The sequence below is a fragment of the Humulus lupulus genome, chromosome 8 (assembly GCF_963169125.1).
Source record: "Humulus lupulus chromosome 8, drHumLupu1.1, whole genome shotgun sequence".
Taxonomy (NCBI): Eukaryota; Viridiplantae; Streptophyta; class Magnoliopsida; order Rosales; family Cannabaceae; genus Humulus; species Humulus lupulus.
The window spans coordinates 74,650,266-74,716,087 of NC_084800.1; the positions used below are offsets into that span (position 1 = coordinate 74,650,266).

Genomic DNA, 65,822 nt, shown 5'->3' on the forward strand with positions numbered 1-65,822 from the left:
CTACCAACTAGCAAGTGGGACAATACTTTGTCCAGTCTATCACTATTTTTCCACAATCTTATGCTTTCTTTTTTCCCACTATCCTCTTCCTGTCAAACCTGTACTTGTGTATATTAATTTTTTCATCCTCATTGCCTGTATTCTTTTTCCTTTGTTTACTATTTTGCTTTGAAAGGAAACTACTAAACAGAGTATGCATTTTAGTCATGTTTGCTATTTATAAACTCTGTAGTTCAAGAAATATGATACGTCAATGTTTTCCAGGTTGTTGGAGAGGTTGGATTCAAGAATAAAAGACTTGAGATTCCAACAAATGTACATCCCCAAGTAGCTACCTTGATTGAGATTTGCTGGGCCAGGTAAGATGATTCAAACAATTCTTTCACTGTTGTTTTCCTAGACGTAAACGTCTCTATTGATGATGCTGGTATGGTTTAATGCAGCGAGCTTTGGCAACGCCCTTCATTCTCGTATATCATGGAAGCTTTGCAGCAACTGATAACCACTTTTTCACGGTGACCGGATAACATAAAAGTTTCACAAAGTACCTATTGCGCGGTAAAGCACCGGTAACAACATTTGATTTCTTTTCTTGGCAAATATGGTTTATGCTCGTATAGTTAGAGCTCTTTGATTAATATAGTTTGTTGTTGATGTCTTAACTGATACTTGTAAGAGATCTAACCTACGACGACACTAAACTTGTGAAGGAATACTTGAGTATAGGTGAAAATATTTGCACATTCATCAATTACTTGTAAGATTTTCGCAATTCTATGACAGATGTGGCTTCTTCTGATGCTTGTATAGTTTGAGCCCTTTCATGAATATATAAATATATATATTTATTATTAATGTCATTACTAACCTATGATTATAACAGGCTTGAAAAGAAAGGAATACTAGAGTTTAAGAGAAAATCCTTGCGTTCTTCATCCATTGCCGTGCTTTGCCTTGTCAAATTTTGCCAACATTGTTCCCATGCAGTCAAGCTACCACCTTTGTCATCTTTTATGTGTCACGTGATGACCAAATTAATTTGTACCATGGTGATCTGATTGATATGGGACGATTTTTCACCGTTTTAAGTTGTACGGGAAACAAAGTTTGGGATTTTTTGTTTATATTTAAGCTAGGCAACACAGGTTTGATATTGATTATTTCACACTAATTATCTATAAATATATTAGATACAAACAACGTGGATGATTGCCTAATTTTATTTATAAAATTTATTAATTATTTTTATTAAATTTGTATAATTTTCATATAAATTTTAAATAAATAAATAAATAATATTATTTATAAAAGAATTATATAAACATATTAAAAGAAAAATTAAACTAAAATAATTTTTATGGTTTTTTTAAAAATATATATGAGAATAGTCTTGTTTGTTCTTGATAGAAGATAAATATTATTCTAATTTTTATGTAGTTACACAATTATACTATTTATATACACACACGACATAAGTCACATAGTATAAATTATAATTTTTTTAATAAAAATTAAGATTATTTATTATATATTATTGTTATAATGATGTTTTATAATATTTAAATTTAAATTTATATTAATATTAATATAATTAATAAATATATATCTATAATTAGATTCAAATGTATATTCCCTTAAAGTTAAAATTATGTTATCTATACATTTTTTTATATAGAGAGATAAGTAATAAATTAACAATTTTTTATTAAAAAAAATTAATAATTTATAAGGATTTTAAATTTATCTTTTAAAAGATTACTATTATTTGTATATAAAAAAAGATTTAAGTATTTGTTTACTTATATATAAATATATACTTTTCTAATTAAAGGATTTATTTAATAAATTAAACTCAAGCTTAGTTGTTTTGAGATATTTATACTATTTAACTTTTTGTTTGTTTGTTTAAAGTAATATTTTTTTTAATATATTAAATGATTATTCAATAAATGAAAAACTGTGCCATTTGGGTTGGGGCTGCCTCCTTCAACAAAACATGTCTAGAAAAGAGGAGGTTTTAAATCCCCACACAGCAAGAACATGTCCAGATCTGTAACGATTACGAGGAATCCAAACGATTTGAGCACTTAGGGAAAAAGACTGTAGAATAAGTGAGCACCCTGCCAATGTGCAATGGAACCAACTTGGATACCCTTGACTTGCACTTGACAATCTGAGATTGAGAATAGCACTGGGGTGGGGAATCAAGGCTTAGTTGGACTAGGATAACCTTTTACTTTAGCCTATTTAGGTTTTTTTATCTCCCGAACTATTACCACTACCGTATCGTGCCCCCTAATTTTATTCCTCCGAAATATTCACAGTAATGTAAAGAAGGACTTCCGTTAACTTTCAATACATGTGGCTAACAGAAGGCTGACATGACTGTTTATATGCTGATGTGTCTTGGGCATGTCAGCGCCATGTGTGTAATTTTAAAATTAAAAAATCTATAATCATATTAAAAATTAGTGAGTTAAACACTAAAAAATAGAATTAATAAATTAAACCATTTTTTATATATTAACAAAAATAAAAATCATATTTAAAAACAATAAAATTACACACATAGCGCTGACATGACCAAGACACATCAACATGTAATGAGCCATGTCAGCATTCTGTGTTGAAAGTTAACGGAAGTCCTTCTTTACATTACTGTGAATATTTCGGGGGAAATTTTTATCGGTCTGAAAAAATTAGGGGCACGATACGGTAGTGGTAATAGTTCGGGGGTAAAAAACCTAAATAGCCTTTACTTTATTATGGCAATGATAAGATTTTAATATATTAATTAATTATTTTAAATTAAATTAAAATAAAAAGAATCAAAATAACTAAATGCATATAAGATAAAAAAAATAAAAAATTTATAATATCATTTAGCAATAATACAATTAAAGGGTATTTTTAGGTTTTTCATAAAAATCAAATCAAAAAGTTTAACTAGAATTATATGTTGTGTATTATTTAAAAGTCTAAAGTTATAACTGGAGCTGAAATTCAAAAAGCATAAAATAGTACAGAGCCTATATAAAATTGCATGTAAAAACTAAATACAAAATTTGGTACGAAGTTTTAGTCGAAATGTATGAAAAAAAAAATCAAACAAAATACATAAAATTAAAAGTCAACCCCCTCATAGTCAACCACATTGAAGTCAACCTGTGCTGACATGTGTGGCAAAACATATTCTCACTTGACTAGACTATGGAGTAAATTAAACTCAAGCCTAAAATTTCATATTTTTTTTTAGGAATAAGGCCATTCGACCTTTTAGGCCTAAGGTCTTGGAAAACATTAAGCTAGCCATGTTATAGTAAAATATCTGTATAAGAATAATTTTGGGATTAAAATTATTATATTTTACTTGAGATGTTATAACTAAATGTATTGCGTACAAAAAAATTTCCTATTAACTATCATTAACTTTAACAACAATAATAAGAAAAGCTTATTAATTATTATTCAAAAAAATATTTATGTAAATTTGTTTGACACATTAATTTGCTCTTGAGACTTGTTACCACATTATTTTATATAGTTAATCTTATACACAATAAGTAAGATTTAAAAATGACACTTAACTGTATACATAATTATTCGTGTATAGATTTCATTCCTATTTATAACTTACTCAAATTATGACTTATTTTATTTTATATAATAAAATAAAATATATTCTTATATAATGTACTCCTATGTTTTTAATGTATTTCTAAAGTGCACCACCATATCAAATCTCAAAAATCTACATTCATAAATAGTACTCATAAATCGACATGGTATTCATGAGATCCTTAATCTCATGTAGACAAATAATTTTATTTTGGGTCTTTGTAATATAATAATCATTTACAAGGGACTACAAAGAGGCCTTATATCTTTAAAGATGGAGATTATAAGAGAAAATAAAGTCTCTAAAGAGATTCTGTCTTAGTTTGTCTCAAATTCTTGTTTTATAAAAAATAATATTATGCTATTAATTTTTTTTAGTATATGTGTGTGTGGGAAGAATTTTTCTTGAGTGACGTGGCATTGTGAATTTATCATTTCACATAGTTTGAGGGATATAATTTTGAAAAGGAGTTATGAACCATACAAATTGAATGATAACTTTGAGCTTAAAATGAACTAATTGAATCACGAGTTCTTAACTCAAAATAAACGAATTGAATGATAAGCTCTAAGGTCAAGTATGTACAAATTGCATGATAAAGGAAAGACTCGCGAATAAGGGGAAAAAATGGGACACGTTGATGAATCAAGATAAGACTTCTCATTCACTTACCCATTAATTTCTCTATAAATAGTAGACAAGGTTCTCATTTAGAGGACATTGGATTGATTGTTGATTGTTTGATTGAGAATTGAGAGAGAGAATCATTGGCTGATTTAAACATTAGAGTATTTTTTTTGCAGGTACTACACATTCAGTTTTACCTTTCAATTCAATGAAGAACACATTTATGCTATTGGTTTTAACCAATAGAATGTGCATTGATATGTGGAACTACATCAACTAACAAGATGGAGATGAAGAACTTTCTAATTAGGGAAGATTTTGATCCAAATAATATGAAGAAAAAAGTGGGTAGCAAAACTCATAGGAAGTAGTAGAAACATTTTTTTTAAAAAAAGAAAAAAGAAAAAGGACATAAGTGAGAACAATGAGAAAAATATTAATTTATTGTGAATTATATTAAGGGTATATACTTATTTAGTACTTTATGTTTTATTGAAATAGAGATTTTGTAGCATATATTTTAAATAATGTTGATATGGTCTGTAATTTTAAATCATACATACTTGGTACGATTGACTCAAATTTGATGAGTAAAATTTTATCAATGTGACAAAACTGTCATCAATTATATGTAATTAAGTAATTAAATTTTGAATTTAAAACTCATATAATTGAGATCAGTTTGGTCATATTGACAAAATTTAGGCTTATAGTACCAAGTATGCATGATTTCAAATTATATGATATTAAAAAAGTATTATTGAAAACATAAAGTATCAATTTTGTATTTCGATAATACACAGATATCAAATGATTATTATTAACAACACAAAGTTTTATAAAATGCATTCCACTTATTATTAAAGTTTTAAATAAAATAATTTTTTTAATAAATTATGCACACCTAATTCCATTTTTTTTAATTTTCTTTTCATTCTAAAAAATAATATATATTTTAAAATATTTATGCATAAACAAATAAAATATAAAAAACAGGTTACAGTAAAAAAAAACTTAAAAAATTAGTATATACATATATATTATCCTTGAAAAGAGAAGAGAGAGATTGAAACTAGACAAAAAAATTGTAAAAAAATAAATAAAAATAGAAAAAAGGTTAGAAATAAATAAATAAAATGATTAATTTGATTTTTATTTATTAATGGGGATATATATACATAATTTTGGGTAAATATCGTCACCTTATTTATTTATTCATCAATTTTAATTAAAAAAAGGACAGTGAGTATAAATAAAGAGAGGCTTTCAGAGTCTCCTTCTTTGGCGTCGTTTCCCTAAACCCTAATTTTGTTCTGGTATTACGCGTGAGAGAGTAAAATGGGGGCCAAGGCGAAGAAAGCTCTGAAGAAACAAATGAGTAAGGTTTCCTCTGCTGCTCAGAAGAAAGAAGCTGCCGATTTCTTGGTAAGTTTATGAGTGTGCTGTATATTTCTTCCATTCAAGCATTTTTGTCTCTGTGCTCTTAGTTTGTCTCTAATACTTGTTTTAACAAAAGCCATTAGAGGGAGGTCCTGGGCTCAAGCTTCCTGTAGAGAAGCCTACTGAAGATGTTTCTAAAGTTGTATACGTGGGTCGGATACCACATGGATTCTACGAGAAGGAGATGGAAGGTCCATACTTACTTCACTGCCTTCATACTCCTTTTTATTTATTTACTTATCCTAGTTTTTAATGTGTGTGATATATTTATTGCAGGTTTCTTTCGACAATTTGGGGTAATCAAGAGATTAAGAATTGCGAGGAATAAAAAGGTGTTCCTTTCATACTCATCTCTAGAAATCGTTTGTGTACTTTCTTTTATATCTTAATCCTTTATTAGGGTGAGTTTTTATTTTATAGTTTTTTAAATTTGATACATTCACAGTTGAAAATGTATCAGGTGCTAAGTTGTATAGTTTCTTTGAAAATTTACTTTGATGCTAGGATTAATGCATTGATTTTGTATAAATGGTTCTTTCCTATAGATGATTTTATGGATTATAGTATGCATTACTTTGTACTATATTTAAAATCATTAGTTTTAGTTTATAGTGATGCTGGGCAGTAAATGAAATTAGAGAGGGAAAAGGGAAAATAGGTGATTTATAAAATTTTGAGAATAGTAATTTATACATCCATATTTTCCCTTCTACAAGAAGCAGAGGTATTTTTATAGGCAAACTAAACTGGGAGAGCAAGCAGGAAAATAAAAGTCTTAATAATCTTATAAATTCAATCGAGTCTATATTTCTTCTTACTATGGGTCTTAAGGGTTATGCTTGTAATTTCCATCACATAGCCATACAGTGCACCTACAACTCGGGAATGGCCTTGAAAGAAACCAAAAGCTATTTCTTTTGGAATGGTCCTTCTATAACTGTTATACCGATGTGGATGGTATGCAACAATTCCAGGTTGACTAGGGAGCTGTAAAGAACAAGGCTACTTGCCAGTTTATGGTTGAAGGGGATCCGCACTTCCCTTCTGTGGCAATTAGTTGAGTTTGATTAAGGGAAAGTACTACAATATAAAAGTCACGACTGAAAATATATTATGATATCAATTTGTGGTAGAACAGTAGAAACAATGGAGACCTTACATATTAGATGGGCTATATCACTAGAAATTGGTTAGTGGCTTGAAACAGCATATTGAGTGTGATTTGCTCCTTGTAAATGAACTTAGCTTGACCCTCGGATTTTGTTTAACATAGCGAGTGTTTTGACCCCTCAGATTTTGTTTAACATAGTGAGTGTTTTACAATGTTTTCCTGAGAAATGTGTTCGTTTATATTTATAACTATTCTACTGGATTTATTTACATGGGTGGTTTTATTGCTCACTTTGTGATGCTAACTTCCTCTTTTATTCCTTGTTTTTTGATGTTTACAGACAGGAAAGTCCAAACATTATGGCTTCATTGAATTTGAGGATTCAGGGGTCGGTAGTTTTTCTTATGCTATTATCCTTATTATTGTTTTCCCGCTGCTGTTAGTCGTCTTATGTTTGCATAATTTTTAATGTGATATTTTGTTGGGTGCAGGTAGCAAGCATTGTAGCAGAGACAATGAATAACTATTTATTATTTGAACACTTGTTGCAAGTTCAACTTGTTCCTTCAGATCGTATTCATCCTAAACTGTAAGTAACTAATTGTCTTTTTATATTACAGTTTATTAGGTTGATAAAATTTTATAGAAAAGGCATTTCTTGTAAATGGACACCTATAGGCTTGATTTTTGCATTCTAATCAATTGACGTTATATTTATAAATTACTTTTGTAGGTGGAGAGGTGTTAGTTTCCGATACAAGCCATTGGACTGGGTTAAAGTTGAGCGAAAGCGGCACGATAAGGTAATAGAAGCTGTAGGAAGATAACATCTCGCTGGTCTTCCTTTTGATGCCTTTCCAAACAAGAGTGAAAATAGGTCCTTTTATATGTTTTGATTGTTTTCTGAATCTCTATGCAGGAAAGAACATTGGATGAGCGCAAGAAGTTAGTGGATAAAATCATTAAGCGGGATGGGAAACGTAGAAAGATGATAGAGGCAGCTGGTATTGATTACGAGTGCCCAGAAATTGTAAGAAGTCATACGATTTTCTTTTTCCTTACTTCATATATAGCAGTTAACTTCTTTCTCTTTGTGTTGAACTTTTTTGCACAATATATTAATGTCTTTTGATTGGTATTCCAGGTGGGTAACATGGAACCTGCTCCAAAGAAGATTAGATTCGAGTGAAGAGCAAATACTTGTACCCAAGTTTTTGACTCCATCCAAAAAGAAGAGGCGTTCCAGGGTATCCCATAAATGTTTGTAGTAGCCTTTGTTTTTAAAATTTCTAGATTTATGTAATCATGTTTCTGCTGTTAAAAAGGCTTATATATTAAGAAACAGACTCAGATGTAAGAATGATAATCTGGTGAAAGTGGAAGAAGTTTTGGCCTCTTTATTTTATAGTATGATTTTTTTGAATGAATTGAGTAATAGAGATTGTTGCAAATAACATTTTTGAAGCATTTTCATCATTCCTTTTTGTTTCGAAACATATGAAATAAAAACTAGATCTCCTTATCTTAGACTACTGAATATAGAATGTCAGTTCTCCTTCCCCGGTTGATCACCATCATCCATTCCTCTTGTTCGTTTTTATGGACTTCATCATTTTCTTCTCATTTGCTGGATATTTTTCTTCAATTCTTTGTTGTTTTTGTTCGCGATTGCCACTACTTTTGTGCATAAACAGACACATAGGTCGAAAGGGGTTGGTGCTCTTTCTTAAAAAAATGTGTAATATTTTTTTTATACTAGGTAGATGATTGTAATTGTATTTATTTTTATTATATTTTTTAATTATCATATAAATTTTTAATAAATAAATAATATAAACAAAAATTAGGACAAAATATTATTTATAATTTCAATAAAAGTTAGTTTACTATTTTTTTTTTAAATATTAGAATAAATTACAATTGTATAACATATATAAATATTTATAAATTGACATAAATATATATTTACATGACATATGTATAAATTATAAATAATAATTTAAAAAGAAATTAATAATAGAATAAAATAAGAATAAAAAAATCACGAGTGTAGAATAGTGTACTTGCATAAACTATTTTTGTTTTTAATGTATCGGACAATCTCCTTTGATGAAGAAAAAGAACTCCAATTATTACTTGATACAAAATAAACTATCACACAAATTTATAAAATAAAAAAAATAATGTGTATGACTTTATTATTTTTTAAATAAATATAATTTATATTATAATATCCAAAAAATATCATATTTTTGTTTAAGTTTATTCAAGTTTTAATTTGAAATTTGCAGTAATAACAAGAGATTATTTAATAATATATAATACAATATTATTCTTTTACATGGATTTTAAGTTTAAATTTGTTGCTAGATGATATATATTATATGTTTAAAGATTATATATTATACGTTTAATATTAAGTAGGGGTGTTCATAAAACCGTCCACACCGCACAAACCACCCATACCGCACTGCAATTTGCGGTTTAGAACCCTTCGCGGTGCGGTTGCGGTTTTAAATTTTATAAATGCGGTTCAAACCACACCGCACAGCACCGCATCATTATATATATTAAATTTTTTATATTATTTTTTTTTTTCAATTTTACTACATTTAAAGTTAATGCATAAATATTTATATAGTATAATATAATATACACAATATCTAGAAAGAAATATAATGTTTCATAGGATGCTAACACATATTTTACTTCAATCTAAAGATATTCCTCATTCATTAAAATAATATTTACTTTTATATTACATTTTTTATTTGTTATTAGTTTGTTATATTTTTATTGTTTTGCTTAAAGTTTATTAGCTTGTTGTACATTTAATTATTTTGTTACACACTCTATGGTTATGAGATTTATTATGAATATTTCTTAATTATAATATTTAATTATTTATTAGTCATTTATTTAATTTAAGGTGTCTTATTATTTAAGATACATTTATGTTGACTTTATATCTATTTTAGAAACTAATGAGTTATAATAAAGTATAATAAATACTTTTTTATTTGGTTAACAAAAATTAATATTAAGAGAACAAAATGTGTATAATTTCAAAGTTTATTTTATTAATAAAAAAAATACTGTCACTCACGTCTAAATTAGATAAGTGACCAAAAAATGTTGAGTAAAAAGTTACTAGATGATTAATAGTTTGGTTGTCAAATCTCTTACGTTCTTGACTTTTAGTTTTACTATTTATTTATTATTCTCTGTTTGCTTTCATTGTTTGTTGTGTGTTGGCTTGTTTATGTTTTGTGTTAGCTTATTCTAAGTATTAATGATAGTATTTTCTCCCTTCATCTCGAAAGTTATTTGCATTATTTTTTCACCCACCCTTTAGGCAGAATATGAATCTTTCTGTCCCAAATCGTAACCTAACTTAACAACAAAATGTGAGATAATTCCACAATTCACAAAATAATAATAAGATTTTTTTTTTTTTAAGGAGAGCTCTGATGATTTTTTGAAGGGTATTATTATTATTATTATTTTTAATAAACTGATAATTATTGGGAGTATTTTTCCAAATTCAATAGTTAGGCATGTGATGCTTGTCATGGACTTTGGCCCACTTGAGGTGATATAGCTTAGGGGAGAAACACCAAAACAATGCATAAGAGCACTCATAATACACTTTTTTTTTTTTTTTTTGAGATGAAAAAATGATGTTTTCAAGGGTGCAACACGAGGACTTTCCAGGAGGTCACCCATCCTAGTACTAATCTCGCCCAAGCACGCTTAACTGCGGAGTTCTGATGGGATCCGGTGCATTAGTGCTGGTATGATCGCACCCAAAATTAAAGAAATATTCTCTTCTTTATTTTAGAGAAGAGAGGAACACAAAAAGTAGAAAAATGACACTACATTAAATAGTGTATTTTAAAGAAAGATACAAAGAATGGATTAGTATTTCTGAAAATTTAGAGAAGCACTATTCATGCCTCAAAAATATTTTTATAATGTTTTAATTAGATTTTATTATTGTGTATTATATATATAGTTAAAAAAAATTATTATTATTATTTAAATGATGTAGAGAAAATATAGAGAAGTTAAATAATATAATGTAAGAATAAAGAAAGTGATGTTTAATAATGTATTTTAAATAGTAGAGAAAAAAAGTTGTTGGGAGTGACCTAAGTCACCAAAGAATCTTCGAGGGTAATACATTGTCTTTGCACATCATCTTGGTCTTCAGATGATTTCCCCATTCCAAACTCGCTAATTGTAGACTCATGAGTCAACGACTAAAAGGCTTAGGAACTTGGGGCGTGCTATAAATTGGTTCAAAAAATGCCTCTTATATAAGCCATTTAAGAAAATGCACGGCACACAATCTTTGTCTTGTCAACACACAACATGACAACGACAACTATCACCTTGATATGGTGCAGTAGTTCTCTTCAGTCTCTTTAGAGCACCTCCAATGTTGATGCTAGAGACGTTGCCTAAGCTATTTATGGGTCCCTAAGTCAGAATGCGGGTCCCTAAATCAGATTGTTGCCAAGAGAGGTTGCCAAAAGTTAGTCATGTTGACATTTTGCTTTTTATTTCTATAAAAATATTTTTGATTAGGTGGATGAAAGATAATACAAAAATATTAATATATTTTTTTTGGCAACTTTGTAAGGTGTTAACATTGTAGATACTCTTACAACTCTCTTTCTCTAGATTGTAAAAATAAACTAAGACAATAATTATCTTTCAATTTTGCCTTGAAGTGCACTAGGTCTAATTTTTAAGAACAAGTTTAAGCAAATTGTTTCAACTACACGACTCTGGGAACTACTGATCAAGAGGCAAAATTGTTTAATTTTGTATTGTAAAATAAATTATAGATGAGGTTTAATAATAGACTTGGTGGTGGATGTTGAATAATAGAATTTAGTCGAAATGAAGAGAGCTAATAATATTTTTCTATCTCTATCTTGTTTGTAATTATATTTCAATATTTAACATGTGTATACATGTGTCGAATAATAAAATAAAAGAGAAATGTTAAATGTTAAAAGGCATCATTAGTGCCGAACATCACAAAGAGGTGATATACTGTTATTGGTGCAATCTAATATCGGGCTCCACACATTTGAATTTAATAAGTATTATGAGATATTGCTAACTAATCATAATGTGCCACCTCATATGGTGTTGCACATTTCAAAATGTCAAATAACACTAAAAAAAAAAAGTTGTACTTGACATATTTTTACTATATTTTGTTTCCACTCTCTTGTGCTTCACATTGGGTAGCTTGCCTTTTTGATTGAATATATAATAAATTAAAATTTAAATTAAAATTGTATATGACGTTTTCCCACACTGCAAGTTAAATTTATTTCAATATCTTTCGTCTTGGGTTAGAGTAAAGCTGAAACGTATCAATTTAAATTTATAGTATGTAGTATTCAACTCATATTAATCTTTCTTAGCAATCAAATTTTGACTTTTTACAACAAAATTACGAAATTCGTAATGTTCTTCTCCTTCTTCAAGTTTGATCACAATAACATAATTTGGGCTTAATAACATGATCGTATTGATATCGTCATCTAAAAATAAGTTATTTAAGAAATTATTTTGGTGCAAATTCTTGAGTCTTGACTATTTAACAATAAAAAAGTAGATCAATGTACTTTGTAAGATTATGACACATTTAATTAATTAATTTATTGAAATGGAGATATAAACCACAATAGAATTTTAACATCATGTATAGAGATGGAAATAGAGTGGCTAATTGGTGGGTGCTCCGCTGTTCCTATCCCCATTTATTATTTTATTCATCATCTCTGCATATTTCCGGTTGGGGTGGGGTGAGGAATACCCGTTGGGGCTAGAAATTCCCGCATATATCTATTTATTTAAAAATAAAACAAACAAAAAATAAAATACCTAAAATTAATATATATTATACTATATTAATCATTCAATGTATTAAATATGTATAAAATAAAATTAAAAATATTTAAAAAATTATTAATATTCTACAAAATCATATAAAGAAATATGTAAAATAAAATTAAAAAATATTATAAAATTAATAAAAGATAAAATGGTACCCTATCTGAGTGAGGAGTGCTATCCCTGTCCCTGTCTCCGCCCCATTTCTCATTTATGCAAGGAATTCTAACCCTATTAGAAGCTGATACCCACGGGGCCTCGTCCATGTGAAGAAAATTTCCATATCTAATCATATATGAAAAAAAAACTAAAAACACATTGTAAAATACAATAAAGATATTTTGAAGTGATTTTTTAAAATACGAATTCACTCTTAAATTAGTTTCAGTGATACTTTATAATCACATTGTAATTAATAGGATTTTACTCTTCGTAAAATAATTTCTAACTTAAAATATGTTAATATCTTTGCTTATATAAAAAAACAGAAAAATTGCAAAAAATTTACGTTTTTGAAAATATGAAGTAATTTGATGTTGTTGGTAATTTGAATTTGGAAACACATGTTTGGCGCACGTGAGCGAGCGAGCATCTTAGACTTATTTCCTTGACATTAAGGCAAGGTAATGATCAACTATAAGTCAACAAAAGCCAAATTTTTATTATTATTATTATTATTATTATTATTAAAGAAATATACAGTGAAAAATTCTTTGAATAAAATTAAATTAATTATCACGTCTTCGTTTCATTATAATTATAGTGATTCTCTTCCTATATTTTTCTCATTTCACCTTTTTTTTTATAATTGATTAATTATTTATAAATATAACTTTATATAAATTAAGTTATATATTCTTATATAATTTTATATCAAATATTTTAATTTTTTTAATAAAATCTCTCGTTAATAAAAGAGTTTATACATTTTTAGACTCTTAGGTTACATTGATTGAAATGAATGAAAATGAAGGAATGTGATTGGGAAAAGAAACAAGAATGTAATAGAATAAAAATTAGTATAAATAAAAAAAAATTGATAAAAAAATTATTAAATCTTTTTCAATCTTACACTAGAATTGTATTTCCTTTCATTTTCAAATCGAATAGTTATTCCACCAAAATAGTGGAAATAACATTCTATTAGAATAATATTCCAATACTCTAAAATACAACTGAACAAAATAATAGAATGAAAATTGATCATTTTCTATTTTATTCTATTACCTCAAACCAAACATCACCTTAATTTTGTTTTATTACATGTTTAGATCATGTGTTTTAACAAATTACTTTTTGAATCATATATTTTGTAAAATAATTCAAATGAACCTGAAATACGATTTTGAATTAATTATTATTTTTAGTTCTCTTTTTGCTTCATATTGTTGATCGGCTGTGTAATGTTTTAGAGGTTGACGCCCTTGGTGCTCAAAGAATTAGCTTCATCAACTCCAACCAATAGGAGAAATGAGAGTTGTGTAGAAATGAGGATGATGGAACTTTGTTTTTACAATGCTTTATCAAAATTTGCAGTCAAATTACTTACTATGTATATTGATATAGAATAATAAGAATATCTTTTTGTATTTTTAGAAATATGTTGTAAATTTAAATTTAAATACAATATAATTTTTTCTAGTTACTAATTGAAATTTTATAATTTTAGTTTTTGTATTTATGAGATTTTGGTATTATTTGTTTTTATTTTTTATTTTTTCTATGACGTATGGAAGGGGGCAATGCGAGATGTTCTATAGGAGTACAACATCGGGCACATGGCTATGGAAATGGGCATTGCCCTAGTCAGTATCCTAGAGCTTCCATTTTTGTAGCCCTATACCTACAAAAATACTAGTCTTGGTAACAGGCATGTTGCCCATTCCCATAGGTTATGAAAATGGGCAATGCCCGATTTCGAAAGCCTTATTTGGTGTAGTCTTAAGGCTCGCTTTCCATTTTAAAATAAATGCATTCATATGATATAAGTATACAAAAGTACATTGTGATTGCTTGTTGTAGTATTCACAATTTTATACAGACCAATGCAAAAAAGAAAATATGTGTATTTTGATGAAGATGAAGAAAATTTTGAAATGTATGCTACTACTTTACAAAACACTAATGAAATTTCGAATGATAGTGTAGAGTTTTGCATTTTTATAACTCAATTACGTCAAATGGCTCGCGTTCGTGATGAAATTGTTAATCATATAGAGAGCTAATCGACGATAATTAAAACGATTAAAGATATTTGTAGATTGCTATGACTCGATTAATATTTTTCTTCAAGTTTGGACAATTAGTTCATATGTTTTTATTTACTATGTAGACTTTATTAATTTTGTGTTATCTCATAGATAAATAATGTATTTCGAGGTTTGAGGTTATTTGAATATTATTAATTTAATATTTGTTGACGTGGTTCTTCGCCAACAGGTAATTAAGAAAAGAAGAGAAATAGATTAGTGCTTAGGTTGAACCGAAATAGATAAATGATCTCAAAAATGAAATGGTGACTCAAAATACGTTTTTTAAGTGGTTCAAAGGTTAAAATCATTCTACTCCACTAGTCAGTGTTATTGCTGTATTCTGGGTATTTGATTACAGGGTATTTCTTACAATATATGATCCAACCCCTATTAACTCCCAAGGTCTCCATATATATAGGAGAAGGCACCTGGGAGTTGGTAAGAAGGTTATCCCGTGACCTTCTTACCTATCATGTCAACTCTGTGACGTTCATGATTAATTCCTAAACCTAACACATTAGTGTGGTCAAATCAATAGGTAAGGGGATAATGGGCCGCACGGCCCAACCCAATCGTGGGTGTCTGAATACGCACGTTCCTGCTGCGTGTCCGAGAAGTCAGGGGTATATCTGACACGTGATGTCTGATATATGCACGTTTATCTTGCGTGATTGACTTTATAAAAGGTCACAACCTCCAACTCTAGCTCGTACAACGAGCTGGATGCTTCCCTCGACCTGCGGTCCTCAGGGCCCAGGCCCAGTCCTTGAGCAATCTTGGCGAACCCTTAGGTTACCTCGAGCTGAGGAGGCAGGACCTTATGACGGCAGCTCCGGTCTTGGGGATGTCCACGTGGTAGTCATGATTAGGCCGTATCCCAGCTCGCTAATCAGCCCGTGGGAAAATCAGGGCGTACATCTGCCCCCCAAGCCTCTGCTCGTGGTACGCGACGCCGTGTAGGGCCACAGTAGGGGCTTTTAGGCTTCCCCATGAACTCTTCATATTCCACATTCTGCACAGGCGCCGAATACGTGGAACATCGTGATTGGTGACGGTACGTCTCCCGAGAACAGCATTTAATGGCCTAGCCTATCCTCAGCCGTCGTTTCGCCTTTCGAGTGGAGGGCCTTGGATCCCACATCAGGGCAATCCAACGACCCTCTTCACGTGACCCTTCACGCATATAAAAGGGGTGGCCACCTTACGCAGGGGCCACCCGTTCATTTGAAACTTTTCAAAATTTCCTCTTCTTCTTGCTCTCAAAAATCCCCCATTTTCCTCTGTAACGCCCCAACTCCAGGGACCGCTACAATGCACATTGCAAACAGTGCTAAACTCGCTAATCAAGTCGTTTGGCCATAAACGTGTAACTAAGTGTGATTAGCAGTTTAGGGGTTAAAAACTTTGGTTAAGATATAACGTTTCACTAGAACGTTTACTGTATACATTGGGATCCCAAAAATATAATTTCAGAGTTTATTACAAGAAAGTGTTTACAACAGGCTGTTCTAAGCGGCAAAGCAGGGTTCAGCCCTAGTTCCACTTTCAAACCTCGCCCAAGTATTGGTTGAGCAGCTGCATATGTACACGTCATCACCTAAGCTCTCCAACTCAAGGATGGTCCAGATTCCTTTTGCCTTTACCTGCACCACAAAGCACCCGTGAGCCGAAGCCCAGCAAGAAAACTCATATGCTCATAAACAGTCATATCATGATATCAAATCATATCTGGCATGCCTAGCAATCATAGCTCTATTCAGCATGCAAATGAATTCAAACAGATGCTGGGGTATCCAGGATAAGAAGTCCTGGCCTTCTGATTGGAGGACTATCAAGTCAATCCTAGTCAGACGAGTATCGCAACACTTGAGGTTCTGATAAACCATACTGAGTGACCGACAAGCAAGTCACTAATTCAAATGGAAGGCTGGCTGTTGGGTAAGCCTCTAACCTTCAACAGGTTCTGGTAAACCATACTGAGTGACCAACAAGCAAGTCACTGGGGCCTCAGTGCCCAAGCCATGCATATGATGATCAAAATGATCATACAGAGCTCATAGCTCTGATCAGATGAGTGAATATCACTTTGAGGTCCTGGTAAACCATACTGAGTGACTGACAACCAAGTCACTAGGGGCCCAGTGCCCATAGCCGTGTAACAACACCGTTACCTAGGCTTTCCTGTAATGGCTCTTATCAAATGAGTGACTGACAAGCATGTCACTAAGGGGCCGGTACCCATAGCCATGTGACCTAACAGTCACGGGGCTCGCTGGCCCTAGCTCTAAATGACTAGCCTTTGGCTAGATAAACGCTTGTTTATATTCATCGAACTTGAGGTCGGTCCTGCATTAATGCTCTTTGAGTCATTCAATGCAGAAGGTCGATTAGATCCAATCGACATCGCTTGCACTAAACACACTAGGGTTGTCACGACTAGTGAGTTAGCACAATGTGACCAGTGCCCAGTACCACTGCCGAACCTGACTAGTGAGTCACGGCTTCACAGTTGATACTAACACCTTTGCCAAATCTGACTAATGAGTCAGCCCTGTGTGACCAGTGCCCAGTACCACTGCCGAACCTGACTAATAAGTCACAGCTTCACAGTTGATACTAGCACCTTTGCCAAACCTGACTAATTAGTCAGTACCATGCACAAGTAAGCAATGCTATCAATGTGTATCACATGCCAATCATCCAAGAACAGGGCATTCAGCATGCTTACTAAACAGTTGCTAGCATAATTATGATCATGCACAAACACAGAGACTCAAGCTCTGACCAATCTCATATTCATCATTCATGGCATGCCCTAATCACATGTTTCTCGTGCATCACATGCATCGCACTTAATCATCCAGCATGCCTCAACAATAATCATATGCAAATGGGCAAGATTGCCAAGCATTCATTATGCTATCCATGTTTACATTTAAACATCCAACATGCATCAATCATAGCCATGCATGTCACATATGGGGTGCAGTTTTCTTACCTTGGGTCCAAGCACAGGTTACCAACAAACGAGCCACAAGAACGATCCCAATTCCAAGCCTCTAACGATAACCTAGTCACAACCATAATATAAAACCTCATCAAAATGAGTAAATAAATACTTCCAAACCCAACCCAAGCCTCCGAGACATCGAATCCCACTCAACTAAGTAGTAGGATCGATCCCAGGCCCTTAGAGCTAAGTTTCCATCACAAAAACACACTTTTGGGCAATTTTTCCCTTAAGGGCCGCGGCCCTACATGGCCATGCCGCGGCTCGCCCCCCTGGCAGAGCCTCCTCCATCTTCTTCAAGCTAGGGCCGCAGCGCCCAAGAACAGGGCCGCGACCCAACCTTGCACCAGCCACTTTTCTTCGTTTTTTCCATTTTAAAACCTTCCAAAAACCCATCCAAACATTTCAAAATTATCAAATCAAAGTTCCCAAACTCCCCAATGGTCCAAAACCACCAAAACCCAAGACTCAAACAAACTAAAAACTCAACGATTCACAAAATCCAATTCAAGCTTAAAAACTTTCAAAAACTTAAAACTTAAACGTGAATTACCTCCGATTGAGTTGTTTCCAACTAAATCCTCTGGTTAATAAGCTTCTAATTCTCCTTAGGACTGCTATGCCTCAATCCTTGCTTGATTCCGAGTCCTAGAACTCAAGATACCTTCAAAAATGCGATCGGGAAACGAAAAAGGAACTTTTAGGGAGAGAGAACGTACAGAACGTTCTTTTTATTTTCTTAAAAGGTTACTTCAAGCTTAAGTAGCTTCCAATAAAACCTAATGCTTGGGGTCCCGAAAACACCCCCAGGAACATTATAGTCAAAACTTCCAGAATTTCCCCCTGATCCTACTAACTCCCAATTTACCACCAAATATTAATTCCCATTACCCAATAACCCGGTAATGCTCTAAATACCCCTTGACTTACTCCAAGTCAAGCTTAAATCCCGTTGTGACTTTCCCACTAGCTTACCTCCTAGGATCTTCTTGTGCTGGGTAGCCCTGGCATAACCAAATAATAACAAAGCAACACGCCCATTTCACATATATGCCAAAAATGCCCGAAATGGCCAAAATATGAAAGTCACCCAATTAATCACAAATGGGTTCACATGCATATTTAATACACCTAAACATGCATATTATCATTAAATAGCATAATAAATCAATTATGGCCCTCCCGGCCTCCTAATCAAGGTCCTAAACCTTATTAGGAAATTTGGGGCATTACATCCTCTTTCCAGTTACCACCTTCGGCGTTCCAGAAACTCAGGTGCAAAGACTCCTTCAAAGCCTTGGAACCAACTGTTCCGACGAAGCCCCAACCCAGGCGGTACCTTCATCCACTTCCCAGCCAAACACTCTGTAAGTCTCCTGACTGTGCATGTCTTGAAATTATTTTTTACTGTAGCTTAGGTAAATATTTACTGTAGCCGCATGCAAGGGTTTGCTGGGTTTTGTGGGAATGAAGGGTGAAAGCCTTTTAGGTTAGGGTATCTTTGCAGTAGAAAACCATTTAGGAGCATGGTTTACAGGATGCATTTTCTGGGGAAAATTTCTGGGTAGGATTTTTGGTATGCTGGTTTAAAGTATTCAATATTTTTAGGTGCAAAACCGGGTAGCTTAGGGGACACGCTTCACAGTCGGTTTTGCCTTTCCTGCCCACTGAAACTTTCCTTCCAAGGCAAATTCTATCCTGACCCTCCTGACACATGAATTCCGAGTAATCGGGGATTTTTTGGGAGCACATGCACGTGTTCTTAGAACCGCGTGGTCTCACTCTCCACGGGCTGGGCTTACCTTAGCTCATGTCAAAGAAACACACTCAGATTCTCTTCCACCTTAGGTCGCCTTTTTCTAAAATTTCTTCTTTTTGTTTGCTAGGCGACCAAATGGGACCCAAGAAGAATGCTCCCAAGAAGCCTGTAGGAAGCTCGTCCTCCCGTCAAGACAAAGGAAAGGAGGTGATGGCCGAATCCTCGATCCCCAACTTCGGGCCAGCGGTGGAACAGAAGCTCGAGGTGGCCCCTGACGCGTTCTTTGAGGCGGAGAGGATCGTCTCAAAGATTACCGACCAGGCGAAGGTCAACAAAATATTCCTCTCCCAAAACATCGGGCTGGGGAGAGCATCCGTGATTGCCCGACCTCCCGCAGAGGGTGAGCGGAGGTGCGCGCTGCTTGACGAGGCATTCTCGGCCTGGAGCGACGAGCATTTTAAGGCGGGGGCCTTCCTCCCGTTGGATAAGTATTTCGCTGACTTCCTCAATTACGTGAAGTTGGCCCCATTCCAGCTCCCCCCCAACTCTTATCGGCTGTTGGCGGGGTTAAGATATTTATTCTTGAAGTAGGAGTGGGAGGTCCCCACTCCTGCAGATATTTTGTACTTTTTCTACCTCAAGGCCAGCCCGGAGCAGCGGGGGCGAGGTGACGGGTTTTATTACTTAACCCGGTTCCCCAACACGGCTGCAATCATCGAGCTGCCCAGCCACCCCAACGACTTCAAAGATCAATTCTTTATGTCGACGGGGTTCCGAAACTGCGAGCTCCACTACTTTAATCGTCCTCGTAAGTGCTTTTCAACCTTAGCTCGTAAGTTAAGTATCGTTTAGCTCCTCCTGTATCCCTTTCTGACTTAGATTAATCCTGCAGCTATCTTCGCGAGGACAGAGAAATCTGTGACCCTCGAGGCCCAGTACGAGACACTGGCGGGCTTGCCCCCCAGTGAAAAGGATTACCGTGTGCTCGTGACAGACGAGACGATGGTGGCCTGTAAGCTGATCTTCCCAAATCAGACTCTGAACCTAAGGAGGCCCCGGGCGCTTCCCCCAGCTCGAGATACTAGGCCTACCATCGTGGAGGAGGTCGCGGGGGACGAAGATGAGGAGGACGAGTTTCCCCTCGTGAGGAACAGGAAGCGGGCGCTGGAGGTCGCCCAGAGAACGGACGAGGAGAGGATCCGGTCCGGAGCAGCTGCGGGTCCTTCTGGCCAAGGTAACCCTTACATGTTTAGGAATTTAGATAGGGCCATTGCCGACCCCCGGATAGCTAGGTTCAATCCCAGACAGCTCGTCCAACGTCACTGAAGTGATCCGGACTTGGATACAACTCTGCTTCACTGTGTCGACCAGCTCATGCTGGATTACCAAGATAGCCGACCTAGGGGTACCGTAGTCGTAGATAACACCCTAGCCTTTAGGTCGATCCTATTTGAGGAGTATGGGACCAATATTCGGTCATGGCCATCACTCCGGAGGGGGGCAGTAGCTCCGGGACTCAGGCAATATGTATAAGAATCTAGCCCGGAACCAGAACTTGCGCCAGCTCGGGAAATAATCGACTTAGATTCTCCCGCAGGAGCTCCGGGACTGATGGTCGTAACCATAGGTTCTTCTTCTAGCTCGGGGGGTAGGATCCTTTTTAGACTATATATATACTTGAATTTCTCTCTTTTCCCCCTTTGTTGTTGTTTTTGAATGGCTGCTAACTTGTGTACTAACCATATCTTTGTTTTGACAGAAGAGATGTCTCAGCCCGGAGGGAGTCTTCGAGCTGCGTTCGCCGGGGGGAATCCCTCAGCTGGGGCCTCTGGGCCCAAAATGAAGAAGCCCCGGACCTTTAAGAAAACCGCCGGGACCCCGACCAAGTCTCCTGCAAAGGAGAAAGAGCAGCCCCCCACCGCTCAGGTCGTGGGAACTGATCCTCCTGCTGCTGGGGGGAGCAACATGCCCCCACCCGTTCCGCGAGCTCCGACCCTCGTCCGGGACACAGGGGCGGAGCCCGGGACTTCGGAAGTTTCAACCTCCGAGGTGCGCATTGTAACGCCCTACTTCCTTAGAGCCGTTACTAAGTGAGTTTTAAGACAAAACAGTGCAATGAACTCGCTAACCAAGGTTTTGAAGCAAAAGTGTGACTAATAAAAGTTAAGGATGTAATCTTTGAAAATGCGTTGACTCAATAAAAACTTCTAGTATTAGACAATTGGGATCCCAAAATAAGGTTTGAAAACTATTTACATCTTGAAATAAGTTTACAGTTGATCAGTTACAAAATCATAGATTATTACAGCCATTTTCAAATAAACCCCCAACCAAAGCAGTCGGGCAGGCCAAACATGTACACGTCGCTTCACGCTCTCCGTACTCATTGTTGGTTGACTCAGTCATTGCCCTTACCTGCAACACAGAGCACCCGTGAGCCGAAGCCCAGCAAGAAAACTCATGCAGAACATAACATATGCAATGTATACAGTTTATCATAACAGATAATCCACAAATAAACAAGTCAATCATTAGACTAAGCAAACACGGCCATGCCGCCCCAGAAACCTTACCAAAGCCCTGGGGTATCGGTTCTCACCGCGAGGATAACTCATGTATCCCTTGGGTCCCACCCTGACTATAGCATCCCATGTGCTAGGTGTTACCTCCGGATCCGCTGCCGTACCCGGCCTACGCCGTTCTCGGCCCTTGCCGTTCAATTTACTATAATCACACATATAGCATAACACAACAACATTCCAACAAATATAAATTCATTTAAATCTACACCCTAACATGTAATGCACTATAGGGCCGTGCCCTGCAATCATTTCATCATGCAACATGCAATATAGGGCCGTGCCCTGCAATCACACTATGGGCCCATGCCCCATCCTACGGGTGTTATAGTTTTCTTACTTGTATTCCGAGCCTCCTGATGCACTAAAGCCGCGAGCACGGTCCTCTATCACGAGCCTCTCCAATATCCTAGTCACAACACACATGAAACATCCTTTAATACTAATCAATTCATAACCACTTCCCGGGACCAATCCCACACTCTCGAGACTCCCAAATTCCTAAAACAATCCATCGAAAACATCCCCCGAGCCCCTGGAACAAATGCCCAAAAATGCAAAATTTCCCATCCTGAAAAAGGCGTAGCCGCGGCGCTACCCGCAAGGGCCGCGGCGCCCAGCGAAGTCAGAAAGCTCCCCTGACTGAAAACAGCCTCGCGCCGCGGCGCCCAAGAACAGGGCCGCGGCGCTTCTTCGCGAACCCAGAAAAACTGGGTTTTTCCTCTGCATTTCATCATCCAAAACACTCCCAAACTCACACCTAAGCCCCAAAATCAATTTCAAACTTCAAATAGACCATACATCAACCCATAAACATCATAACGTAACTCAATAACACAATCATACTCAAAGTCCACCCATTTGATCTCAACTTAAGAAATCTAACCCAAAACCTTGAAAAGCTTAACTCAAGCATTAAATTCCTTAAATCAACACAGAAAACAAACTTAAGTGTGTATAAAATCCATACCTCAAGTGAAGAATCCTCCCAACAAGCTTCCTTGATCTCCTCCTAAGCTCCCAATTCAGCCCTTCTACCCTTCTTCTTCTTTTCTTTTTACTTGCCCTAGCTCTTCTATCTCCTCCTCTTTCTTCTCTTCAATTTCTATCAAAGCATCAAGTGACCCCAAATGCCCAAACCGTGTACCCCTAAAACCCAGCTGAAAATTGTATATTACCCTTGCCAAATGACCATGCTACCCCTCCAAATAATCCTTTCCCAACTAAGTCCTCAAGGGCACTCTAGTCCTTTCACTAATATTTCAATTCTACCATTTTCCAACTAAACTTGTTACTCACAGCAGTAACTAATGGTTACCCAGGTTACTCAATCACCAATAACCATTACCCGCTAAATCTCAACTTAGCCATAAAATTCCCGAGGTACCCCTAGGCTCCTCCCGAGCCGGGTATAGAAATCCCGTTGTGACTCTTAAGTTAACTTGCTCTCTAGGACCGTATCGGCACGTGCATCACAACAATAACACCACACTCACGTGGTACAATTCACATAATACAATTATCACATATATGCCCTCAGCGGGCTAAAATTACCAATTTACCCCTATCATGCAAACGGGGTCCACATGCATAATTATTTCACCTAACATGCATACTAACCACGTAGTCATGCATCTCGATGTTCAATTAGTCATATAACATGCTTTAAATCATAATCATGCATTTAACTCATCAAATCACACATAAATCCCAACATGCCCTCCTGGCACACTAATCAAGGCCCTTAAGCCTTATTAGCGATTTTGGGTCGTTACACGCATCCCGGTTAACCCCCAGGACCTGGAGAAGATTCCCGAGGCCTTCCGGGGGACGGTGTATGAATCGGCGAACTACGCCGTCAGCCACATCTACAAGTTCAACGAGAAGGAGCTCAAGGCCATCGAAACCAGAAGCCCGGTGGGCGTGTTGGAGTCTTCATTGGGCATGGCCCTAACGGTAAGCTGAACCCACCCTTTTATGGTTTTTGATTATCATGCCTTGCCCTGCTTTTTTTTTTTTTTTTTTAAAGGCATGTGCCTCTCCATTTTCGCAGAGCGCCGTTGCCTTTCATCGGAGCATAGCCAGGACCAAGGCCCGACTCGAGGAGATGAGGAGCGAGCACCCTGCAGTTGTGGCCAACCACCAGACCTCCTTGCAGGCGGCCACGGCCGCCCTGGCGGCTGCGCAGGCCGAGCTGAAAGAAGCCCGTCCCAAGCTACAAGAGCTCGAGACCACCAAAGCCGCCCTCGCCGCTTCGCGGGCAGACCTGGAGATTGCGAAGGCTGAGGCCAAGGCCGCCCTGGAGGCAGAGCAGGCAACTTCAGGTACCGCCATGGAGGACATGTTCTATCATTGCTGGGCCTATAATCAGGATGCTGACTTCTCCTTCCTGGCAGCGGACGTCTGGGAGCCCCTGCTGGAGAAGTTCAAAGCTCGCCTCGAGAAAGAAGCACATTCCGAGGCCGGCGAAGTCTCTGGCGCAGCTGAGCAGGGCGAGACGGCAACCTCCCAGGGGCCAACCGGTGGAACCTAGGGCCTTTCCATTTTGCCCCCACTCTTTCATTCTTATTATTTTTTTGTTGTAACTTTTGCATGAGGCGTTCCTGCCTCGAGACAATTAATTTTTACCTTTGAACTGATTAACTCCCTTTTGTCTCTACGCATTTCAATTACAATTTTTTCAAAAACTTAGTTCGCGTTAACTTTTATCAATATCTCGTGCTCTTTAGGAAGAACAACAATTAATAGATTTAAATCAACTTCTAAGTTTTTTGACCTGGTCATATCTAGGAACTTAATTTGAAAACTTAGTTCGTGTTAACTTTTGTCAATATCTCGCGCTCTTTAGGAAGAACAACGATCAATAGATTTAAATCAACTTCTAAGTTTTTTGACCTGGTCATATCCAGGAACTTAATTTGAAAACTTAGTTCGTGTTAACTTTTATCAATATCTCGTGCTCTTTAGGAAGAACAACGATCAATAGATTTAAATCAACTTCTAAGTTTTCTGACCTGGTTATATCCAGGATAGGACTTAGTTCGCGTTAATCCTTATCAATATCTCGCGTTTTTTTAAGAAAAATAACGATCAATTGATATGAATCAACTTCTAAGTCATTAAGGCGACCTGGTTATATCCAGGTACTATATGCCCCCCAAGTAACTGGGAAAGGGTCTTTCGTGGTTACTTTATATTACACTTGAAAACATGTACAAACATAATCAAAAAGTTAATTCTCATTGCTTAATACATAAAAAATGGCCTTTCAGGCCTTACAAGTGAATCATTGATTATATCTCTTCAAATGGATGGCGTTCCAAGTTCGTGGGACTGCCCCCCCATCTAGCCGAGCTAATTTATAAGTTCCTTCTCTAATGTCCTCGATGACTTGATATGACCCTTCCCAGCTCGGTCCCAAGACTCCATCTTTGGGATCCTTACTGGCCAAGAAAACTCTTCTGAGGGCCAGGTCGCCAACGTTAAAGGTGCGATTCTTGACTTTTGAGTTGAAATAGCGAGTGATCTTCTGCTGATAATGGGCGAGCTGGAGTTGCGAATCCTCTCACCTTTCATCAATCAAGTCAAGGGAAGCACAAAGTAGCTCATGGTTGCGGTCCTGGTCATATGACTGGACCCTATGCGAAAGCACCTTAATCTCCACAGGGAGGACTGCCTCACTCCCAAAGGTCAGGGAGAAAGGAGTATGACCTGTAGGAGTCCGATGCGAGGTCCGGTATGCCCAGAGAACCTGGGGGAGCTGTTCTGGCCAGACCCCCTTCGCTTCGTCTAGTCTCTTCTTGAGGCTTGCCTTTAACGTCTTGTTGACAGCCTCGACCTGGCCGTTCGCCTGAGGATAGGCCACGGAGGAGAAACTTTTCACAATTCCGTACCTCTCACAAAACTCAGTGAACAGGTCGCTGTCGAACTGAGTCCCATTGTCGGAAACAATCTTCTTGGGCAGCCCGAATCGGCAGATAATGCTCTTAACCATGAAGTCAAGGACTTTTTTTGGAAGTTATCGTTGCCAAAGGTTCTGCCTCAGCCCACTTTGTAAAGTAGTCGATGGCCACCACGGTGTAACGGACCCCGCCTTTTCCAGTAGGGAGGGCGCCAACCAAGTCGATCCCCCAAACTGCAAACGGCCATGGAGAAGAGATCATCTTCAGCTCGACTGGGGGAGCTCGGGCAACTGTGGCGAATCGCTGGCACTTGTCACACTTCTTCACGTATGAGATTGAGTCTTTGGACAGAGTTGGCCAGTAATAACCTTGCCTCAGGACCTTTAAGGCCAAGCTTTGCCCCCAATGTGATCTCCGCAAAAACCCTCATGCACCTCCTGCAGGATGGCCTGTGCTTCGCCTGGAAGAACACATCGTAGGAGAGGTAGGGAGTGCCCACGTCGGTATAGCACCCCGTCTACTATCGTATATCTGGGAGCTTGATACAGCACTCGCCGTGCATCATTACATCCTTCAGGTAGCTTTCCCTCGGTGAGGTATTCAAGGATGGGGGTCATCCAGGTTGGCCTGACGTCGATCATCTCGACCTCCGTCCTGACTTCTTCTATACTTGGTTTCTCCAAGAATTCTACTGGCACTAACCCCAAGGTCTCCGTTTCCCCGGATGTGGCAAGCTTGGCAAGAGCATCTGTGTTAGCGTTCTGCTCCCGAGGTATCTGCTCGATCGAGCCTCGCCCAAATGCGGACATCTCAACTTTTACCTTTGCTAGGTAGGCAGCCATCTTAGGTCCTCGTGCTTGATACTCGCCCAGAACCTGGTTTACCATGAGCTGGGAGTCACTGAAACTCTGGACGGAGCTCGCCCTCAGCTCCTGGGCTATCCTTAGCCTGGCCAGCAAAGCTTTGTATTCGGCCTCGTTGTTGGAGGCCTTGAATCCGAACCTCAGCGCCGAGTGGAATCTATGTCCCTCAGGGGATATCAAAATGATTCCAGCCCCGGAGCCGTTCTCGTTGGATGAACCATCCACGGATATCCTCCACGACGCCTGGGACGAGGTGACCTGGGGTGAGTCTTCTGTAGGATCCTCCCGGAATCCTGTGCACTCGGCTACAAAATTGGCCAGGGCCTAACTCTTTATAGCAGTTCGCGGAGTGTACAGAATCTCGAATTGACTGAGTTCGATTGCCCACTTTAACAAGCGTCCCGATGCTTCAGGTTTTTGCAAAACCTGCCTTAAAGGCTGATCGGTCATGACGTGTATTGAGTGGGACTGGAAGTACGGCCTGAGCTTTCGCGAGGCCGTGATAAGGCAGAACGCCAATTTCTCCATCATCGGGTACTGGGATTCTGCTCCGAGAAGTCTCTTGCTGATGTAATAGACTGGCTTCTGAATCCAGTCTTCTTCCCGGACTAGCACAGCACTGGCTGCATCCTCCGTGACAGCCAGGTAGAGAAAAAGAGGCTCTCCTACTTTTGGTTTGGATAGTACGGGTGGCTCGGCCAGATGTGCCTCCAGGTCGAGGAAAGCGCTTTCGCATTCTTCTGTCCACTCGAACTTCTTATTTCCTCAGAGCAGGTTGTAGAATAGAAAACACTTATCGGTGGACTTTGAAATAAACCGATTGAGGGTTGCCACCCTTCCTGCCAGGCCTTGGACATCTTTGCGCGACCTGGGTGAGGGAAGCTCGAGCAATGATCTGATCTTGTCGGGGTTCGCCTCGATTCCTCGGGTATTGACGATGAAACCCAGGAATTTTCTGATGTGACTCCAAAAGTGCACTTCTGTGGATTTAGCCTCATGCCATACTCCCGTAGTATCTTGAAGCATTCCCATAGGTCGGAAACATGGTTATCGGCAGTCTTTGACTTGACTAGCATGTCATCAATGTACACTTCCATGTTTTTTCCGATCTGGTCTGCGAACATTCTATTCACCAACCTTTGATACGTAGCTCCGTCGTTCTTCAGCCCAAAGGGCATGACCTTGTAACAATAGACGTTAGTTGGGGTCATGAAACTGGTGTGCTCCTGGTCCGCCGGATTCATGGCGATCTGATTGTAGCCTGAGTACGCGTCCATAAAGGACATGAGCTCATGCCCTGCCGTGGCATCCACCAACTAGTCAATCCTTGGCAATGGGAAACAATCCTTGGGGCAGGCTTTATTCAGATCGGAGAAGTCGATGCAGGTCCGCCATTTCCCGTTGGGCTTTGGGACCAGCACAGGGTTGGCGACCCAAATCAGAAACTTGGCTTCACGGATAAAGCCGCATTTCTTGAGCCGGGCTACTTCTTCGTCTAAGGCTTCAGCCCGGGTTATTCCTAGGCATATCTGCTTCTGGGACTTTGCAGGAATGCTTTTATCCAGATGAAGTGTGTGCATGATGACACTCGGGCTGATTCCCACCATGTCCTCGTGTGACCACGCAAACACATCCAGGTTGTCCCGCAGAAATCTGATCAGCTCCACTTTCCTCTCGCTGCAGAGGTTTTTACCGAGCTTGACCATCCGTGATGGGTTCTGCGGATCAATGTTTACCTCCTCGAGCTCCTCAATAGATTGGAGCTCGGATCTGTCCTCGCCTATTCGGGGGTCAATATCCTCACTTAAGACGATATTTTCCCTTTCGGCGCTTTGAGGTTTTTCAATCTCAGGACCAGACAAAGGGTCCCGAGATTTCTCTTCACCATTTTGGATGGCCATTGCCAGCTGCCCGGGTTTCGATTTTCCCTTCATGGAAATGCTGTAGCATTCCCTGGCAGCGAGCTGATCGCCACGGACAGTGCATATTCCCGTGGAGGTAGGAAACTTCATCGCGAGGTGGCGAATGGAAGTGACAGCCTCAAAGGCTATGTGCGTAGGCCATCCCAAAATTGCGTTGTACACAGCGGAGCAGTCGATGACCACGAACTCGAGGAGTTTGGAGACTGTCCGAGGTGCTTCCCCCAGGGTGATCACCAGCTCGATAGTCCCTATAACCGCTGATCCTTCTCCCGAAAAACCATATAGCATCATGGAGGTCGCCTTCAGATCGGCGACAGTCAAACCCATCTTCTCTAATGTGGACCAGAATAGGAGGTTCACCGAACTCCCATTGTCGATCAGCACCCTCCTAACCCTCCGATTAGCGAGCTGAACTGCTACGACCAGAGGGTCATTGTGCGGGAACTGGACATGGCCCGCATCTTCTTCTGTAAAAATGATCGGTTGCTTCTCCAAACGTTGCTGCTTTGGCAAGCGCTACTTCGGGATGAACTCTACTCCATTATGCGCCTTGAGTTCGTTCACGTACCTCTTCTGGGCACCCCTGCTCGTGCCAGCCATATGCGGACCTCCAAAGATGGTGGATATCTCCCCTCCTATCTCGGGAGGAGGGACGTCCTGATCTACCCGAGACCCGGGCTGACTGGCCGGGATTTCTGAAGCAGGTCGACTTGCTGGAACCCTGTTCCGCGCGTACTAAGCCAAGGGGCCGGCTCGGATGAGAGTCTTGATCTCATCTTTCAAATGCCTACAATCATCAGTATTGTGGCCAACATCGTTGTGAAAACGGCAAAACTTGGAGGTGTCTCTCTTCCCCTTTTGGTGCTTCAAAGGCTCCGGCCTCTTCCAGGGAAGGCGAGTAGAGTTGGCCAGGAAAATATTCTCCGTAGACTGGGTGAGCTCTGTATAAGTTGCGTAGACGGGCTTGAACTTGTCTACGGACTTATTCTTCTTTGGGTCGTGCTGGCTGTTTTCGCCATTCCCCTTTCTTTTGCCTCAACTGAGCTGGTTGTTCTATGTGACGTTTTGGGTCGCTGCCACGACCTCCGTCCCCACTCCAGCGGGCTGATCAGGGACCTGGCTGGTTCCTGAAGCTGAGGCTTCGGCTTCCTCCAAGTTGATCCATTCCTGGGCCCTGTTGAGGAATTCGTTAACCGAGCCAACTCCCTTTCTTTGTATATCTTTCCAGAGTTCCCCTCCGACGAGGATTCCAGTTCTGAGGGCCATGAGCTTGGAGCTGTCATCCGCGTCTCTGGCCCGAGCAGCGACGTTCACGAACCTGCTCAGGTAGGCCTTCAGAGTTTCACCGGGCTGCTGCCTCACGTTAGTCAGAGAGTCGCCCTGGACGTGGGCAGCCTGGGAGGCTCGGAATGCCCTTTTGAAGTCAGCCGAGAAAGTTTTCCAGGAGCTGATTGACTGTCTTTTGCCTTGCTTGAACCATTACCTGGCTGGTCCAGTCAGGGTGGAAGGAAATATTAAACACCTTAGCTCGGGGCCAATGTTGTGGGCCATCATCAGGGTGTTGAACATCCCCAGATGATCCGATGGATCTCCATCTCCATTGAACTTAGACAGGTGCGGCATGCGGAAACCAGGTGGGTAAGCTGTTGCTGCTATGCTGGGGGCGAAGAGCTCCATCTCGTCCCCTGAATCGTATTCATCTTTTTCTTTCTTCGACAGGTGCTTCCTCATCAGCTCCTCCATCTGGGCCAGGCGCTCGAGGGTTTGGTCCTGATTTCCTTGGTTATTCCGGGGCTGTTGAACAGCTCCGGATCCATTGTACATATTTGGTGGGTTATTGCCTCTCCTATCTTGAGATAGGTTATTTGGGGCATTCCCGCCGTTATGGACTTCGGACAGGGCCCCCCCTGAGCAAGCATGGCTGTTGCCTCCTGCTGGCTCCCCTCTATGAGAGTTAAGGCGATTCTCGCAGGTCACCCCCTTGGGTGGCTCGAGGGCTTTGTGCCGAGCTCAGGCGCTGACGCAGGTCTCCGCCAGAAAGGTCACTCCGGCGATTGCCGGTCCAGTAACTCATGCTAGGGAGGCTCGGAGCTCGCCTTTGGTGGTGAGGATCTGGGCTTTCCCTCGGCACCCTGCTATGTCGCGGAGGTCCTGCTGATGGCGGGTTTCTCCTACTACTGCCATAGGCTGGAATATCTCGGAAGGGCCGAGGAGGAGATGGATATCTGATCGGAGATGGAGGATGCCTGACCGGAGAGGCGATCCTGGTTCCGTCAGGACGGATGAGGTTAGGTGGGGGCCTCTTGGCCCTGCCAACATGCAGGTCCCGCGCCTGGCGATCTGGACGAGGCGCAGGACGGCCATTGGGGACGAGCTGATGCTGCGAGCCCTCCCCGGAGCTCCTTCTGAAATTCCCTCGAGCTATCCTGGGCGTGCTCGAGGCTGGTTGGGAGCTGGGAGTCTAAGTTCTGACTGAACGGCTGTACTGTTGTTGTTCGGCTCTAGGCATTTCTCCGAAGTTTGCCTCTCGACGGTGTGACGAGGGAGTGGAGTTGGCTGTCGGAAGTCTGTCCGGGCGGCTATTGTAGCACCCACATTATTTTGATATATATAGCCAATAATCACATGATTGCATTGCATTACATATCATACAATATGTATAATTTGAGCATATGCATATTCTTATAAGTGTTTTCATGTATAAGTATAAAAGTTGTGTATGTGATGTCTATATGTATGCTCAATATTATTAACCTTGTGGCATTTGAGTTGTCTTTTATGGGTGTTTGATGTGCTCAAGATATAAGAAAGTATGAAAAATATGGACAAGGCATGGAATTAAGTGTTGAAAGTGAGATATAGAAGGCAAAATAGGTTAAGTAGTGGAAAATAGTACAATGTCGATTACTAGTATTTCGGTGTAAAATTGAGTATTTATGGATTTACCAAATGTAATCGAGGTATAATTAAGGTCTCATTGATGATGTAAAAATGGTTTTAGAACCATTAGATCAATTCTTGATGGGAGGTATACATAATCAGTGGTATTGATGCAAAGTCAAAACGAGCTTAGCATAAGTGCGCTACGCTCGATCGGGTAAGCATAACTATTGGGTATGAAGTCATATGGACCTAAGGTTTGGTATGAGTGTTTTACACATAAGGATAATAGGCCTAGCAGATGATTAAGTCGAAATTATTGAAGTGATAAGGTTTTCATAAGTCAAAAGGTGAAATGATGAGATGAAAGGTGTCAACTTTTGACAATAAGGCTAAATCATTGAAAATAAGGAATTTTCATCAAACCTTATCACTTTGCACGACCATTATTCTGAAAAACAGAGAGAAAAGAAAACCAAAAACCATTTCTTGGCTGGTTTGAAGAAATTCTAAGGAGATCCAAGTGAAAGCAAAGCCAAAGAAGTAGATTAAGCTTAGTTCTAGCCTTTTTATGGTAAGTTCTTGTACTTGGAAGTTAAACTATGTTTTTGAATTTTTCTGAGAACTTATATATGGTGTTTTATCCTTTTTAAGATATTTCTTGGGGTTTCCAAGTGGTTTGAGGTTTAGAAAAGCTTGAAGAGATTGTTTTCGCCGAAAAGTTGCTCGGTAAGTGAAATTTTGTGTTTTATGAGGTTTTTGGGGTTCTTGGAGTACAAGATGATTTTTGGTTATTTGATTGAGTTTATAAGAGAGTATATATGTTTATAAATGTTTGAATATATGTGGAGACTCATTTAATTTGGGTGATGATCTAGGAGATAAGAATTTTATCAAAATCGGTATATGATAACTTTATGATGAATCATGTTGGTATTTGGGATATATGGTTATGGCAGGTTAATTGATGTTGATTATTGGTGTATTTTGATATTTGAGGATAGCTAAAATTAAGGGGAAACTCTGTCAAAATTTCCCCAAATGTCTAAGATAAATCTAATGCTCGATCTAGGTGGTTTAAGGCATTTTAGGCATGTTTTGGGTATGCAATTTGATATGAAGTCTTATGGGTATTTTTTTTAAATAAGAGTTCAATGTATTACTGCCATCATTATGATGAGAAATCCATGCTATTGTCAGGATAAGCACATCAATACCTAAGACATCACTTGTTACACGGTGAAATATATTGTGGACAAAAGGTAAGTAAAGTACTCAACTGCAACACAAGAATTATGTGTTATGTGAAAGTATGCATTATATGAATATTTTGTGAGTAAGTGGTATTAACATACAGTGACACTTCATCATAAATTTGTATGCATGGCATAATAGTGATATGGTAAATTATTATATGATATAAGACCATGCATGATATTATGATGATTAATTATATGATGCCTTTGCAAGTTTTGTGCAACATAAAAGAAAGTTGTAATAAGAAGTTTAAGTTCAGTGCCACTGTTTTGAAAAGGCAAATGAAAGTGTTAATAAGTGTAAACGGAGGCCTATAGTAGGCTTATAGTGGCTGCCCAATAATTTGGGCTAGGTTTAGTGAACCAATTATATTGTTTGCCATATTTCCGTTTTTATTTCTCCTCCATATGAGTTATTGTTATATGTATTGACACCACAGTGTGTGGCCGCCTTAACTCTTGAGCCTGACGGGGCAACGATGGAATAAGGTTTTTAATGTGCCCTACTGTGGTGAAGGCTAGCCGGAGGAGAACCCATGGGATTTTGTATTATATGTGTAACAAGCCCTGCAGGCATTGACCAATTCAAACAGTGTGCACAATATTAAGGGGCCCAAAATTTAAAAAGAAGTTGTATATGTCCATTGATATTGGGTAATCATTAGCATTGCATGCATTACTTTGCTTACTGAGCTTTAGGCTCACAGTTGTCTTGTGTTGCAGGTAGAGAAAGAAATATGTGAATGATATGAGGAGAACTGAAGCATGGTCCTGACCCTGATTTGTACATATGAACACATCGACCTTTTTGTGGGTTATTTCAGTTATCAGTGAGATGTTTGTAATAAAGTGTGAAGTTATGTTTTGAAAATAAATTGGGTTATTTAATACTTATGTATAATATGTTTGAGACACACTTTATGTTTAATGTAAATAATGTGAAATAAGTTTTCAAGTTTTAAAAAAAAAAAATGTCCAGACTTCCGCAGAAATAAATTATGATATAGTTTTAAAACATAACACCTCAAATATGGTTTTTAACTAAAATAAGTGAGGGTGTTACAAGTTGGTATCAGAGCGCCATGGTTAAAATGTTCTTGTAGACCGTTCATATGTACACATTGAGGAAAGGATAATGCTCAGTTCATCTGTAAGTTTTATGTGTGCATTTATTATGTGCTGGTTGCATGCATCATGTGCTTTATTGGCTAAATGACATAAGTTATGGACATTTTGTCTTAAAAGATATATAATAACACAGATGGATCATGAACATGGTATGGGGGCTACTGAAGGCTCTTGCAGCAATAAATATGAACAAGAAATGGCTCAACTTCGAGCGGTGGTGAATAGACAGGCTGAACAAATTGAGAAGTTGTTAGCAGAACAACGACAAAGGCAAGCACCAACACCACCTACTGAAACTCCAACACCTCCACAAGCTCCACCTCCACAAGCTCCACCTGCAGTGCACCCCATGGAACCATTATATGAACGGTTCCGAAAACAACGCCCACCAGTATTTGAAGGTAGCACTGACCCACTTGACGCACAAGACTGGAAGAGTTCTTTAGAAGACATCTTTGAGTTCATGCAACTAAGTGACAGGGAAAAAGTTTCTTGTGCTGCACATACACTTAAAAAGGATGCTAAGATCTGGTGGGAAGTGGTTAAGCAGACTAGAGAAGTGAATCAGATGACTTGGGCAGAATTTGAACTGGTCTTCAATGAGAAGTTTTATAATGAAGCTGTGTTGACTGCCAAAGTAAGTGAGTTCACTAGATTGCAACAGGGGAATCTATCAGTGGCTGAGTACGCCAGGACATTTGACCGGTTAGCCAAGTTTGCACCAGACTTGGTTAACACTGAAACTAGTAGATTGAATCGCTTCCTGGAGGGTCTACAACCAGAATTGGCTAGAGATGTAGATATGGGACGTACAGGGCCTCTTTCTTATGCTCAGGCTGTGGAGAAAGCTTTGAGAGCTGAACACAGAGAAGAAAAAATAACAAAAGCTAAAGCTGCTACTAGCATGCCTCGTAGAGACACTCCATTCAACAAAGAACAAAGCCGCTTTCACAATGACAACAAAAGAGGGGCCCAGAATTTCCAATTTAGACAAGGACAGAATAAGAAATTTAAAGGAGGTCAGCAAAACAGGCAACCTGGATTCCAACAAATGCCACGATGTCAAACTTGTGGAAAGAATCATTTCGGGGAGTGCAGGCTTCTAACTAAGAGCTGCTTCAAATGTGGCAAGGGGGATCATTTTATCAAAGATTGTCCATTGATGAAGAACCAACAAATGAAGGATGAACCTCAGAGGACAAATGCTAGGGTGTTCACGATTACTCAGGCTGATGCTGATACCAACAACTCTGTTGTGTCAGGTGATATTTTTGCATCTGGTATTCTCACTCATGCATTAATAGATTCAGGTGCCACGCATTCATTTGCATCATTGACATATGTAAAAAGGTTGGGTAGATCGTGTGAAAAATTGTCAGAAGTTTTTAGTACAATGTTACCATCTGGAGAGATTCTGTATTCTACTCATTGGTTGAGGGGGGTTCCTATTTGCATTGATGGTAGGGAATTATATGCTGATCTAATAATGTTAGAGATGGCCGATTATGAGGTGATTTTGGGTATGGATTGGCTTTCAAAGTATAATGCCACTATTGATTGTAGAAGGAAAACAGTGATATTTAAGCCTTCAGAGGAAGATGAGTTTATGTTTACTGGAGCGACATCAAAAAGTTGCATTCCATTAATTTCTGCTATGAAGGCCAGGCGACTGTTGGAAAGTGGATGTGTGGGTTATCTCGCCAGTGTGGTTGACACGTATAAGGAGCAAAAGTTAAAACCGGAAGATGTACCGGTAGTTAGAGATTTCTTAGAAGTATTTCCAGAAGATTTACCGGGATTGCCTCCAGACAGAGAAATTGAATTTGTGATTGAGCTACTTCCTGGTACAGCCCCTGTGTCCAAGGCACCTTATAGAATGGCACCAGCAGAACTAAAGGAATTAAAGATACAGTTGCAAGAACTCCTGGATAAAAAGTTTATCAGGCCTAGTTTTTCACCATGGGGAGCTCCGGTGCTATTTGTGAAGAAAAAGGATGGGACGATGCGAATGTGTATTGATTATAGAGAATTGAACAAGTTGACAATCAAGAATAAGTATCCACTTCCTAGAATTGATGATCTTTTTGATCAATTACAAGGAAGAGGAGTGTTTTCAAAGATTGATTTGAGATCTGGGTATCATCAATTAAAGATTAGAGAAGAGGATGTACCAAAGACCGCATTTCGAACTCGGTATGGCCATTATGAGTTCCTTGTGATGCCATTTGGATTAACTAATGCTCCAGCTGCATTCATGGACTTGATGAACAGGGTGTTTAAGGACTACCTTGATAAGTTTGTAATAGTGTTTATTGATGATATCTTGGTGTATTCTCGATCCCAAGAAGAACATGAGGAACATTTGAGGTTGACATTGGAGAAATTAAAAGAAAAACAACTCTATGCCAAATTTAAGAAATGTGAATTTTGGCTAGAGAAGGTGGCATTTTTGGGCCATATAGTCTCAAAAGATGGTATTGCGGTGGATCCATCAAAGATTGAAGCTGTTAGTAAGTGGAATAGACCAACAAATGTTTCAGAAGTAAGGAGTTTTCTGGGATTAGCAGGCTATTACCGAAGATTTGTTGAAGGATTTTCCAAGATAGCAATGCCATTGACACAACTCACGAGGAAGAATCATAAGTTTGAATGGACTGAAGCTTGTGAGAAAAGTTTTCAAGATTTGAAGCAAAGATTGGTTTCTGCTCCAGTACTTACTATTCCATCTGGATCAGGAGGACTTGTGATTTATAGTGACGCTTCAAAGCAAGGTTTAGGGTGTGTGTTGATGCAGAATGGCAAAGTCATAGCTTATGCTTCTAGACAATTGAAGGACTATGAACAGAAGTATCCAACACATGATCTGGAGTTGGCAGCAGTTGTTTTTGCACTAAAGATTTGGAGACATTATCTGTATGGTGAGAAGTGCGAAATATATACCGATCATAAAAGTTTCAAGTATTTCTTCACTCAGAAGGAATTAAATATGAGACAAAGGAGATGGTTGGAGCTAGTGAAGGATTATGACTGTCAAATACTTTATCATCCTGGAAAAGCAAATGTAGTTGCAGACGCACTGAGTAGAAAGTCTCATGGTAATGTGTCATTTTTGAGGAAACTGACAAGACCACTTCAGGAGGACATGTGCAGAGCGGAGATTGAGGTGATCACAGGAAGATTATCAGTGATGACTATTCAGTCTACCTTGTTAGAGAGAATCAAACAAGGTCAATGTGAGGATCCTTACTTGGTGGAACAAAAAGGTGAATTGGAAAGTGGGAAGGTCAATGAGTTTAGTGTGTCATGTAATGGGATGCTAAAGTTCAAGGAAAGAGTTTGTGTCCCTAATAATGAGGAGTTGAAGAGAGAAATCCTTACCGAAGCTCACAATACCTTGTATTCAGTACATCCGGGGACGACCAAGATGTTTAATGACTTGAAAAGACACTACTGGTGGCCCAACATGAGAAAGGATGTGGTCGAGTTTGTAGCCAAGTGTTTAACCTGTCAACAAGTGAAAGCTGAACATCAGAAACCTGCTGGTTTACTACAACCAATACGGATACCAGAGTGGAAATGGGAAGAGATTACTATGGATTTTGTAGTTGGATTGCCAAAGACTTCTAAACAACATGATGCTATCTGGGTTATAGTAGACCGATATACCAAATCAGCACACTTTCTTCCGGTACGCATGACTTATACTATGGATCAGTGGGCTGAATTATATGTTCAAGAGGTTGTTAGACTTCATGGAGTGCCAGTATCTATAATTTCAGACCGGGATGCTCGATTTACTTCATTGTTTTGGGAAAGTTTGCAGAGAGCATTGGGCACAAAATTGAAGTTTACTACGGCATATCACCCCCAATCTGATGGACAATCTGAAAGGACCATTCAAACTCTTGAAGATATGCTTCGAGCTTGTGTCCTAGATTTTCAAGGATCATGGGAGAAGTATTTGTGTCTGATAGAGTTTTCTTATAACAATAGCTTTCATGCAACGATTGGTGTAGCACCGTATGAAATGTTATATGGCAGAAAATGCAGATCACCAATTCATTGGGATGAAATGGGAGAAAGAAAGTATCTTGGTCCAGATCTGGTCAGAAGGACAACTGAAGCAGTGGAGAAGATAAGAAAAAGAATGTTAACTGCTCAGAGTAGGCAAAAGAGTTACGCTGATCGAAAGCGAAGAGATGTGGAGTTCAACATTGGGGACAAGGTATTTCTGAAAATTGCCCCTATGAAAGGAGCAATGAGGTTTGGAAAGAAAGGGAAGTTAAGCCCAAGATTTATTGGACCTTTTGAAGTATTGGAAAAGGTGGGAAAGGTAGCCTATAGACTGGCATTACCGCCATCACTGTCAAATGTCCACGATGTTTTTCATGTCTCATTATTGAGAAAATACGTGCCAGATCCTTCACATGTGCTAAACTACGAGCCAATAGAAGTTGAACAAGACCTAACATATGAAGAAAAACCAGTGAAAATTCTTGACAGAAAAGAGAAAGAGTTGAGAAATAAGAAGATTTCACTGTTAAGGTCTTGTGGAGAAGTTCAAACATTGAGGAAATGACATGGGAACGGGAAGATGAAATGAGATCTAAATACCCAGAGCTATTTGGGTAAGAGAAATTTCGAGGACGAAATTTTTATAAGGTGTAGAGGATTGTAGCACCCACATTATTTTGATATATATAGCCAATAATCACATGATTGCATTGCATTACATATCATACAATATGTATAATTTGAGCATATGCATATTCTTATAAGTGTTTTCATGTATAAGTATAAAAGTTGTGTATGTGATGTCTATATGTATGCTCAATATTATTAACCTTGTGGCATTTGAGTTGTCTTTTATGGGTGTTTGATGTGCTCAAGATATAAGAAAGTATGAAAAATATGGACAAGGCATGGAATTAAGTGTTGAAAGTGAGATATAGAAGGCAAAATAGGTTAAGTAGTGGAAAATAGTACAATGTCGATTACTAGTATTTCGGTGTAAAATTGAGTATTTATGGATTTACCAAATGTAATCGAGGTATAATTAAGGTCTCATTGATGATGTAAAAATGGTTTTAGAACCATTAGATCAATTCTTGATGGGAGGTATACATAATCAGTGGTATTGATGCAAAGTCAAAACGAGCTTAGCATAAGTGCGCTACGCTCGATCGGGTAAGCATAACTATTGGGTATGAAGTCATATGGACCTAAGGTTTGGTATGAGTGTTTTACACATAAGGATAATAGGCCTAGCAGATGATTAAGTCGAAATTATTGAAGTGATAAGGTTTTCATAAGTCAAAAGGTGAAATGATGAGATGAAAGGTGTCAACTTTTGACAATAAGGCTAAATCATTGAAAATAAGGAATTTTCATCAAACCTTATCACTTTGCACGACCATTATTCTGAAAAACAGAGAGAAAAGAAAACCAAAAACCATTTCTTGGCTGGTTTGAAGAAATTCTAAGGAGATCCAAGTGAAAGCAAAGCCAAAGAAGTAGATTAAGCTTAGTTCTAGCCTTTTTATGGTAAGTTCTTGTACTTGGAAGTTAAACTATGTTTTTGAATTTTTCTGAGAACTTATATATGGTGTTTTATCCTTTTTAAGATATTTCTTGGGGTTTCCAAGTGGTTTGAGGTTTAGAAAAGCTTGAAGAGATTGTTTTCGCCGAAAAGTTGCTCGGTAAGTGAAATTTTGTGTTTTATGAGGTTTTTGGGGTTCTTGGAGTACAAGATGATTTTTGGTTATTTGATTGAGTTTATAAGAGAGTATATATGTTTATAAATGTTTGAATATATGTGGAGACTCATTTAATTTGGGTGATGATCTAGGAGATAAGAATTTTATCAAAATCGGTATATGATAACTTTATGATGAATCATGTTGGTATTTGGGATATATGGTTATGGCAGGTTAATTGATGTTGATTATTGGTGTATTTTGATATTTGAGGATAGCTAAAATTAAGGGGAAACTCTGTCAAAATTTCCCCAAATGTCTAAGATAAATCTAATGCTCGATCTAGGTGGTTTAAGGCATTTTAGGCATGTTTTGGGTATGCAATTTGATATGAAGTCTTATGGGTATTTTTTTTAAATAAGAGTTCAATGTATTACTGCCATCATTATGATGAGAAATCCATGCTATTGTCAGGATAAGCACATCAATACCTAAGACATCACTTGTTACACGGTGAAATATATTGTGGACAAAAGGTAAGTAAAGTACTCAACTGCAACACAAGAATTATGTGTTATGTGAAAGTATGCATTATATGAATATTTTGTGAGTAAGTGGTATTAACATACAGTGACACTTCATCATAAATTTGTATGCATGGCATAATAGTGATATGGTAAATTATTATATGATATAATACCATGCATGATATTATGATGATTAATTATATGATGCCTTTGCAAGTTTTGTGCAACATAAAAGAAAGTTGTAATAAGAAGTTTAAGTTCAGTGCCACTGTTTTGAAAAGGCAAATGAAAGTGTTAATAAGTGTAAACGGAGGCCTATAGTAGGCTTATAGTGGCTGCCCAATAATTTGGGCTAGGTTTAGTGAACCAATTATATTGTTTGCCATATTTCCGTTTTTATTTCTCCTCCATATGAGTTATTGTTATATGTATTGACACCACAGTGTGTGGCCGCCTTAACTCTTGAGCCTGACGGGGCAACGATGGAATAAGGTTTTTAATGTGCCCTACTGTGGTGAAGGCTAGCCGGAGGAGAACCCATGGGATTTTGTATTATATGTGTAACAAGCCCTGCAGGCATTGACCAATTCAAACAGTGTGCACAATATTAAGGGGCCCAAAATTTAAAAAGAAGTTGTATATGTCCATTGATATTGGGTAATCATTAGCATTGCATGCATTACTTTGCTTACTGAGCTTTAGGCTCACAGTTGTCTTGTGTTGCAGGTAGAGAAAGAAATATGTGAATGATATGAGGAGAACTGAAGCATGGTCCTGACCCTGATTTGTACATATGAACACATCGACCTTTTTGTGGGTTATTTCAGTTATCAGTGAGATGTTTGTAATAAAGTGTGAAGTTATGTTTTGAAAATAAATTGGGTTATTTAATACTTATGTATAATATGTTTGAGACACACTTTATGTTTAATGTAAATAATGTGAAATAAGTTTTCAAGTTTAAAAAAAAAAAATGTCCAGACTTCCGCAGAAATAAATTATGATATAGTTTTAAAACATAACACCTCAAATATGGTTTTTAACTAAAATAAGTGAGGGTGTTACAGCTATGCCTGGACCGGTTACCCCGGCGAGACTTAGGAGCCTCGCCTTGCCTCTCTCTGACGTTAGCGTCGGTTGTGAGAGGGGGTAGTCGAGCCAGCACATCCTTGATCTGCTGATTAGCTATTGCTAGTTGGCTCCTCAGCTGAGCATTCTCCATTTCCACCGCAGTGTAATAACATGGGTTTGGATTAGGTGGCCGGGGCGCCGAACTTCCAGTGTCATCTTGGCCAGCCGGCTGCTTTCCTGGCCGCTGTTGGACTTCAGGAATTTGTTCGTCGGGGATGGCGACATGATGAGCCTCCTGCCCATAACGTTGCTTCGTCTCGTTACCGTGTCTGGATCGAGTAGTCACCATAGTTGGATGTTTGCGGCAACACTAATCTGACTTGCTCTCAATGAAAGCACCAAACTGTTGACGCGGTTCTTCGCCAACAGGTAATTAAGAAAAGAAGAGAAAGAGATTAGTGCTTAGGTTGAACCGAAATAGATAAATGATCTCAGAAATTAAATGGTGACTCAAAATACGTTTTTTAACTGGTTCAAAGGTTAAAATCCTTCTACTCCACTAGTCAGTGTTATTGCTGTATTCTGGGTATTTGATTACAGAGTATTTCTTACAATATATGATCCAACCCCTATTAACTCCCAAGGTCTCCATATTTATCGGAGAATGCACCTGGGAGTTGGTAAGAAGGTCATCCCGTGACCTTCTTACCTATCATGTCAACTCTGTGACGTTCATGATTAATTCCTAAACCTGACACATTAGTGTGGTCAAATCAATAGGTAAGGGGATAATGGGCCGCACGGCCCAACCCAATCGTGGGTGTCTGAATACGCACGCTCCTGCTGCGTGTCCGAGAAGTCAGGGGTATATCAGACACGTGATGTCTGATATATGCACGTTTATCTTGCGTGATTGACTTTATAAAAGGTCACAACCTCCAACTCCAGCTCGTACAACGAGCTGGATGCTTCCCTCGACCTGCGGTCCTCAGGGCCCAGGCCCAGTCCTTGAGCAATCTTGGCAAACCCTTAGGTTATCTCGAGCTGAGGAGGCAGGACCTTATGACGGCAGCTCTGGTCTTGGGGATGTCCACGTGGTAGTCATGATTAGGCCATATCCCAGCTTGCTAATCATCCCGTGGGAAAATCAGGGCGTACAATATTTTTAACATAATTTTTTATATTTATTTTAAAATATAATAAATAATGTTCACAAAATGTTTTTATTTTTTTAAATAAAAATATAATTTACCAAATACATTTTTTGTTTTTTTTGTTTTCAAAAACAAAAGTAAAAGTAAAAATAGTAATTTTATTTTTACTTTTAAAAAATTAAAAAACAAAAATTTACCAAACCCAACCATAGTTAACAGATAATGAAATTCTGTTTTTAGTAATTACCAAATTAATTAAACCAAGTATATTAATTAAAGTGTGGAATGGTAATGAACTGTTTACACAGATTACAGTTCTATCGGGACAAAAACCAAACTTGTCACAACAGAAACTGAACACAATAAAAAGACAGTGCAAAACAATAAAGAACACAACAAATTTTTACAAGGTTCAGAAACCCTTTCGGATAACCTACTCCTTGGGGCCACGCCCAGAGAATAAAACCAATTAATAAAGAATCACAAGTACAAAAACATTGACTTAAACAAAACAAGACTCTCTCTTGAGATTTGCCGCAACTTGTTGTACTTCTCTTCACTAATTTGATCTTGATTGAAACGCTCAATCACTTGAACTCCCTTCAATGGCCAGTGAGTGCTTGCATCCTCCCGACGCAAGGCTTGTAAAAATCTTCTCCCGAAGACTACAAACGTTGTGTTCAAATTACAATGTGTATTCACTCATGAACATGGTATAAACTCACCACTAAAAACTAAACACACATATTTCTACAAGATCATGTGAATACTTATGATCTTGAATATAAAGAAGAACTCTCACAAATATTACAATAAAGCTCACGAATAATGCACCGAAGAGTTCACTTTTCTCACTGCCTTTAGAGCCCTATTTATAGAGTCTTTTTCGTGCTCACAAAGGCAGGGAAAGAATTCTTCTAATAAAGGCAAGAATCACAGAAGTTGTTCTTGATTGTCGAAGAGTTGCTTTATTTAGAAGATGCTGATCCGACAGATGCGATATCGGTGGGGACAGCTCAGACCTATCTCGGATCGAAACAAGCTAAAAAAGGAAACAATAATTAATGACATTAAGAACCAGTTTCCTGATTGCAATCCTTGAGCTGCACGAAAATATATAATCCAAAAATAACTTTGGGTAAGTACCGAATATTTGCAATAAACTTTGTTTCCTTTATAAACAAAATGAAACAATATATACTAAATAAGGAAGCATATTATTGACCAAAAATCACACAAAAGGAAAGAGGGTTTCCGAAAATTGGAATAAAGGAAACCAAATATTTCCAAACAAATCCGAAAAATATAATAAAGGAAAACAACTATTTCCGAAAATTATAATAAAAGGAAAACAATTAAATCAACCAATTTCACTTTTAAGAAAAAAAGATATTTCTATAAAAATACCAATTATAGAATTTATAAATAATATTTTTTCCTGCTATACATGTGCATTAGTATTTAGTGTAGCATTCTCTTTACTACACATTTTATTATTAACACCAAGTATAATAATATTTTTTTCCTGTTTCATTTTTATTACTAGGAACTTTTGATTTAACATGCACTCAATATTACAGTTTCTTTTTTCTGTTTCATTTAAAATAATAGTATGGTTATAGATATAATTTAATATCTAATCTCACGTATTCTAATTTAAAATAAAACAGTTTTTTTTAATGTTGTTTTCTATCCTGATTCTGATTGTTTTTTTTTACTTACTCATGATTTTTGTGCAACATAAATGTTCTTTGAAGTGTTCAAATAAATAAAAATTAAAAGATATTAATATCAGATTTCGTATAATTTTCTTTCCTTGGCAGCTTAGAATTATATTTTAATTATTACTAATATGAAAATATTTATAAGTATATATTGCTATCGTATTTATCAGACTAATTAGTACAATATTTATCATCTTATATTCATGACAATTATTTTTCATTCATCCAGATTTTCTAAGGAAATATTTGGTATGAGGGTTTGGTTTAGTAGGAATAAGAATTTCAAATTTATCTCATATTTGGTAAATTTATTTTGATAGTTTTGGAGTTTGTGTTTTCAAGTGAGTCCCATTTTATAATTTGATTTATGGGTAATCTTATCTCCTTTGAACACTTAGTTTAACATTCTCTTAATCTAAATTTCCTCTAACTCTACTCCCACAAACTCAAATCTCATACCAAACACCCCCTAAATTCTATCACAAATAATTTTTTTTTCTTCCAAACACTAAACATGGTCGGTAAAAGTATGAGGCGTGTACTCTAATTTATTTTTAAAATGTGAATAATAAGTAATTAATGTCAACCAAGATTGACTAAGACTAATAATAGAGTACATATATAGAGTACATTGTCCTTATTTTTATTAATTGCATTAACAGCAAAGCATTCTAGTCTCTTCCCACTCAAGACGGAAAGCTACTAACCCCCAAATATGATATTTAGGGGTCAACAAACAACATTACGATACACAAAGTCTTTCTTATGCTTCTACCTAAAATAATTAACAAAGCATTCATTTTCATGCAACTATAATTGAACCACACAACCATGCCATTCTTTTCCATTTAAAACAAAAAACAAATACAACAATTATAAAATAATCACCCATATACGGTCATTACATACGTTTCGTGTGTTCCTTCTCTATCACTAATTTAACACTAAATTTTAGCTGATCACCTCTAGTGGGGAATATACTTTCAATACTTAATCAACCAACCAAAAATTAGTGATTTTCAAAGTTTAATAATGAAAATTGAGATTTGCCAAACACCCTTGGCTTGGGTGGTTGGGATCTTGGGTGGAAAACCCAAAATTGTTCGAGTTTCTCAATTCTCCTAAGTTAGTGGCGCCTATTCTCTCTCATTGAGAAGAGGTTGGATAGTCTTCCTCCTAAAATTATGTTGATGATGTGCTATAGTGAACAAGCTTACGATAGCTCTATTATATGTTTGAGAATTTGAGTGAAATCTCAAAGAAGATAGCTAAAAGCATTGCTTATCTTCTAAGAGGGAAAACTTTATTTATATGCAAAGATTTACAAAAAAACAAGTTTGTTACAAAGGCTGTTATAACAGCTAATCATTTCAAGAAGTAAAACAATATAACAGTGTTAACTGCCTATGATCCCCCTCAAACGAAAAGGGATAAAAACCACTTTGAGTTTGTTCTTCAAGTACTGAAAACGATCAAGAGGTAAACTCTCGATAAGGATGTCTGCAACCTGATCTATAGACGGGACATAGGTTACGAACAACTCTTTTCTAAGAATTTGATCCCTTACAAAATATTGGTCAATCTCTATATGTTTACATCTGGCATGGAGAACAGGATTTGCAGCCAGAGCAGCAGCCCCTTGGTTGTCAACCCAGATGATTAGGCGGCTCAACAAGTTGAATTTGAAGTTCTCCATGTAGGGACATGAGCCATTTAATTTCAGCAGTAGCATTGGCCAATGCCCTGAATTCACTCTCAGTGATGGACATGGCAACAACCTGTTGCTTTTTAGCTGACCAAGATATCAGATTGCCTCCTAAGTACACATCATATCCCCCAGTGGAACGACGATCATCTAAGCAACTGGCCCAATCCGTGTCAGAGTATGCTTTAAGTGACATCCAAGTAGTTGGTCGAAGAATAAGCCCTTTAGAAATGGTTCCTTTGAGATATCTTAACAAATGTTTGCAAGCTTCCCAATGCATTGTTATAGGTGCATGAATGAATTGACTGAGTTTGTTGATGATAAATGCAACATCAGGCCTAGTCAATGTAAGATGTTTAAGTGCACCTAAATTACATATGTACAATGTCTTGCCGTCTAGAGGAGTACCCCCAGTGAGAGCTAGTTTATGAGCTGTATTTGTAAGACTAGAACAACTCTTTGCACCATCTAAGTATAGTCTAATTAAGAGATCTGTGATGTACTTACTTTGTGATAACTACATCCCTTCACGAGAGCTATGAATTTCTACTCTAAATTTGGACTTGCTCTTGAATGGTTTTGACCGAGTTCTGGGCATCTGTCGAGCAAAAAATTCAAATTTTATTCATTTATTTATTCATTTTAATGGGAGTTAGTTTCACTCATTGAACTCTATAAATAGGACTCTTCACTCAGCCATTTGCATCATCTTTCAAACACTTCTCAGATCCTCCAAGCTGCTAAGTTCGTTATAGAGATAAACACTAGGGTTTTGGGGTTGAAAGCTTTTAATTCTAAGCTTTTCTAAACACTTGGGAAGTAAGCTAGAGTGTGATTTCGATATCGAGGTGTAGATCGAAGTTCTAACCTGTCTAAGTTACTCTTAATCCTTAAGTTTAGTTCATCACAGTTCCTCTAATTCTTTTCTTTTACTTCAAATCCTAACTTGTTATAATGACTTTTGGTTAGGTGTTTGATTTTTTTGAAAGTTAAGGTTTTCGGTAAGTTATTATCTTGATGATTTAGATCTTATTTTCTTTAGGAAACTTATGATTTTACTGTTTGGTTTTAAGAGTTTCCAATCCCGCACTTGTCTCCAATACCTCAGTTTTTGGTAAGGAAAATAAGTTAGATTTTATGTGCTATGTTTATATGCTATGTGCTTTGTGTATGTATGTATGTATGTATGTATGTATGTATGTATGTATGTTTTTTTATGTTTTTAGTCGCTTGGGAAATATAGTTTCTTAGATAGCAAATCCTGAAATTTTTATCATTATCGTAGACTATAGTTGTGTCTAAACATACCTCTAAATAGTAGGAAAAGGACTATAGATGGTTTCTATCACATACTATAGTTGTGTTTAAACCTACATCTAAATAGTAGCAATAGGATCATAGATGGTTTCTATCACATACTACGGTAATGAATTAATGGCAATTAATATTGTAGTCCAATTTTTATGTTTTATATTCTTACGTCTTATGTTTTATGTTATGCTTTAGTAGTTTTTCCTTATTGGGCATTAGATTAATTCATTTTTATTTAGATGGTGCAGGTAAATGAACATGGAAGGCGGGACAGATCCTAGGTGGCTTTGGCATGTGTATTGGGAGAGGACTAAAGGAATGGACCGATGGAATCGATCGAGGATGACGTTGACATTTGAGTCTTTTATCTATGTATTTATGATTTCCGTATTTAGTATTTGAACATTTAATTAAAGATTTTTTTTTCCTTCTTTAAGATTTTATGTAATAAACAATGAGATCCGTATTTTGGATTTTCTACAATAAAGTCTATTATTTTATGTTTATATCCAAAAGATAGTAGTATGTCTTAGTAGTTTTTAAAGATTCAAGATCTTTTAGTTAGTCAGGTCTTTACAAATAACAATGTTCATACCAAATCCATAGACAAATAAGGAAGTATCTGCTTTTGAAGCTTGTAAACCCCATTAAAATAGTGTAGTATTGAGCTTCTCATTCCATGCCCTTGGTGCTTGCTTGAGACCATAGATGACCTTCTGTAACTTACATACATAAGAGGGTCTCTCAAGATCAACAAACCCTTGTGGTTGACTCATAAAAAATGTTTCATTTAGTGTCCCATATATGTACTAGGTAGAAGCAATGCACGTTTGCTTAGTTGTAAAGTTTTAAACATTGTTTATAATTTTAATAAAAACTGGTTCACTATTTTAAATATATATATTATAGAATGAATTATAGTTCTATAGTATATATCAATAATCTCTACATATATGATATCTAAACACATCGTTGACGTAAATATATATTTAGATGACTACATGATATATATATAAAATACAATAATATTTAAAAATAAAATAAGAATAGAAAAAGTCATAGTGTAGACAGTAGTACACATGCATCAACTATTTTTAGTTTCGTATGTATTTCGCAATGTCCTTTGGTGAATTTGATGAAGAAAAAAAAACTTAAATCACTTGATAAAAAACAAACTATCACACAAATTTATAAGATAAAAAAATGATGTGTATGTCTTTATTATCTTTAAATAAATATGATTTAATTATTTAATTTATCATAAAATATCTTAAAAATATCATATTTTTAATCAATTAATTAATTTATTTTTTGTTTATGTTTAAGTTTATGTTTATTCTAGTTTTTGAAATTGGCAGTGACAACAAAATATTATATATTATATATTTAATACAATATTAAGTTTAATTAAATTTTATTTAAGTTATAAAATGTATGATTTTATTATTTTTAAAAAATTATCATTGTGAAATTTCTCAAAAATATCTGTTATCCCCATTTCCTGCATGGGCTTGGGGCCTTCGTCCAGGCCCACAGTCAGGGGCCAGGTCAGCACGCGGGCCCGGCCCAAGGCCTCTTGGTAGGGAGAGTGCCCGCGGGGAAGGGTATGGACCGGGGATTCATGTCTGGGCCCATTAGAGGGGTCCGGAATGTCCCTCTGGGTCCGTCCTCCGCGGCGATAGTCCGGGCTGTGTACAGAGCGTTCGGACCACCGCGGCCTACGCGTCCCGATCCCGGACCCTGATACGGTCCGGGCCTATGGTAAACGAAGCGGGACAAAGGTAAATGGACCCGGATCACCTCACCCCCGGTTGAAGGGGCCAGGCATCCAGGACCCTGATGCCACCTCGCTCCACGTGGGCGTTGTCCCCTACTTTTCACCTGCATAAAAGGCCGCCTCGGGATTACATGCCGATGTGTCAGAACTGCGTAGCCAAGTACTCTGACTGGTCTTGTCTCCTGAATCGGCCTCGTGACTCGAAGTGATCAGACCAAAAGCGCCATTTTGTCGGGCGAGACGTAGTTCTAAGGTCAACCTGTTGGGCCTTAGCTGGCTTGGACTTCGTGTATTTTGCACCTTTTGTACTGGACCTCCACTAGAAAGGCCACCTATATCCATTCCTCTGATGGACCTGGGTCGGACCTGGTACAGACCCGGTGTTCCCATGCGCCTATAAATATAAGCTACAGAACGCTGTAAAAGGGATCCTCTTTCATCAATCAAAGAGAGGAACTCTGTCAAATTATAGAGAAAAAACTCCATTGTAAAAGGTTCTACAAGCTCTAATAATATAGACTCGTGGACTAAGGCTAGTTAACGCCCCAACCACGTAAAAACCCCGTGTTAATCTTCTGCTTTCATTATAATTATCAGTAAATATTAGTTATTAATAGAGTTGTCGAAAATATCGGTTAACAGTTTGGTGCTTTCATTGAGAGCTGAAGGAAGCTAGTGCTAACGTCAGGCCTTTACTACGATGGTGAACACACGACACACCACCTTCGAACCTACCAATCCAGAGCAGGGCAACGGAGACTCGCTGCCTTCGCAGCATGTTCCTCAGGACCCGCCCGAGGACGTGCCTCCTCAAATATCTCACCAAGACGAGTCGCAGGACTACGAGGGTGGGACAGAATAAGAAGTGGAAAACGAGGAGGAGTATTATGAGGAGGAAAATGAGGGGGAGTACCACGATGAAGCTGCAGATCCCAGGACCCCCCGCGACGATCAGTAGGACTTGGAGGTGACCAGACTAAGGCAGCAAGTCCTGGATCAGGAGGCCAGGATCGCTGAGCAGGCAGAGGCGCACCGCCGGATGCAAGAGTCTCTCCAAGCCCTGCAGGCGCTCATGGCCGCGCGGGGTCTGACAGCCAACCCCACAGCTGGCCCCCTTCCAGAAACACAGCAACCCGCTTCCTGAGAGCAAGCCGGGGTCCTCAGAGGTGCCAACCCGGTCCGTCCCCTGGAGCCTTTCTCTGAACCGGCTCCAGGAGGCCCGGACGGGGAGCGACGAAGGACCCGGGAGAAGACCACCCCCGTTGAAAAAGCTGGGGCATGTTCACGACCGCTACCTAGGAAAGAGAAGGTGCGCCCCGTCCCAGGACGAGGCCACCCGATCGATCCGCAGAAGACGCGGCCACGGAATGTACAGCCCCGGCACGCCCCAGGGCCAAACGGGCGGGAAAGGTCTTTGCACCCAAGGGCCTCGGTCAACAAGAACCGTCGAGAACGGCTTCGCCACGAGGAATGTCACGCCCTCAGTTCCGAGGATGACACTTCCCGGATAGATTTACGCGATGGGCTGAACGCTCGGAAAGAGCGGGCCCGCAAGGAAAAAATACTCCCTCGAGACGGCGACCTCAGGAACAACATCAACGACAAGAGGAACAAGAGAATCCCCCTGGAGGATAGCACGGCCAAGCTGCTCATGGAGCAGATGGACGCATTAAAAAAGGTCACTGATCGCCTGGTCCGCAAGCAGGAAGGCGCAGACACCGACTCCGACGAAGAGGATAAAGAGCCATGCGCGAGGCACATCCTGGACGTTGTACTACCCAAGGGGTTCAAGATGGCGAGCCTCATTGCCTATACTAGAAATACCGATCCCAGGGACCATCTGTCCCGGTACAACCGACTCATGACAGTGGCCCACGTCAGCGACGACGGCAAATGCCTCTGCTTCTCGATCACTTTGGGCGGTCCCGCCGAAGAGTGGTGGAAAAGGCTTAAACCGGGGTCCATCCAATCCTGGTCCGGGCTGCAATCAGTATTTCGAAAACAGTTCGTGGCCGCCATGAGGATGGATATGCAAATCAACGCTCTCGCCAATATTAAGCAAATCCCCGCGGAGACGTTGAGAGCCTACATCCAGCGCTTTACTAAAGAAGCCTCCAAGACGAAAGTCGACGACAGACAGCGCCTGGTAGCACTGCAATCCGCGATCCGGGGTGGATCCAACCTTTGGGATGACATGCAGCACAGCAAGGCCGCCACCTTGAAGAATTCATCAGAAGGGCCCAAGGATTCATCAAGTGGGAGGAAGCTCAGATCCAGGCCTTTGGGTGGCCCCTGGCTCCTCATCCCGTCTCCCAGATGATTCCGGGATATACGAGACAGTTCCCGGCACAGTCATACGCCACGCCCCCCATTGCCCCGGGATCGGTCGTCACGCCCGGAATCAGTTACACCCCTACGGTGTACGGCCCTGCCACTTCGGGGTACTCCTCGGCCCAGTCAACCCACTTCTCCGGTTATGGCGTCGCGCCGGTGGGACACAACATGGCCTCCGTTGTGGCCCAACAGTCACAAACGGGAGTAACTGAGGCAAGTGTGAATCCCTCCCGGGGGAAGCGGTCAGGCAAAGGCCAGAACTGACCCGAGCCGGCTAAAAAGGGGAAGAAGGGCTACGAGCCCCAATATTCAGAATACACCAACTTGGTGGACACTCGGGAAAACATCTATCTGGCTACAGAGAGGGCGGTCCACTACCGGAAGCCTAGCCCCATGTTTAAGGGGGGAAGGAATCCGAGAGACGCCAGCAAAAGGTGCGCCTATCACAAGGACGTGGGCCACACTACCGATGAGTGTCGACAGGTCAAAGACGAGATTGAAAATCTCATCAAGCTGGGGCACCTCCACCAGTGGGTAAGGATGCCCGTGCCTAGCCCCATGTTTAAGGGGGGAAGGAATCCGAGAGACGCCAGCAAAAGGTGCGCCTATCACAAGGACGTGGGCCACACTACCGATGAGTGTCGACAGCTCAAAGACGAGATTGAAAATCTCATCAAGCTGGGGCACCTCCACCAGTGGGTAAGGATGCCCGTGGGAGTCCCGGGCGTGTTAGCATGCTCCGGGCAATCCACGGCCCCGGGAACGACTCGGGCATACCCCCCCCCCCCCTGGGAGGATATGCAGAGGGACCCCCAGAGCAGGCCCCTCAGGGGGCCCTCGCCGCGCAGGTTCTCGGCCCCGGAATGCCCTATCCCTCCGGGGCAGCACCCCCTTGGGTTGACGGGCATGTGGCAACCATCTTGGGCAAACCTCACCTGGGAGGGCCTTCAAGGAATGAACAAAAGCGCTATCTGAGCGAGCTGGACCACGACCAGGAAGTTTGCGCCCTTGTCCAGGCCCCGGCTCAACGCCCTAAATTGATGAACCTCCCCATCACCTTCACGGAGGACGACACCCGCAACGTCCATTTTCCGCACCATGACCCGCTGGTCATAGATGCCCAAATGGCCAACAAATTGGTGTCCCGCGTGTTGGTGGATAACGGAAGCTCCGTCAACTTGTTTTTCAAACCCTCCTTCACCGCCATTGGCCTAACGGAAGCAGGTCTGGAGTCCTGCCCGACCCAAATCTACGGCTTCAACGAAGATGCGCTTCTCCCCATGGGAAAGATACAGCTGCCGGTCACGCTGGGGGGTGAATTGCAGCACTCGTTCAAGTTCTGCACCTTCGTTGTGCTGGATTGCCCCACCGCTTACAACGTCATCTTTGGCCGGCCCGCGCTGGTCGAGTTCGGGGCCATCACCTCCATCCTCCATCTTTGCATGAAGTTCCCATGCGACAACGGAGAGGTAGGGATTTTCCGGGGAGACCAAAAGAGCACCCGGAAGTGTTACCATGTCTCCGCCCGGCCCATATACATGGTCCGAGAAGAGCCCGTCGAACCAGCCCTCCTCCCTCCTGCTGAGCGAGTGGTCCCGGAAGAGGATGATCTTGACCCGCGGATAGGGGACGATCGCGTCCTAGAGCCAATGGACGAGATATAAGAGGTGTGCATCAGCGAAACAGATCCGACCAGGATCATCCAAGTAGGAAAGAGCCTGCCGGCAGACATTCAGGCCACCATCATCGCCCAAGTCAAGGGAAACCAGGACCTTCTGGCCTGGTCCCACTCCGACATGACCGGGATCGACCGCAATATCATCTACCACGCGTTAAGTATTGACCCAAACACGATCCCGGTTCGTTAGAAGCGTAGGCCTTTGGGGACGGAGAGGGCCGAGGCCCTTAAGATGGAGGTGGAAAAGCTGTCTTCCATCAACTTCATACGCGAGGCTGTGTATCCCGTGTGGCTGGCCAATCCCGTCTTGGTGCCGAAACCGAACGGGACCTGGAGAACATGCATTGACTTCACGGACCTCAACAAAGCATGTCCGAAGGACTGTTTCCCGCTCCCCCGAATCGACCAAATGGTGGATGCCACGTCTGGGTACAAGATCTTGAGCTTCATGGATGCTTACTCCGGCTACAATCAGATCTCTATGCACGTGGTGGATCAGGAGCATACCAGTTTCCAAACCGACAAGGGCATCTATTGCTACATAGTCATGCCTTTCGGACTCAAGAATGCCGGAGCAACGTACCAAAGGCTCGTCAATCGGATGTTTCGGGCCCAGCTAGGGCGAAACATGGAGGTATACATCGATGATATGCTGGTCAAGTCTAAGACATCTCGGAACCATTCGGATGACTTGGCGGAGGCTTTCGCAGTTATTTGGAAGTATGGGATGAAGCTGAACCCTAAGAAGTGCACTTTCGGCGTGGCTTTCGGGAAGTTCCTGGGCTTCATAGTGAGTTTCCGGGGAATAGAAGCCAATCCGGACAAGATCAAGGCACTGATCGACATGGCCTCTCCCCGGAAGCACAAGGACGTGCAAAGCCTGACGGGGCGAGTGGCCGCCCTGAGCCATTTCGTTTCTAAGGCCACGGATAAGTGCGTCCCTTTCTTCAACGTCCTTCGGGGAAGCCAGCATTTCGAGTGGTCGCCCGAGTGCGAAGAGGCCTTCCGGAAGCTGAAAGAACACCTGGCCAAAGCCCCTATCCTGGAGAAACCGGTAGAAGGAGAGCCACTGTATCTTTACCTGGCCGTGACCGAGCACGCGATCAGCGCCGCGTTGGTGCGAGAGGAAGAAAGGACACAACTCCCGATATACTATGTGAGCAAGCGGTTACTAGACGCCGAGTATCGATACCCATTGATCGAAAAGCTGACTTTCTGCCTGTTGATGGCATCCCGGAAGCTTCGACCTTACTTCTAGGCTTATGCCATAAAGGTCTTAACCAACCATCCCCTGCGACAGGTATTGCAGAAACCCGAGTCATCGGCAAGACTCCTGAAGTGGGCAATGGAGCTGGGCCAGTTCGATATATCTTACGTGCCCCGGGTGTCCATCAAGGGACAGGCCCTGGCCGATTTCATCGTCGAATGTTCTGGGATTTCCCCGGAAGAAAGAATTCCCGAATCCCCCGCGGCGCCCGTGTAGAAAGTCTTCGTGGATGGAGCCTCGAACGAGAATGGGGCCGGAGCCGGGATAATCTTGGTGTCATAGCAGGGACACCAGCTACAAAACACCCTCCGTTTCCAGTTCAAAGCATCGAACAACGAGGCGGGGCATGAAGCTGTCCTAGCCGGTCTGCGCCTGGCCCGGGAAGTAGGGGCAGTAAACCTGGAAATTTACAGCGATTCCCAGCTAGTCGTTAGACAAATCTCGGGGTAATATCAGACCAAGGGAGAGAGAATGGCGGCATACGTGACTCAAACGAGGGAAATGCTCCAGACTTTCGCAGCACATTCCATCCGCTAGATCCCTCGGGAGCAAAATGTCTTCGCAGATACCCTAGCAAAGCTGGCCACCGACGCAGAGGCCGAGCTGGCCGGGTTGGTTCCTGTCAACCATCTCCCCGTCCCGAGCATCAGGGCCCTCGCCGTCCACACTGTCGACCCCTCCGCTTCCTGGATGGGATCGCTGATCCGCTACCTGTCCACCGGGGAAGTTCCAAATGACCGGGCCGCAGCCAGGAAACTCCTGTACCAGGCCCACCGGTATGTCATGATGGACGGAAAACTCTACCGCCGAGGGCTATCCATTCCTTACCTCAGGTGCGTGTCCGGGACTGAGCTGAGTGACATCATGCATGAGGTGCATGAGGGTTTTTGCGGAGAACACACGGCCGGCCCCAGTCTGTCCAAGAAGATCCTGCGCCAAGGATACTTCTGGAAAACCATGAAGAAAGACTGTATCGACTACGTCCGCAAGTGCGAACAGTGCCAGAGGTACGCGAAGGTTCCACGGGCCCCCTCGACAGAGATAACCCTGATGAATAGTCCCTGGCCCTTCGCAGTGTGGAGGATCGATCTCGTTGGATCCCTCCCGACTGGGAAAGGAGGGGTTAAGTATGCCATTGTGGCTGTGGACTATTACACAAAATGGGTTGAGGCAGAGCCCATGAACACAATCACCTCCAAAAAGGCCTTAGATTTCGTCATCAACAACATCGTGTGTCGGTATGGCCTCCCCTACAAAATCGTGTCGGACAACGGGAAGCAGTTCGACAGTGCCCACTTCACGGATTTTTGCCAAAGGCACAGTATAGTGAAGAGTTTCTCCGCGGTTGTAAGACCTCAGGCAAACGGGCAGGCAGAAGCCGTGAACAAAATCCTGAAAGGGACACTAAAGAAAGAGGGCCATGCCTAAGGCTGGTCCCGCCCCGGACGAACGATGTCCGGGGGTATAAAATAAAGAGGACCGATCCCAAGGCCGGTCCCACCCCGGACGAACGGCATCCTGGGGTATAAAAAAGAGGGCCACGCCTAAGGCTGGTCCCGCCCCGGACGAACGATGTCCGGGGTATAAAATAAAGTGGACTGAGCCCAAGGCCGGTCCCACCCCGGACGAACGACGTCCTGGGGTAAAAAAAAGAGGGCCACGCCTAAGGCTGGTCTCGCCCCGGACGAACGATGTCCGGGGGTATAAAATAAAGAGGACCGAGCCCAAGGCCGGTCCCACCCCGGACGAACGGCGTCCTGGGGTATAAAAAAGAGGGCCATGGCTAAGGCTGGTCCCGCCCCGGACGAACGATGTCCGGGGGTATAAAATAAAGAGGACTAAGCCCAAGGCCGGTCCCACCCCAGACGAACGACGTCCTGGGGTACTAAAAAGTGGACCAAACCTAAGGCTGGTCTCGCCCCGGACGAACAATGTCCAGTGGTATAAAATAAAGAGGACGGGGCTCAAGGCTCGTCTGATCAGGACAATTGACGTCCGGGATATAAAAGCATCCGGTTTGCCCCAGGGTAAAGCCAGGGCCTAAAACTGATAAAAGGAGAACAAAACTCCAAGTTAAGCCAAGCCCCGAGGGCCCTGGACTGGGTGCCAGGATTAGTGATTTGGAAAGTTATGCCGTTTGGTCTAGTCCAGGCCGTTGGAACTGGAACTAAACCCCTGCAAACAGTTAGTCGCGGCAACAAAATGAAATTTCTACTGAACAATGGAAAGAAGTCTTCGTAAAAACCAAAGAAAGTAGCAGTGTTTTAAATTTAATTACAAGCCGAAAACACTAATAAAAGTACAAGGCCGGGGGTCGGGACTACAGCGCATCCGCCCGGAGGTCCGCATCCTCCATCTCCTTGGCCTCGTACTCGACCCGCTTTGACTCAGGATCAGGAAAGACAAGGAGGTTCATACTCTTGTCCTTGCACCAGGCCATGTAGATGGCCTCGTCAAAGGTGACATCCAGTAGGCCCTCGGCCTCCTCCTTTTCGTGACGGGTCGTTTCATGCGCCGCCTTCTCCTGAAGCAGAGAGTCGCCCAGTTCGCAGACTCGAGCTTTCAAGGCCAGGATCTCTTCTTTATCCAGGGCGGATTGCGCCGCGACCGTCTCCAAGAGCGTCACCCGTTCATCGGCCTCCTTTGTCTTCCGGGACAGCTCCTCTTCCAACTCAACCTTGGCGCGGCCGAGCTCTTCGCGCTCTGCCTGCACATGGGCCACCTCTGCCTGGAGGCGGGCCGTCTCCCGGCCAAGGGTCTCCTTGGCGGCCTCCCTCTAATTCACGGCCGCCTCCAGCTCCTGCTTGGCCGTCTCCATCTTTATAGCAAGCTCGGCCACCAGGTCGGCACTCCGTTGGGACAACAGATCAACCTGGAGCAAAGAAAAATTAGAAAATAACACCGTCATCAACAAGTGAGGGAAGGAGTATGAGAAGTGAAAGTTACCGTGGTGGCCTGGTGGCGGAGAGCCTGGGAGATAAACAACACGTCCGGGTTGGCTATCGTGGCGTACCTCTTCAGCTGAAGGTTGGACATGGTGCTCCCAACCTGGTCCAGCAGATCAGTCGCCAGGGGGGCTGTGTCCTGGCTGAGCTTCGGGCGGAAGCCCGCTTCGGCGACTAGCCGGTCCACGATCGAATGGGGAGCGCTAAACTCGGCAGGACGATCCGAGAATTTGACCTGGCGACGGATTGTTAGGGCTTTGTAAGTGTCGTCCCTCCAACTCCGGCCGTTTTCCCAGGTCCGGTTGATCAGCTGGGACTGCTCATCCCGCAAGGTTGACTCCCCCTCCTCGAGAAGAGTTGGTCGAAGGGGAAGAACTGGCGGGGCGGGGATTTCCTTCGTCGTCAGCCAACTCTCCCCGTCTGATTCTTCAGTCGAGCCTGTCCGCGTCGTCCGGGGCCTCTTCCCGGTGTTGCCTTCTCCAGCATCAGCCTCCGGGCCCCTCTTCCTGGAGCTCCGGCTGACAGCCGCGCCCGCCTCCGAATCAATCACGGGGAGCTGGTCAGAAGCAAAGTCTGCAGCAGGCTCCACGACCTGGAAGGGAACCACGGCCTGGAAGGGAACCACGGCCAGAGCTTCACCAGGACGGAGCTCGGTCCCGGGCGTTTCCCTGGTAAGGTGGGGCTCCGGGCCCGTCACCTCATTTCCTTTCCTGGCTGCCTTTTTAGCCGCCCTGTCCTTGATGAGTCTCCTCATTTTGCTGGCCGGGTTCGACATGTCAGAGTCCTCTTCAAAAGTACAGAAAAAGGAGTTAGGACAGTATACCAAACAGATGAAAATACACAAAACAGTTAAAAATAACCCAGGACGAACCCTCATCTAGGCCCCGGGCGAGACTCAATTCTCGTAAAGCGAATGAATGGAACCGATCCCCTATGTCATCCGGGTTCAGGAAGCCCCCGTACTGGAGGAACCCGAGTAAGAACATGAGGACCTCTGAGCCTACGGGGACGGGAACTGAGGGCCTCATCTCCCCATCGGCCCTAAACGCGGGGCCCGGGGGTATTAGCCTGTCCCTAGCTAAGTCCCCGACTCGGGGAGCATAAGTTAAGATTAAAGGGGAGTTACCTCGCCCCGATACGCTAGCCCCGGGAGTCCCGACGTTTGGTAGGGCATCTTCGAAGAGCTCCTCCAGCTCTTCTGAAGTGGCCACTTCCGCTGGGGGCTGGTTCTTCTTTCGCTGGGCCGCGTCGGCCTGCGCCGCCCTTACCACAGTGGTAATGTGGTCGATGGACAACTGCTCCCGAACGTCGGCGTTGTTCTCGCAGGGGATGCCCCGAAGATTCGGGATAACAATGGTCGGGGTGGCCGCGAGCATCCCAATCAGCCGGAGGTTATCGTCCGTGACGCATCCCCCTACGTCCAGATCCTCCGCGGTCAACTTAGCAAAAAACCTCATCCTTTCCATGATGAACTCGGTAAGGGGGGTTTGAACAAAGGGCCCTGCCACCTGGAAGACATGATACGAGACGAGTAGAACAGATGAGTAAAAGAGAGAGGTCCAGGGAAATACTTACCCACTCGCTGGAAGTCCAGCAACAGTGTGGGGTTCTTGTCCACGAGGAACTCGGACGTCATGAACCAATAATGCCTGACGTCCGGGGGGTGCCTCCAGGATCTGGTAGGAGCGGGATAGCTGCTCCGCGGCTTCAGCCTGTAAAAGCCGTCGAGGGTCATGTCCTTGACGTTAACCTGCAGCTCCAGCTCCAGCTTGTAGAAGTACAAGACTTCCGCAGGGGCGGGCTCCGCGATCTCCTTCGCAGCGCAAAACACCTTCCACCCAGCGAGTAGACGGTACGCTTGTGGCAGAAGCTGGAACAGTGCAATTCCCACGTACGTCAAGAACCGCACGAAATAATCATGAAGCCCGGAGTTGATTATGGCCATCACTCCAGGCCCCGAATCCTTCCACAGACATATGTGCCCGCTCCTCGAGCTTGGCCAGGCGGTTGTGAAAGAGGCCCGGAGTTGATTCGATGCCCAGCTGCCGCTCCAGGAGCAGCATCATTCGGTAGTTCCGGAACAAGTTAGCCGTCACGTCCATTTCCCACCTGTTGCCCTTAGGCGTCTTGGATCCGGGAGCGATGACAGGGGCCCTATTGACCTCTTCTTCAGAATGGAGCGTAACGCCAGTTGCCATAATTGATGATCTGGGAACAAAGAAAGAAAGACCAAGCAGTCAGTACCTAAACCCAAGAAAGTCGGTCAAGGTACAGGGAATCTCCTAAGGACTGCTTGGAGTCCCGTCAGATCAGGTCCGGGACTCCGGAGAGACCCGGGGCTCTGATCGGGAGAGGAGACTACTAAGGCCCCCCCTTGTCCGGGAGACATCCGGGTACGGAGCAACCCAAACCGGGCAGCCTTCCTAGCAATTTCTAAAGCGCAGAGCCTAAACGCACGCATCAAAAGAACATAGGTTCGTAAAGTTGTCAAGAGAGTTAAAATGACTTATTGTGTGGTGTCGATCGTAGAAGATGATGGTTGTCCGAATGTAAGGATGGCAGAACCTCGTTCTTGAAATGGTGCAGCCAATGTAGTAGTTCATCGGCAGGACAGACCCGAGGTACGTCTTCAGGTAGAAGAGCGGAAATTGGGGTTCTGGGGAACAGGCGGCGGCACAGAGTGAGCAGGTGGCGATGTATGTCATCGGCGATGTCGGACATGCAAGGCTCGAGTAGTGTTTATCAGTTCTTAAGCTGGTTAGAAGAGGTAAAAGTGCCAAATGTGGTTTTCGGGGGTATTTATACTGGCCCCAAGTTCCGGCCCACGATCCAACGGACAGGTGTCTCTTCATCAGATGGTCAGGAGTCGCGCAAGGACATTTATGAGTCCTTTCAATCTTGGATCCTCGCCGTCTCAAATCTGACGGCCTAGGTGTGGCTGATGCCAAAGGTCGCCCCATCCTACGGTCCACCTCGTTCCAGGGACATTAATGATGCCCCCCCCCCCCCGTGCGGATGAGACGCCTCGAGACGTGCGCTGACACCCTAGTCTAAGCCTAGCAACCCTTGGGAGGCCTAGGCGACCTTTCAAGACCCGTGCAGCAATCACCTGGCGACACATGTATCCTTGCCATGAAGCGGGACAAAGGTAAACGTCCCCGGAGAGTGGTAAACGATCCGGGCTAAGCATCCAACCAATGCCACGGCCATCTGCCCGGACCCCCGAACTCAGGCAAGAACTGGGGAGGCGACAAAGCAAGCGTCGTGGGGACGATGCAACCCTCCTCCCGACAGACCCAGGCGAAGGCTTGGGGGGTAAATGTCATCCTCATTTCCTGCATGGGCTCGGGGCCTTCGTCCAGGCCCACAGTCAGGGGCCAGGTCAGCACGCGGGACCGGCCCAAGGCCTCTTGGAAGGGAGAGTGCCCGCGGGGAAGGGTATGGACCGGGGATTCATGTCTGGGCCCATTAGAGGGGTCCGGAATGTCCCTCCGGGTCCGTCCTCCGTGGCGATAATCCGGGCTATGTACAGAGCGTTCGAACCACCGCGGCTAAGCGTCCTGATCCCGGACCCTGATACGGTCCGGGCCTATGGTAAACGAAGTGGGACAAAGGTAAATGGACCCGGATCACCTCGCCCCCGGTTGAAGGGGCCAGGCATCCAGGACCCTGACGTCACCTCGCTCCACGTGGGCGTTGTCCCCCACTTTTCACCTGCAGAAAAGGTCGCCTCGGGATTGCATGCCGATGTGTCAGAATTGCGCAGCCAAGTACTCTGACTGGTCTTGTCTCCTGAATCGGCCTCGTGACTCGAAGTGATCAGACCAAAAGCGCCATTTTGTCGGGCGAGACGTAGTTCTAAGGTCAACCTGTTGGGCCTTAGCTGGCTTGGACTTCGTGTATTTTGCACCTTTTGTACTGGGCCTCCACTAGAAAGGCCACCTATATCCATTCCTCCGATGGGCCTGGGTCGGACCCGGTACAGACCCGGTGTTCCCATGCGCCTATAAATATAAGCTACAGAACGCTGTAAAAGGGATCCTCTTTCACCAATCAAAGAGAGGAACTCTGTCAAATTATAGAGAAAAAACTCCATTGTAAAATGTTCTACAAGCTCTAATAATATAGACTCATGGATTAAGGCCAGTTAACGCCCCAACCACGTAAAAACGCCGTGTTAATCTTCTGCTTTCATTATAATTATCAGTAAATATTAGTTATTAATAGAGTTGCCGAAAATCTCAGTTAACAATATCTTATTTTAATTTGTTTAATTATTTATTTATTTAAGTTTAAGTCATGTTTGCAATCTACAGTTAAACATAAGAATATTCTGTTAAATATAAGAATATTTCGTTAAAGTTAACGGAAAAAAATAAAAAAATGTTAAAACCAAGAATTTCCGTTATCTATACATGTTTTATATAGAAGAGATATGTTTGTATTTTTGTTCTCAATTCTCCTAAGTTGGTGGTGGTATGCCTATTCTCTCTCATTGTGAAGAGGTTCGATACTCTTCCTATTCCTAAAATTATGTCGATGATGTGCTATATCATTGTCGTAATAGGCAATAATTTAAAATAATAATAACGAAAACGATACTTTCTCCATAAAATTAAATATGGTAATGTTAACCGAGATTTTCGGAAACTCTATTAATAACTAATATTTACTGATAATAATAATGAAAGCAGACGATTAACACAGGGTTTTTAAGTGGTTGGGGCGTTAACTAGCCTTAGCCCACGAGTCTATATTATTAGAGCTTGAAGAAGCTTTTACAATGGAGTTTTCTCTCTATATTTTGACAGAGTTCTTGTCCTTTTTGTGGAAGGAGAGACCCCTTTTACAGTGTTCTGTAGCTTATATTTATAGGCTTAGGGGAACACCGGGTCTGGGCCGGGTTCGACCTAGGCCCATCGGAGAAATGAATATCTGTGGCCTTTCTAGTGGAGGCCCAATACAAAAGGTACAAAATACATAAATTCCAAGCCAGCTAAGGCCCAACAGGTTGACCTTAGGGCTACATATCGCCCGACAAAATGACGCTTTTGGTCTTGCCACTTCGAGTCACGAGGCAGATTCAGGAGACAAGACCAGTCAGAGTACTTGGCTGCGCAGGCCTGACACGTCGGCGTGCAATCCCGAGGTGACCTTTTGTGCAGGTGAAAAGTGGGGACAACGCCCAGGTGGAATGAGGCGGCTTCAGGGTCCTAGACTCTTGGCCCCTTCAACGAGGGGTGAGGTGATTCGGGTCCGTTTACCTTTGTCCTGCTTCGTTTACCACAGGCCCGGACCGTATCAGGGTCCGAGACCTGGACGTGTAGGCCTCGAGGGTTCGAACGCTCTATGCACCGCCCGGACTATCGTCATGGAGGACGGACCCGGAGGGACATCCCAGACCCCTCCAATGGGTCCCGACATGCATCTCCGGTCCACACCCTTCCCCTTGGACACTCTTCGTACCAATAGGCCTTGGGCCGGGCCCACATGCATACATGGCCCCTGACAACGGGCCTGGACGAAGACTCCGTGCCCATGCAGGAAATAGGGATAACATTTACCCCCCAAGCCTTCGCCTAGGTCTGCCAGGAGGAGGGTTGCATCGTCCCCAGGATGCTCGCTTGGTCCCCCCATCCAGTTCCTGCCCGAATTCGTGGGTCCGGGTCAGAGGGCCGCGACATTGGTTGGATGCTTGGCCCAGATCGTTTACCACGATCCGGGGACGTTTTCCTTTGTCCCGCTTTACGGCAAGGATACACGTGTCGCCAGGTGATTGCTGCACGGGTCTTGAAAGGTCGCTTAGCCCTCCCAAGGGTCGCTAGGCCTAGGCTAGGGTGTCAGCGCACGTCTCGAAGCGTCCCATCCGCACGGGGGCCATCATTAATGCCCCTGGGACGAGGTGGACCGTAGGATGGGGCGACCCTTGGCATCCGTTACTCTTGGGCCATCAGATCTAAGACGGCGAGGATCCAACCTGAAAGGACTCATAAATGCCCCTGCGCGATTCCTGATCGTCCGATGAAGAGACACCCGTCCGTTGGATCGTGGGCCAAGGATTAAGGTCACTATAAATACCCAACGAAAACCACATTTGGCACTTTTACCTCTTCGAACCAGCTTAAGAAAACGCAAACACTACTCGAGCTTTGCATGTCCGACATCGCCGACGACGTCCACCGCCATCTGCTAGCTCTGCGCCGCCACCTGTTCCCCAGAACCCCAATTTCCGCTCTTCTACCTGACAACGCATCTCGGTTTTGTCCTGTCGACGAACTACTGCACCGGCTGCGCCACTTCAAGAACGAGGTTCTGCCGTCCTTACAGTCAGACAACCATCACCTTCAACGGTCGACACCTCATAGTAAGTTCATCTAACTCTCTTGACAACCTAATGAACCTGTGATGTTCTTTTGATGCGTGCGTTTAGGCTCTATGCTTAGAAAATGCTAGGAACGCTGCCTGGTTCGGGTTGCTCTGTATCCGGATGCCTCCCAAACAAGGGGCGGGCCTTAGTAGTCTCCTCTCCCGATCAGGGTCCCGGGGCTCTCCGGAGTCCCGGACCTGATACGACGGGACTCCAAGCAGTCCTTAGGAGACTCCCCGTACCTTGATCGACTTTCTTGGGTTTAGGTACTGACTGCTTGGTCTTTTTTTCTTTGTTCCCAGATCGTCAGCTATGGCAACAAGCGTTACGCTCCATTCTGAAGAAGAAGTCAATAGGGCCCCTGTCACCATTCCCGGATCCCAGACCCCTAAGGGCAACAGATGCGAAATGGACGTGACGGCCAACTCGTTCCGGAATTACCGGATGATGCTGCTCCTGGAGCTGCGTCTGGGCATCGAATCAACTCCGGGCCTCTTTGACAACTGCCTGGCAAGGCTCGAGGAGTGGGCGCATACGTCCGTGGAAGGATTCAGAGCCTGGAGTGCGGTTCCTGACGTACGTGGGAATCACACCGTTCCAGCTTCTGCCCCAAGCGTACCGTCTACTCGCTGGATGGCGGGTGTTTTGCGCTGCGAAGGAGATCGCGGAGCCCACCCCTGCGGAGGTCTTGTACTTCTACAAGCTGGAGCCGCAGGTTGACGTCAAGGACAAGACCCTGGATGGCTTTTATAGGCTGAAGTCGCGGAGCCGCTATCCCGCTCCTACCAGCTCCTGGAGGCATCCCCCGGACGTCAGGCATTACTGGTTCATGATGTCCGGGTTCTTTGTGGACAAGAACCCCACACTATTGCTGGACTTCTAGCGAGTGGGTAAGTATTTCCCTGGACCTTTCTTTTATCCATCTTTTCTACTCGTCTCTTATCATATCTTCCGGGTGGCAGGGCCCTTCGCTCAAACTCCCCTTATCGAGTTCATTCTGGAAAGGAGGAGATTTTATTCTAAGTTGACCGCGGAGGATCTGGACGTAGGGGGCTACGTCACGGACGACAATCTCCGGCTGGTTGGGATGCTTGCGGCCACCCAGACCATTGTTATCCCGAACTTTTGGGGCATCCCCTACGAGAAGAACGTCGACGTTCGGGAGCAGTTGGCCCTGGACCACATTGCCACTGTGGTAAGAGCGGCGCGGGCTGATGTGGCCCAGCGCAAGAAGGACCAGGCCCCGACGGAATTTGCCACCTCAGAAGAGCTGGAGGAGCTCTTCGAAGATGCCCTACTAAACGCTGGGACTCCCGGAGCTAGCGTATCGGGGCGAGGTAACTCCCCTTTAATCTTAACGTATGCTCCTCAAGTCGGGGACATAGCTAGGGATAGGCTAGTACCCCCGGGCCCCGTGTTTGGGGCCGATGGGGAGATAAGGCCTTCAGTTCCCGTCCCTGTAGGCTCAGAGGTCCTCTTGTTCTTATCTGGGTTCCTCCAGTACGGGGGCTTCTTGAACCCGGACGACATAGGGGGTCAGGTCCATTCATTTGCTTTAAGGGAATTGAGTCTCGCCCGGGGTCTAGACGAGGGTTCGTCCCGGGTCATCTCTAACTTTGATTTGTGTGTTTTCATCTGTTTGGTTTACCGTCCTAAGTCCTGTTTCTGTACTTTTGCAGAGGACTCCGACATGTCAAACCCGGCCAGCGAAATGAGGCGGCTCATCAAGGACAGGGCGGCCAAGAAAGTGGCCAGGAAGAGAAACGAGGTGACAGGCCCGGAGCCCCACCTTACCGGGGAACTATCCGGGACGGAGCTCCGTCCAGGAGAGGGAGCTCTGGTCGTGGTCCCCTTCCAAGCCGTGGAGCCCGCTGTAAACTTCGCCTCCGACCCGCGCCCCGTGATTGATTTGGAGGCGGGCGCGGCTGTCAGCCAGAGCTCCGGGAAGAGGGGCCCGGATGCTGACGCCGGAGAAGGCTACATTGGGAAGAGGCCCCAGACA

General features: G+C 42.0%; 3 protein-coding genes and 1 non-coding gene across 15 annotated transcripts in view; 3 read left to right on the forward strand and 1 right to left on the reverse strand.

The window, feature by feature from the left end:
* Window positions 1-1,253, forward strand: part of LOC133797821 (serine/threonine-protein kinase CTR1-like) — a 10,224-nt gene extending 8,971 nt beyond the window's left edge. The window contains exons 14-17 of one of the 12 annotated variants that reach the window (XR_009875713.1): window positions 265-359; window positions 444-569; window positions 677-757; window positions 884-1,253. Coding sequence is in view for 3 of the 12 variants with exons in the window: in XM_062235893.1 (XP_062091877.1) it covers window positions 265-359; window positions 444-519 (171 nt within the window). In the remaining 9 variants the exon portion in view is untranslated. Of the gene's footprint in view, window positions 1-264; window positions 360-443; window positions 804-883 lie in introns of those variants that run through there. The other 11 variants (XR_009875714.1, XR_009875715.1, XR_009875716.1 and 8 more) reach the window with 11 other exon arrangements.
* A 4,243-nt stretch (window positions 1,254-5,496) lies between these two features.
* Window positions 5,497-8,197, forward strand: LOC133797820 (uncharacterized RNA-binding protein C1827.05c). The gene is made up of 8 exons (XM_062235891.1): window positions 5,497-5,671; window positions 5,763-5,877; window positions 5,963-6,018; window positions 7,138-7,185; window positions 7,289-7,386; window positions 7,531-7,600; window positions 7,717-7,827; window positions 7,942-8,197. The coding sequence occupies exons 1-8, from the start codon at window positions 5,585-5,587 to the stop codon at window positions 7,984-7,986; spliced, it is 630 nt and encodes a 209-aa protein (XP_062091875.1). The 5' UTR covers window positions 5,497-5,584; the 3' UTR covers window positions 7,987-8,197.
* A 2,289-nt stretch (window positions 8,198-10,486) lies between these two features.
* Window positions 10,487-10,605, reverse strand: LOC133798778 (5S ribosomal RNA). The gene has a single exon (XR_009875997.1). It is a non-coding gene; the product is annotated as a 5S ribosomal RNA (ribosomal RNA).
* Window positions 10,606-31,997: 21,392 nt separating this feature from the next.
* On the forward strand, window positions 31,998-36,692 carry LOC133797823 (uncharacterized; the record flags this gene model as incomplete). Its single annotated transcript, XM_062235895.1, has 4 exons — window positions 31,998-32,454; window positions 32,535-32,609; window positions 33,081-33,142; window positions 34,398-36,692. A coding segment is annotated over exon 4 (2,295 nt), but the record flags the coding sequence as incomplete, so codon positions are not given.
* Between the last annotated feature and the right edge of the window lie 29,130 nt (window positions 36,693-65,822).

Bases quoted from the DNA above. Each gene is read 5' to 3' on its own strand.
- LOC133797820 (XM_062235891.1), top strand. From the start codon at position 5,585: ATGGGGGCCAAGGCGAAGAAAGCTCTGAAGAAACAAATGAGTAAGGTT. The intron at 7,601-7,716 runs GTAATAGAAGCT...ATCTCTATGCAG, and splicing joins AGCGAAAGCGGCACGATAAG to GAAAGAACATTGGATGAGCG. The intron at 7,828-7,941 runs GTAAGAAGTCAT...TTGGTATTCCAG, and splicing joins ATTACGAGTGCCCAGAAATT to GTGGGTAACATGGAACCTGC.